Below are 51,489 nucleotides of genomic sequence, written 5' to 3'. Positions count from 1 at the left end.
AGTTGGCCACTTGTGAAAAACCAAGTTTACCCTCCACTTTAAATTTTCTTTCAATCTCACACCTAGCCTCTCATACCTCATTTAAATTTTAATACCATCATTTAATCCATTCTGAATCAATTTTTTTTTTATCTCACTCTCTCTCTCTCTCTCGTCAGACTAGAGCTCAAAGCTCAAAACTAAAAGAGAACCAAAACCCTAGATTTGAGCTCACCCAATCATTGCCAAAGTTGAGCTGACCCAAACCCTTGGATTTGAGCTCCGACACGCTCAAGGAAGCACGACCAAAGCTCATAGATCCGGTCACGATGAAGACCATAGCTCCGACCAAGCACGTAGCTCCGATCCTCGCCGAAGGTTAGTTTTGTTTTTTGTTTTATCAAACTTTTCTTTCGTTTTTTTGTATGTTTATTCTAGGTATGTTTAAATTTGGGGCAAAAATAAGGTTTTCGTGATTCTGGATAATTTTTGAAGTTGTTTAGCGAAGTTCGTAAGTTTCGCAGATGTCAACAGTTGACGTCAACAATTGACGTCAACAGTTGACATCAATTGTTGACATCTTATGTCAACAGTTGACATCAATTGTTGACATCTTATGTCAACAGTTGATGTCATCTGTTGACATATATTGTTGATGTATAATGTCAACAGTTGACATCAACTGTTGACGTCAACTGTTGACATCAACTGTTGACGTCAACTGTTGACATCAACTGTTGACATCTGATGTTGACGTCAACTGTTGACATCTGATGTCAACAATTACTAACTTTGGATTTCTTCTTGATTTGTACAGTGATGGCGGAAATTTATTTATTATTCAAGCACGGTGGTACTTTGGTTGAACCTGGTCGATATCATGAGAAATGATCTTTCGGAATTATGGTGTCGTCTGAAGTGAACTTCGCTAGTTTTGTTCAATACCCTTATGCCATCGAATCCCTTTATGCCATCAATACTCGAGGATGGGTGTGATTCGGTCTCAACTCATGAATCGTCAATTCGTTCTACATTAGGATTGGATGACTACTTTTTTATACTTTGTTCAGACTACTTTTTTTTAATTTATTATGCTTTGTTCATACTACTTTTGTTTAAGAGTCTATTTGTTTAATTCATTATGCTTTTTGTTCAAACTACTTTTGTTAAAGAGAATCTCTTTTGTGCAGACTACTTGTTGACCTCAACTGTTGACGTTGATGTCAACAATTGACGTCAACTGTTGACATCAATGTCAACAGCATCAATGTCAACAATTGACGTCAACTGTTGATATCAATGTCAATAGCTGACGTCAATTGTTGACATCAATGTCAATAAACAAAGAGCTCATAAATCACAGATGTCAACAATTGACGTCAACTGTTGAAATTGATGTCAACAATTGACGTCAAAACCATTAAAAAACAACTACAGATTGATAATTGATATATTGTTGATATTCATTAAACATGCTATCAAAAGCATACCAAAAGATTAAGATATGAGTAGTACGTGAACAACATTGCTATCAAAAGCATACTAAAAGATTAAGATAAGAGTAGTACATGAAACACATTGCTATCTATTGTTTACATTGTTTCATGATTGTCATAAATCTCCATGTCCGATCCAACATGGGTCGCTAACTTCACTGCCCCGTGCTGGTATAAGTCGATCGTGAACTTTTGCCGGTGCATGTACATCTCCTCTTGTTTGACATCTTGCAGATCTAAGCCGTGAGACATAAACGTAGAATTGACTGTCGTACCTGATCGCCAAGCCATTCTTCTTCGGTCCAGAGTTCATAGTAAAATGTCTTCAATTTGATTTCAACTTCTGTGAAATTCCATCCCTATGACAATTTATCTTCTAGTGGCTTGTAACAATGCATTTCCTCATCTTTCTTCAGCCAACTCTCCATTACAGTGACGTCCTCAATAAATTTTCGTCACCACTGCGTACAAATCAAGAAGAAATCCAAAGTTAGTAATTGTTGAATAAGATGTCAACAGTTGACATACAGTTGACGTCAACAGTTGAAGTCAACTGTTGACATTATACATCAACAATATATGTCAACCGAATCACACCCCTCATCGAGTATTGATGGCATAAGGGTATTGAACAAAGCTAGCGAAGTTCACTTCGGACGACATCATAATTCCGAAAGATCTTTTCTCATGATACCGACTAGGTTGAATAATAAATAAATTTTCGTTATCACTATACAAATCAAGAAGAAATCCAAAGTTAGTAATTGTTGACATCAGATGTCAACAGTTGACGTCAACAGTTGATGTCAACTGTTGACATTATACATCAACAATATATGTCAACAGATGACATCAACTATTGACATAAGATGTCAACAATTGATGTCAACTGTTGACGTCAATTGTTGACGTCAACTGTTGACATCTGCGAAACTTACGAACTTCGCTAAACAATTTCAAAAATTACCCAGAATCACGAAAACCTTATTTTTGCCCCAAATTTAAACATACCCAGAATAAACATACACAAAAACGAAAGAAAAGTTTGATAAAACAAAAAAACAAAACTAACCTTCGGCGAGGATCGGAGCTACGTGCTTGGTCGGAGCTACGGTCTTCGTCGTGACCGGATCTATGAGCTTTGGTCGTGCTTCCTTGAGCGTGTCGGAGCTCAAATCCAAAGGTTTGGGTCAGCTCAACTTTGGTAAGGATTGGGTGAGCTCAAATCTACTGTTTTGGTTCTCTTTTGGTTTTGAGCTTTGAGCTCTAGTCTGACGAGAGAGAGAGAGAGAGAGAGAGAGAGAGAGAGAGTGATAATAAAAAAATTAATTCAGAATGGATTAAATGATGGTATTAAATGAGGTATGAGAGGGTAGGTGTGAGATTGAAAGAAAATTTAAAGTGGAGGGTAAACTTGGTTTTTCACAAGTGGTCAACTTGTATTTTTGGCCAAAATTATACTTTGGTGGATTTTTGGAAAAAATTAGTGATAAGGTGGCACTACTACAAATATGGGCATCAGGTGCGACAAAAGTCGCACCTGATGCCCACAAAGTCGCACCCGATAGTACTATCGGGTGCGACTTTGGGTGCGACTAAGTCGCACCTAATAGTCCGCAGCTAATACTATTGGGTGCGACATGTCGCACCCAATAGTATATACTATTAGGTGCGACACTATTGGGTGCGACTTAGTCGCACCTGATGCTCTTTATCTTTTAAAAAAAAATTAATATGCTGATTATATATTAACTAGAATAATTAGACGGATTAGTCAAAATCAAACGTTGAGATTGCATATTAGCCAACGTTTAGAATTTTTTTAAAAAATAGCCAAAATTGATGATGTGGCGTTTCAGCCCATTTTTTTGGTCGAAAATGACCCTCTTGAGAATATAACGTGTTATTTTTATAATTATACAAAAATAGAAAGTCAAATGTGTCTGATTTCGTAATTAATAGCAATAAATTTCTTCTCAATTACAATTTGAATTTGATTACGTGATCTCTCTCTTTCTCAACCCTACCACTGGTCTTCTTCTTCGCGTTGGAGATCCAAGCTCGGTTGTCATCTCTCCCGACGACGCCCAACAGCCCAACCCAAGTCTCAGCGCCATCTCCAGCGCGCTCCAGTGCAAAGAATACATCTCCGCCGAGCAGTATTGGAGCTGCGTGACTAAGCTCGCTGAGATCTCCCGCTCCGTCTGCGGCGAAGCGGAGTTCGCTGGATCCAGATCCGGCGATGCTACCTCCGGTCCGAGCCCGACGACGGAGGGATCTTCTCCGGCGAGAAGTTCTCCTAGTCCTCTACTTTGGGCGAGATTCTCCACACGACTTGAGGAGAGAGCGCCGCGGCGGCCGGATTAGGGTTAGGGTTCGGATTGGAGGCGATGAGAGAAGTGGTGTTGGCAGCGTTGGAGGAGGAGATCTCCGGCGGCGGAGGGTTCAGGAGGACGGTATATGAGTCGGTGGCGGCGGCAACGCAATGCGAGGGAGGAGCGGATGGGTGCGAGTGCGGGGAGTGCGTGAGTGAGGCGGCGTGGATCGCGGAGGAACACTGTCCTCTTGATACGTGCAAGGCGTTCCCACCAACTTGTATCCGGGTAAGTATTTCTCTTGTTGGTTCTTGTTAATTTGTGTTGATACGTGTTGATTTGTTCTTAATCTGTTGACTTTGTGTGGATTTCTATTGATTTGTTCTTAATCTGTTGACTTTGTGTGGATTTCAATCCTGTTAATTAACGTTAATATCTGTTAATTGCTGTTATGTAGGTTTTTGAACGATTTCAATCATGTTAATTAACGTTAATATATGTTAATTGCTGTTATGTAGGTTTTTGAACGATTTCAATCCTGTTAATTAACGTCAATATCTGTTAATTGCTGTTAATTGACTTTGTTTTTGAATTTTTTCCTTGTTCTTCCCAGCTAATTCATGTATGGAACGATTTTCAATCCTATTAATTAACGTTAATACCTGTTAATTGCTGTTATGTAGGTTTTTGAACGATTTCAATTCTATTAATTAACGTTAATATCTGTTAATTGCTGTTAATTGACTTTGTTTTTGAATTTTTTCTCGCGCGGTGTAGGTTTGGTTGCGTGTTTGAAAGATAAGCATTTATCACGGTGGATTTGTTAGATATGCATTTATCACGGTGGATCTGTTTGAGTTGGCATTTATTCACGCGATTCCAATTTCATTTCTTTGTTTTTTGGACGCGGGAATTTTCCAAATATTTTGATTTGATATTATTTAAATGAAGGGCAAATTTGAATTTTTTTACTGTTAATGTGGTATATTGGCTACACATTAAAAATAAACCAAAAGTTGGCTATTTTGACAATTACAACGTTTGACTTTGCTATTTTGCTCGGGCTCCCTATTAACTAATTGATAAACTAATCACATTATTACATTATTACAATTATTAATCTTAATTTTAATTTCATTAACTAATTACAATTCCTAATTGATAAATTAAAACAAAAACAAATTTAAACTAAACATATTAGTATATCACAAACTAAACTAATTACAATTTCACAAACTAAGCTAAACTAAACATATTACTATTTCACAATTTCACAAACTAATCACAAATTCTAAACTAAACACTAACCTGCAGAGACTCGGGACGAGGTGAGCGTACGGCGGAGAGTGAGCAGGGGCTGAGCGCACGGCGAGGTTCGGAGGGGCTCGGGACGACGACGGAGAAATACCGGTGGATAGCACAACTCACGGCCAACATCACAAAATTCAAACCAACCTCGTCCAAAAATCCAAAACAAACACAAACCCAACCTCAAATCAAACCAATAATCATGAAAATAACCTCAAAATCTCCATACCACGTTCAAAATAAAAAAACCCCCAATTTCAAACATTCATAAACCATCAAGTCACAAGAATCGAACGCTCGACAAACATAAACAAGTCAAAAGAATTCCCGACAGCCTGACCCACTAGCGCTTAAGCCATCATAACTCGAGCTACAAAACTTGAAATCGATTGATTCTAGCGGCAAATGAAAGTAGACTCATGTAGCTTTCTAACGAGATATTACAAGCATATATACGACAAGAATAGCTATCTCAAAAACAGCCCGTAATTCACTGTTACAATTCTGGAAATCCCGTTTTACTGCTGCGAAACACAAACTTTGGAAATTCATAACTCATTCAATACTCAATGGATTTACATGTTCTTGGTCATTTTAGAAAGCTCATACAGTCTACTATCCATGAAAAATATCCACAAAAATTATCTCAGACCATATCGGACTGTCTACGTCCGTTTACAGAGGCTGTTCAAACAGTTTATCAAATCAAACGAAAATTCGAGAAATCATCACAACTCATCATAATCCAAGCTACAACCCTAGATTCCCAAATCAACACATCAAAACGAAAATTCGAGTTCAATCACACATCAAAACAGCTCGGAGAAGGAAAGCCCCAAATCAACATAAACCCTAGATTCCCAAATCTCCATAATCTCGAATCAATGGAGGAAATCGCTTACCAATCCTCGTGGAAGGCTGCGATGGAAATCCTCGTAGCTCGCGACGGAGCTGGCGGCAATGGAGGACGAAGACCGGTTTGAGGACGAGCGGCGCGGTGACTTGGACGCGGAGAAGGCTCGAAAAACTCGGACGAGCAGCGTGGTGGCTCGAAAGACTCGGACGAGCAGCGTACGTGGTGGCTCGGAGAAGAGAAGAGAGAGGGATGGGATGGTGGTAGCTTGGAGAAGAGAGGGGGAGTGAGATATTTGGTGGTGGCTCGCAGAGGGAGGGAGAGTCGGAGTTTGAGAGAGAGAAAGAGGCTGGAGAAGTGAAGAAGACGAAGCTAAGTTTATAAACTAACCCTAGTAATCAGGTGCGACACGTCGCACCTGATACTCAACTAGGTGCGACTAGTCGCACTTAAAAAAACTATCAGGTGCGACTAGTCACACCTGATAGTAAAAAAAAAAAAATCTAAAAATTAATTTCACGTCAAACAAATGAAAAAAGTGAGGGGGAGAAGTTGAGCGCCGAATTTTTTTTAGACTTTCAGGTGCGACTTGTGTCGCACCTGCAAGTTTTCAAAACTATTGGGTGCGACTAGTCGCACCCAATACCACTTAAAATCAGCGAAATTTTTTTCTTTTCTGGAGCCCTTGTCGCACCTGATACCCAATTAGGTGCGACTGTTAGGTGCGACAAGTCGCACCTAATGCCCCTCCGCACCAAAAAAGCTTATTTGTAGTAGTGTGGTAGTTTGAGCAATTTCTCAAATTTTAATGTAGTTAAACTTCTGGAAATTAGCTAATGTTTTCATTAACTACCAAAAATTGACAGAAATGCCCCTAATATAGTTCCCGCTTGTTTGCACATTTAAGTATTCAAAGAAATAAATTAAAAAAAAAAAAAAAAAAAAAAAGAGGAAAGAAAGTAATGGTGATAATTAAATATCTCGTACGACAAGAAACTACCATATATACGCAAACCATCAAAAGAATTTACATTTCGAATAAAATTTTCTTAGTCTTTGCCATATTCTTTGTCTATCGAGAACGGGAAGAAACCTAGGGAAAAAATCACACAGAAGAAACTAAAGAAGCAGCCTACTAACGATTATTAATTAAATTTACTGCAAAACCCAAAAACCAAAAGGTTACTGCAAAACCCAAAAACACTGGAAACCCATAAAATAATCAACAGTTATTAGTTATTACCTATACGTGGTTAAGGAAAAAAAATTCAAAATAAATCAAATGTTACTGTAGGAATTAAGAAATTGCGCAACAATTATTAATTAGCGATTAGTAACTAAACGTGATTCAAAAGAAAATACCAAAATACCATAGAAACCCAGAAAATGATTTAACGATAATTACGAATTATGAAATGTATGCGATTAGTAATACACTCAATGAACACAAACGAAAAAAAAATTATCAATCACTATAACCAAAAGAAAACTAACATACTATAATCGACTAAAGACGATGAAGATGAATCCATCTTCAAACTCCAAGCAAACATGATCAATGTAGCAAAAAAAAAAAAAAAAAAGTTGCCAAAACAAAATGAAATAATTACAGTTGAATTCAAATTCAAAAGTTGTACAGCTGACAATTATTTTTCAATAAGTACTTCCTATTATTTATGCTAACAAATTAATCAGTAATTGTTAACAAAAAAAAATGAAATTATTATTAATCGCCAAAAAAAAAAGACAAAAATGGTTTTTTCAATTTTTTTTTACACTTTCAATAAAAATATTGAAACTTGCAAATAAATAATCTATCACTCTCAAAAAATTTAGTAATAGAGTCAAAAAATTATTACACGTGTGACAACTGATAATTGTGTATTTATAATATTTTAGTTATTCCACTCATTTTAGTCAAACATTTGTTATTTTGAAATTCTATTCGTTTGAATGAGTTATTTAGCTAGAACACCCTGACTTAAGTACATGTTAATTAATTAATCATATCTTCTACATTTCGGTGCCTAGTTTAATTTTTAATATAACTCATTTATTTAAGCTGCATTTACATGTATAGTTTTAGCTGGATTGATTTCAAATGCTAGTTTGATCTTTTTGTAGATTGCTACATGATAGTTCGATGCTGCAGCTTTAAGCACATTATAAAACAAATATTCTAGAGGTGGAAAACCATACTTGCTGGTCATTTATCATATTTTTATGGTTTACTTAATAGTTTTTAGATAAATAAAGTCAGCTGAGGTTAATTTAAAAGGGTTCCATAAGAATAGAGGATGTGTCACGTGGAAAATTAGAAATTAGGAATGAATGACATATTTCGAGGAGTCATATCGTCAGTCAACTGAAATGTATACCATTGATAGAGTCAGTAAAAAAAAATGTTCATATTCTTAGAATAATTATACTTTCCTTTCCTCGTGTAAAGTTACCTCAAATACCGAATTTTTAAATTTGGCACATACATACCTGCTCATTGTTCTGACCACTGAAATCTATATTGTAAACTAGTAATTCTATTTATAAGAACACGGATAAAGTGTTGATTTCTATATATTCATCTTTTTCTCTTGACAAATTACATCAATTTAGCTTCTATATATGCTTATAAACCTAGGTATCATAGACATTAATATTACTGTCCACAAAATTCATCAATAAAATGGATTGGCTAAACTATACGAACCACGTGATGGTGACTCAAGATCAATGTTGATTCCTTTCACAAATCAAGATCTTCAAATGTGTGCCGACCCATCATTTAGAGAGACGGAAGCCACAAATAAATTTGTAAATTTTATTGAGAAGTCGGAGATGAAATAAAGAAACCTTGATGCTAAAGACTCTTCATGAAATAAATAAAAAGATCATAGCTCTTACGTTTGTAAATAAATCAATACAAAAGACGTAATGATGTTTTTCATATTCACCAGCCACCTTAAATCAGAAATAAAAAATAATAATTTCAGAAATCTAACTGGTCCTAACATAATTGGGCTCATAAAACATATTCAGGCCTAATAATATCAAGATTAATTAAAGTGGATTTGCAAAGACCTTATAATGGACTCTCTTTTGTGCTCAAAGTGTTGCATTGTAATTTTTTCGTTTTTTTTGTTTTTTTTTGTTTGAAGGGCAAGTGTTGTATGGTCGTATCAGGGTAATTACCTTGTTACGCTCAAATCCACTAATTATTGTTGATCAACTCTCTTTATTGCTTTGACCACATGGAGTTCATCGTAAGGTAAATGACATGGAATTTTTTTTTTTAAAAAAAGGTAAATGACATGAACACTACAACAAACAGTGGCAACAACCACAATTTTTATTCTCGGGAATAGCCACAACAATAGATGAAACAGTCGCTACTTATAGTAGCTGTTTCTATTTTCTTCTATTCATTAGAGCGGGCTTATTCTCGCGCTCATTATTTGAGATTATAGATTAACCACGACAATTGTCGTGGCTAAACACTCTATTGCCACGACAACAACCACGACTACTAATTGCATATTTTCATTGGAGCGGATTGATTCTCGCGGTCATTATTTGAGATTTTTTTTATAGCCACGACAAGAGCCACGACTTGTCGTGGCTAATATTAGGTTTTAATTTATTTGACACTTTTTTCTATTTTATATTTTTGATACAAATACACAAAAATACCCTTTGATATTTTTGTTACCTCGACTTATCGAACTCTTCTTCTCTTCTTTTTTCTCTTCTTCTCCTCCGCCATTCCACCCCTGTACAAAAGCGCGGCTCTGCCATTCCATCCTCACAACCAAAACCCCAGCTCTGTCGTTCCAAATCGACCCCCAAATCCAAATCCCCGACCATGACCCCCAAATCCAAATCCAAATCGAAGCCCTAGAATTTCTTAACCCCAAATCGAAGAACTCTAACTACTGTCGCCGCGCTCAGACCGCCGCGCTCGGACGGCCGTGCTCAAACAGCCGCGCGCGCTCGGACAGCCGCGCTCGGACACCCGCGCTCGGACCTCATCACGAGTAAGCAATTCTTCTCTTTTGATTTCTGGCCTACAATGTGTGAAACCCACAGCCTACAATGGTGGGATCCACCAGCTTCTTGTCTAGTGCTGATGCTATGATTCAACAAAATGTACCGTCCATGGTTTTTTGAGTTTGAGAGATTTGGGTATTTTTATTGTGCGCAGAGTTAGAGAAGATTTGGTAGAGAGGAGGCGAACTTGAGGTTGAACTAAGCAGAGAAGGTTGAACCGAGAGATTTGGGTATTTTTTGTCGTGGTTGAAGTACCAACAGTCACGACTTTCATAGCAACAGCCACGACTTTTGTCGCGGCTGTTGCCAGTTTTTGTTGTAGTGGGAGTTTATATTTCTAGATACGACAAGTAATGATTGCTGAACAATACATATCTTGAAAATTATGTTTGATTGCAAATATATAATGATCGACATAAGTTTAGAAAAGTTTCACTGTCATTTACAAACGAATTAGGCTGCTGAAAAGGGGCACTAGCTCAGCATGACAACAGTTTTGAGTCACGGAAAACTCAAACATACCATTATAATTAAAAAAAAAAAAAAAAAAAAAAACATTACGCTAATATAACTTTTTTTTTTTCTTCACCAAATACCAACGCATTAGACGCTGATAGGTCAGTTAATGGGAAAATAACACATTTATACCATGTATTTTAGTGAAATGTCGAGTTTAACCTTCGGTTTTTTAAAATGTCGAGTTCATACCCTATGTTTAACTAAAATGACGAAATTATACCCTCTGTTTAACTAAAATGGCGAAATTATACCCTGAAATGAATAACAGCGTCACAAATCTCCCTTTCATTGATATGAACTCTTATATAAAAAAAACCAAATCAAATCTAAATCAGTGCCCTAACTTCCAAATTCTCAATTTTGAAATAAAAATAGCCTTAAATTGAAATTAAATAATAAAACTCATACCTCCTAAGAAATGACTTCATTCCGTGTTCGAATTGTAATTCTAAATCCTGGATTCTCTGTTCGAATATGCGATTTTGATGACTATCAACTATCGATGTTTACCTCTTTGCTTCTTTCTGTGTTCTTCACGATTAAGAGACTGTTGTTTATTTTTTAGTTTTTAAATAAATTACATATATAGCGCGAATGAATAAAGATAATTGGTGTTTATATATAAATATTATAGCCAACGTCAATGAAAAATCAATAAAAAAAAATATTCGTGACACTGTTGTCTATTTAAGGGTATAATTTCGTCATTTTAGTTAAACAGATGGTATAATTTCGTCATTTTAGTTAAACAGATGGTATGAACTCGACATTTTTGAAAACCGAGGGTTAAACTCGACATTTCACTAAAACACATGGTATAAATGTGTTATTTTCCCTTTTATATAACAAAAAAATGAATACAAACTAAGAAAACCTTAATATATTAAAACTAGCCAAGAATATATATATATATATATATGTATATATATATATATATATATATATGTGTGTGTGTGCATATGTATATATCATGAGTCCTACGTAGATTATATTCTTAACGGAAGCTCATGTTCCTACCATAATCAGGAGCTCAAATTGAGTAATGCAATCTAGGAAATATTTATCGTGGGGAAAAGAAATGACCCTTTTATTTTAATTACTTTTTTAATGTAAATTGCTTGATATTCTTCTAAACATTGCATCGAGATAAGAATGTGAAAAATCAATATGATATTAACAACAAGGGCATGTACATGCATTTTATCGTTGGTTTATAATATTTCGCCAAGATCAGGCACAGCTTACGAAGATGCGCTCTACAAATCAAGTATAGATTGTCCTAAATTCCCTAGTAAAAGAAATCTTGGAAGGGTAACGCCATTTCCTACAATTTAATAACATTTTTAAATTAAAATAATCATAAAAATTAATGCTTTGTATTCTCTTTTATGGTCTTGTTCATATGGGGATGGAGATTCTGGAAGACAGCTTGAATATTCGATAATATAGTTGTATAAAACGTAACAGTCGTTGTGTTATCATTTTCCTTTCAATGGTCATCATTCCTTTTGCTAACGTTTCTTCTCTGTATAGATGTATAAAAAGCTTCCTTGGTCTTGTGAAGTTTTCCTCTTTCTTCCGATATTCGCTTCTCTCTCTCAGTTCTATATTCCATTGATTTGGAGGGACCAAATACCTATAAAAGTTGGAAGTGAATTGGATAAACTCTATCTTCCAACACGTCAGCCATATCCGCGGCTTCTAGGACAAAGAACAGGTTACCCCCAAAAAAAGAAAATAGACTCAGGAAATTAAAAAAAAAAAAAAAAAAGTCTCTGAATACATTAAATATCAAGTAAAACTACTATTATAGGAAATCAAACCATCAAATATTAATTAGTGCATCTTATTTGTGATCAATTTTACGTATAACGCGTGTGCATGTTGACCCTTTTATATTAATCTAATTGATCCCTACTAGCATTAAAAAATGTCAACACTTGGACAAGATATTCTTTACCTATTACTTCCGTTTTCCGACTTTCCAATTCCCATTAAAAAAATTATCATGCATGGGCCTTCCTGTATCAAGGAATAAAATAATGCAATCGTTATGTCTTGTTAATATTGTTATTATTAGATTTAGTGGGGGTGATTTGATGCTTACCAAGCCATTGCCGAAAGCGATTGTCCCTTAATAATTTAAAAGCAAACATAATATACAGTATCAGCATTAAATTTTCTGTGGGTTTATATTCCAACGATCTTCCATAAAATCGTGCGAGCAATTTGAGTAATGAAATCATTCTATAAGAGTACGTACAGGACTTATTTTGATGCTGTGAATTAGCAACTTGTTTTCATGTCGTGACATACACAGTGTCACCCTCAAACATATCATTAAGGAGAGTTGTTGAGACTTATTGAGAGAGAGAGAGAGAGAGAGCATTTTTCTTATCCAAAACCAGAAACAAAATATCTAAAGCAAAAATTCCCTTTCTTATCCATAATTCATATGTGTATATATAAAGAATTTCCACCTAATTAATAAGTTTTTTTTTGTAATATTCCAGATCAAACCATAGTAATCTAGCATCACCACCACTCCCCAACCCCCTCCTTATAAATAGGCCCATCATGCAATCTCCCACAATATCACTAAACACACAACACAACAAGCCCTGATTAATAAGCTATACCAAATACACTCATTCCTTCTTTCTCTTCTTCTTCTTCTTCTTCTTCTTCTTCTTCTACTTCTTCTTCTTCTTCTTCATACACCAAAATACATACACATAGATATATCAATGGAGAGAGTTAGGGATTTGGCTTCGCAGAAGGCGGCGGTGATATTCACGCGGAGCTCGTGTTGCATGTGCCACACGGTGAAGACGCTGTTCTACCAGCTGGGGGCGAGTCCGGAGGTGCACGAGCTCGACCGCTCCGCCAATGGAAAAGAGATGGAGTGGGCCCTACGGGACCAGATGGGCTGCAACCCAGTGGTCCCCGCCGTCTTCATCGGCGGCAAGTTCGTCGGCTCCGCCAAAGACGTCATATCCCTCCACGTCGACGGCTCCCTCAAGCAAATGCTCATCGACGCCCGCGCCATTTGGTTCTAATAAAGCACCCTGATCATAAAATTTACTTGCTTTTTTTTTTTTTCATTGTGTCTATTTATGTATCATGTATGTATGTATGTATGTATGTATGTATGTATGTATGTATGTATGTATTTTCCATTTTGCAGTTGTGATCATCAGGGGCGCTGTTACTCTTTTTTCGGTTTGTTTCCGGCGAGTATTTTGAAAATGAAGTCGGGATGAAAGTGTGAAAAGAAAAGAAAAGAAAATGAAAAAAATAATGTAGCCTTCCTTCCAGTTTCTCACTGAGGCTGAATTAATTAAAACAGCTTTTTGTTTTTGTTTTGGCGTGACTACTGTGATTTAAATAATTAAAGCAATTGTTTACTGGGGCCTGTGTTTATATTACTATATATGGTTAATGTAGTAGCTTGTTGGGATTGCATATTTTCTTTATATACCAATATTGTAACAACATGATCATGCATATAAAAAGTTTATTTTTGCTTGAATATAGCAAGAATATATGTAATACGTTAAAAAAAAAAGTGTTAGCGTTATGATTCCCTTGAGGACAAATCACGACGTCCGGACGTGGGAATATAATATCACGACGTGTTAAATAATTAGTTTCTTGGTAGTCTTAATAATTGCTTTATTCTATAAGTTTTTTTTTTCTTCTTATAATGGTCATGAATAAATATAAGCACAATGTGTGACAAGATCGATGCTGTTATCATCTGAATATATATTGCCCATGGTTTTATCAGCATTATTGAAATAGCTAGAGCTAAGGATCAGCTTGTCGATAAGAGAGAATTATCGATCGAGAGAGGACCATTTCCATTCAGAAGTTATAAGAAAAAGATTATTGTTCCTCGTGCATAGCCACATACAAGGTCAGAATAAAGTTGCATGAGGCTTTTAGATTTTATATATTATAAGAGAGAGAGAGAGAGAGAGAGAGAGAGAGAGAGAGAGAGAGAACATAATTAATTCTAACCACAGCCTTGAAATAACATGTAACTGTTACAATAAATTGACAATCCATATAAATCTGAGGAACTATATAAATATGTCTAAAGTTTTCCTCTAGATACCAACTTTTTATAGAAGATGGATTGTGATGTTTTCTTCCGATTGGTGGGATTATATAGCCAAGAATCTCATGACACTACTGCAATAGGAATCAATAGCTTTATAAGGTAGGTATCCTTTTAGTAGTGACAATGAAACCCTATTTATCAACTCTATTGGACTAATTAAGCTTGTTTATCACGCTGAATAATCAAGGTTAGATAATATGGGCCAAGAATATATGGCAACTTCACGGAGAGGTTTGTTGGGTCAAGCATGTACGTGTATAGCAGGCCTTAATTTTGTTGTTGTTGCTGGCCTGCTAAATAATAGTATATATAAGGATATTACATGGTTTTGAATGAATATATATTACAAGGTTTAGAGAATAGATGCATTGCAATGCTGAGAAGTTAGGATTTATTGCGGGAACGTTTACACTTAGAAGTTTCACGAAGAAACACACGAAAACTTTATTGAACGTCACGTATCTTTCTCCTCTGAGCGTGAAGCTTCTGCAAGGGCTGCGTTTGTATGTAATATTCAAAAGTATTTTGTACTGTTCGTGATATTTTTTGTAAGAATTAATCTATGAGGGAACTTTGAGAGAATAGTTCTCGTTGAGTGAAGGGATAGACATAAAAATTCGACAACTTAATAATTTCTCTCGGCATGTTTTATAATATTGGCAAAGTTTTATGTTGATCAAGACTTAGTGCAATTACTTGTTCAACACAAACAAGTTACTTTAGTCACTTGTTCTTTCTCTTGTGAATCAAAACCATGTACTGGTTCTTCATCAACAATCGAGTGTGAAAATTATGTTTTAACATCTTTGAGCACCATATTGACAGAGACTTGATCGTAACATATGTTTGCTTTTATTTTTTCTTGAGACGATTTTCGAGAGAGGGTCATGTGGAAGAAAGAGTGATCTCTGATCTAAAGGAAGTGATCTAAGAGAAAGTTAGATTGTACTTCATCGAGATATTAGAGGATTCGATAACTTGAGAAGGAGTCTAAGTTTGAGTCCTTATACCTTTGAATATCATGTGAATTATTTCCACCACGAAAATTACACTGCACTCTTGATTAATTAGGTGCTTTGTCACTGAACTAGTTTACCAATTTTCTATGTCATTTATTATATATTATTATTTACCTTGTTTATTATTTGTTGTATTTGTCTTGCATAAAGTTGTTAGTTGTTCAATTCGTTACTCAACGGGATAGTTGAACAACTATCTCTTAATAACTCGTTTAGTAATTTTAATTGGTATCAGAGCGAGTCGCTCGATCAATACAAAAAATTTGTTTATGTATCTAACATTTGTTGAGATGAGCATGAAGGAATGACATATTATAAGGCGACCACCACTCTTGGATGGGTCCAAAACTCCAAATATAACTAATTGAAAGCCAAGTTGAAAGCCTTTCTAGTGGATATTGATAAGAGAGATTAGAGTTCTTATCATGGCATGGATTCCTCCATATGTCATTGACAATATGAGATCCATTACTAAAAAGCCTAAAAAAGTCTGGTGGACTGATGATAATGACGACGAGGAGAAAACTACTACTTTCGGAAACTTAAAAATTATTAGTGCTATTTTTTCTACTATATATTGACGAAACATCTTCAATCTAATCTCGAAGTATAAGTTTCTAAGGAAGCCTGTATATTATTCTTCGCACTGCTCATGAAGACACAAACAAAGTTCGCATGTCTTTATTCAAATGATCATTACCAGGTTTAGAAATTTGAAGATGAAAGAAGATGAATCTAATTTTGAGTTTAATGTCATAGTGTGATATTTCTCTAATGAATCTTTTGCCTCGAGAGAAACTCTGCTTGAAGAAAAGCATGTGAGAAAGATTCCCAGATCTCTTCATCAACAATTTTCCATGAAAGTTGCTTGTTTTGAAGAGGCTCAAGATGTGAATAGCATGAAGCTGAAGCTTGATGCTCCCATGGAGTCTCTGGAGAAGTTTGAAATGAAGCTTCAAGACACTGATCAAGAAACAAAGTGATCAAGAGCGTCGAGTTCAAAGTTCAAGTCATAGGGACTACATGTGAATCTGACAAGGGCCAATAATTTTGGTAAGTTTATGAAGAAAGCTTAATTGTAGAGGTTTTGGTTATCAAGGACAACAGTCTTCTCCTAATTTCCATAACATAAAAGGTGGAAATTTTCATAGAAGAGGCAGGTTTGGTGACAACTATCATCATCAGAAAGGAGAGAGATCTAAAGGGAATTAGTGCAGAGAATATAAAGACTTTGCCACATCCTGGTTGACTATGCTAATACCCTGAAAAAGAGTGACAAGGCCTATGTTGCTAGCTAGAGTGATGAAGACTCTAATAGTAGTAAGCAAATAAAATTGAAGACTTTTGTGTAGCGCGATAAATTCTCGTTCATAATGCATTTGATTATTTTTATAGGACCTTATAGTGGGAGTTAATAGCCCAATAATTTATTAGAGGCATTAACAAAATTTTCGACAAGAACATGGTTCAATCTCAATCTATGGGTCTAGAGGAATCGCATCTCTCGGGATACTATAGTTTTATTATTTTTGTTAAAAATATTTATTTAGACGCATATGTTCAAGACATTGTGCATACCTTGACGTGCTGAGTTTCCATAATTTCAAAGAAGAAAATTGTAAATCCTATCCAAACATCAAAATTAAATAACTTCAAGCAACTTCTCAGTTAATATAGTTATATAACATATTGTTTCGAGAATCTACGGCGAAGTGAGGAGTTTGGGTTATCGCATGAGTGTTTGATTTGGTCACTAGCACTTTCATTGAGACTTGCTAACTTTTTACAGTTTGGGGCTTAATGAAGAAACGCAGGGCGAAACACTAGTGAACGTGAGTATCTCTATATATACTCTTGAGAATTAAGCTTCTGAAAAAGTTGTGTTTTGGGTGTGATTTTTTGAACTAGTTTTGTGAGAATTATGTAAGGGAGCTTTGGTAGAAGTAGCTCTTGTGGGAGTCAAACTCAAAAATATCAAAGAAAACGACTCCTTCTTGTAGTCTTAGGTGTACTTGGTGTCGTTTTTTAGTAACTTACTTTTGCTTACTTTTCAACCGAGGTATGGCCCAAGATGTAGATGTAAAAAAAAAAAAAAAAAAAAAAAAAAAAAAAAAAAAAAAAAAAAAAATTATATAAAAAAAAAATATTCGTTTTCATGTCTTTTTGCAAGTTTACTTTCATTGTAAAATATCATAAGAATAATTTACAACCCGATTGTTAATCTTTGTTCTTTATATGTTGTTTCAACATAACCGGGAACATTTATACCGGTAAGAGACTAGTCAAATTCAGAATAAACATATAATATAAAAACGATCTAATCAAACGTGCTTGTGTTTGTGAGAAGAATCCATGCTCCAACTTGGTGGATTCCACATAAAGATCGAATACAGCGCCCACTGAAAGCCACTAGTTGCTCATTCGCTGTGTCTCTCAGCAGAAGGATTCAAAAAAGAGAATCTTTGAGTGAATTGACCAGCCATGTAATAAAGATGAAACCTCTCAGGCTTCTGTGCTGTGTAGATAGCGAGTATTCTTGTTTCCACAAAAATATTTTTTGAAAATAAAATAATATTTTAAAAGGTGAGTAGAGGCTTAACAGAGTTACACGTGTCCCGTGGATCCAGCGATCTAGGAACAAGATCGGTTCAAAGTCATTAAATCTGACGTTCCGTAGACGAGCGTAGATAATAAGAAGAAGAAAAAAAGAAGTTGGTATTCAATACCAACTTGTTCTAAGTCTTTGTCATGGAAAGTAGTAGCTTTTATGTTTTTTCTTTTATTCACTCATTCTACTTTGGTTGGTTATCTAAAGAAAGTGCATATATTTTTTTCTTTTCTTTTCTTTTCTTTTGAATGTTCCTTCTTCAATAGAAAAAAACGAACCCCCCAAACTCCTAGTTATTCTGCCCCTATAAATAGCCAAGCATGAGCGCTCAATTAATTACTTATATCCAAAACAACCTAGCTAGCAGCTACTACATATATCATCATATGTATTGAAAAAGAAACCCTAACCCTAGCTCATTCATACTAGGTTTCCATAGGGTCAAATTTGTCCTGCGGCTAGGCTCGGCTCGGGACTAAATTCGATCCTATCGATTCGATTTCTGCGATGGACAAAGTGACGCGACTGGCATCGGAGAAAGGGGTGGTGATATTCAGCAAGAGCTCGTGTTGCCTGTGCTACGCGGTGAACATCCTGTTCCAGGAGCTGAGGGTGAACCCGATGGTTCACGAGCTGGACAAGGACCCCGAGGGCCGCGAGATGGAAAAAGCCCTCATGAGGCTCGGCTGCAACGCCTCTCTCCCGGCCGTCTTCATCGACGGCAAGCTCGTGGGCTCCACCAACGAGGTCATGTCCCTCCACCTCGGCGGAAACCTCATCCCACTCCTCAAGCCCTACCAGGCCATGTCCTGATTTATTAACTTACTAGCTATATATATAGCACCACGTACGTACCAGTATTATTATGGAGCAAGAAATAACCCAAGTTTGGCTCAAGAAATAATTAATTACTTTATTAATTAGTGATGAGTGCTTTGCCTGTAGTATCTCAAAGTACGTATGTATATGTTTGTACTTGTTGTTGTCCTTGTTCTTGCTGTTGTTGTTGTTGTTTACTATCTTTGTGATGCAATATCTCTGTAGCCCTAGCATTTCATTAGCTGGTTGGTATTTAGGTTGTAATCTGTTTGCTGTTTCCCTATTCTCATTAATGAAGTTAATTATTAGCCTTTGTATTATATATACTACTCTCGTGCCTTGATCTCCTTTTGTTTTCTTCTTATTTACCATCGTTAATATCGCTTGTGTGTTAAATGCTCGAAGAATAAATTCTCTTTCTCTCTCTTCCAGCCAATCTGAATGAAACAATATTCAACGGAATAATTTTTTTGCAGCATTACTATACCTTCAACTACAAGCAAAAGGGCATCAGTTAGTTCTCCACAGAAGAACCCTCTTTTTAGTTAGATAACTGTACAGCGCATAAAAGCTCATTGCGAGCGTTTGAAAATATATCACTTCGTTCGTCTCTGCATACGTTATAGCCAAAAAGGCTGTTTTTTTTTTTGGGTGCTTTACATGCGTATTTTTTTTTTTTTTTTGAAGAATTCACATGCATATTTTATTACTCACAAGATAGGATTGAATCTCATTGCTCAATCATTTTTCAAGTTTTGAAAGAAAAATTCAATAAAGTAGTCCTAACACATTTGAAAAGTGGTGATGAGATTGAGTGAATATAGAAATCATTAACTATTGAGATCCCCAATCGCTCTCCTCCATATGCAAAAAGGGGGAGAATAATCATAATCATAATAATAGTAATAAAGATGAAAATAATTTTCAGAAAAATACAAAATCATATTGGAGAAATCGATCATCGACGTATTGAAGTTTGAGTTTAATTTTTGGTAATTTGAGTGTGTAAATGGTCAATGTAATTAAGTTGATAGGATGGTCTAATGGTAAATTCAGAATACTTCTAAATTTTTAAAGCGAAAGTCGTCGATTCAATCCCACAAGTAACAACTTTCCTAAAAAAACAAGTAAACCAAAAACAAATCAGTCATTGAATTCTTTGTTTGCTTATAATACACAAAATATGAAACGGTTATGACACAATATTTATTTTTAACCAGACCTTGGGTCTAATTTAATGGCTGGTTATGAATTAGATAAACGCGATTAATGAGTCAAAATTATTAAGTGGTATAACTTGCGTGAATATGACTAAATTAATAAGTAAAATATTACAAAAAATTAGAAAAATAGCCAATTTAAACGTTTGATATTGCTAAATAGCCAACGTTTGGTAAATCTTAGGTAAATAGTCATAAATGATGACGTGACTTAATATATAGCGATGACTATTTACTTAAGATTTACGTTTGTAAATATATGAAATTGGTTATTTACCTAATATTTACAAAACGCTGGCTATTTAGCAATATCAAACGTTTAAATTGGCTATTTTCCTAATGAATTACAAATAATTAGATGTAAAATTATAATAATATTAAAAATAATGCAAAATAAAATTAGCCAAATCATAGAACAAAAAAAAAAGCATCAAGACATATGCATCACCCCATTTGTGTAAATTGGGAAATAATAATAATAATAATAATAATAATAATAATAATAATAATAATAATAATAATAATAATAATAATAATAATGTATTATTTAAAAAAATGAAATAAGGGAGTTATAGCTAAATAATTGTCAATAATTGCAAACAAGCCAACGTACAAAAGATCTGAAATTGCCCTTGCTAACTATGATTGAGTTGTGGTATCTAGTATAGTCTAGTTGATAATTCTATACCACTATTTAAGTGAAGTTCATGAGTTCAATCTCCATTGATAACAAAGTCCCCTTTAAAAAAATTACGAGTGAGTTTGAATGATACGTAAAGCATTTATTGTATATCAAAGCAAATCTTCATTGTATAATATGAAACTATATATGTCATGTAAATTCTGTTCGGTCTCGGATACTAAAAGTCATACACAATTTTGCTAGAACTTTTTATCCAAGCAGGAAAATATAATGAAAATCACCTTTCAAAATAATTGATACACTTATTAAATAGTGTAATCTTAATGAATATAATTTTTTTCCAAATAAATAAATGCTCATTATGGATCAAAATTAAAACATGATTATTAAATGGTTAGATTTAATTTAACATTTATATATATACACAACTATTGCAAAATACACAATTTTCAAAGGTTCGCAAATTTCAGCAGAAAACTAGATATTTGGTAGTAATTTGTTGTAACTGGTCAATCCCTTAATTTTTTAAGACTCTAATCAAATTTTTATTTTATTAAAAAAATGTTCACCTGGACCGCAATAAATTAATTAACTAAAAAGTAAATTAAATTAAATAAAGATTTTTTAGTTAGTTAATTTACTGCGGATTTGGTGGACTATTTTCTTAATAAAATAAAATTTTGATTATTAAAAAAAAAATGTGGGCTAGTGGTCTAATTATCCAAATAGGAATTATAATGAAATGACCTTTAAAAAATAATTGAGATGATTATTAGATAATTTTAATGAATGTAGCTTTCTCAAAAAAAAAAAATGATTAAATATGGATCAAAATTTAATATATGATTGATAAATTTTCGCTCTTGGTGGCAATCGATATTAACTCGATAAATTTAATATACGATTGATAAAAATACAGTGTCTATTTACTTAATATTTATAAAATGTTGACTATTTTGCTAAATTCAAACGTTTAAATTGGCTATTTTGCTAATTTTTTGTAATATAAATGTATATAAGGGCGGACACAAAATTCCAAAGACAGCTCTTAATATCTCGATACTCAACACTTCATACTGATCAGTAGTCAAATCTCTTGTGTATTCCACACCATCTTTAGGAGAAACTGCAACATGTTTTTACTAAACAACTATAAATTAGCGACGCAAAATGACTAACAAAAATTACATATTTTGTGAGGTAGTTTCGACTCACAACAGAGCCAAGATTCCCTTAAAAATCTTCATAACAAATTCAATATTTATAATTCTTGCCTTATTTTGATTTTCTGGTGGATTTGATTTATTGTGCATCGATCAAACGTTGAAAATATTCTTAGGCATATTGATGAAGAGTCAACTTGAAGAAGACTAAAACGGACCAAGTTCAGAGAATTTGCCGGCCGTATCATGTGGCGGCTTTGCTTCATCCTAGAATATTAGAGGTCGAGTACAATTAGTATTTCCATTACTTTGTCCAAATTTATTATAAAATTGGGATCGTATTATTTAGTATAAGTTTAATAGCTAAAAAAACAAACAAACTCTTAGATTTTTTCCATTCGTTTTAATAGATTCTCTCTTTATTATATTGCATAAAGAAAGGTATTGCATTCTTTGCCTTTTTGCCTCGTGTTTGTTCATATATGCTTATATTCTCTTCGCTTGCCTCTCCGACCAACGATGGTCTTGTGTCTGGTGGTCAGTGTCAATGTGTCATATGGAAGAGCTCAACGCTGCCACAATTCACTATTTATGTATAATCATAAACTGTTTTCTTCTCTCTATATATATATTCCTTACCCATAGTTAAAATGTAAAGTGGCACGAACACAAATTGAACACAACCTTGTCAGTCAAAACCGAATGAATGAAAGAATAAATTCATTCATATGCATCGTCATCATCAATATCACCATACTTACGTATGTGACAGCACTATACGCTTAGAGACATTATATTAGCGATGGAAACCCAACTTAGCCATTGGAAATGTGGTTTAGAGACTTGATTTACGTGAACCCCAAATTATGAATATATTACATTATTTCTAGTGGCCATCATGGGACAGCTAAGGAATCTCGGTCCCGGGCTGTATGTGAGGAAGGAATGAGATTTCATATTCTACAACACATCCTAGCTATTAGGATGGTCCTAAGCATCACACAAAATTTAGTTGACCAATATCTTCTAAGTGCAATATATCTAGGAAAGAGACCGATCATTAAGATCTTCCAAGGACCATAATCGAATATTGGTCCCGAATTCCCATCTTCTTGTAGCCCAATATTCACGTGATGGAAAAGTAGTGTGTGTACCAATTTTGCATGGTCCTCGTTATTATAAGCATATTTTATTGTTTCCTTTATTTTGTAAATTGATATCAAATATTTGAAAGATAATAAGAAAATGAGTGATGATAGTAGAGGATAAATAGTGAGAAGATTCCTGAATAGAGAGTGGAGACAATAACAAAATAAAAGAAAGCTTGCCTTGTTGAGCAAAAAGGAGCCAGATGGGCTGTGCCTGATCAATCACCTTCACTCTTATACCATATTCATATGTATAAGCAATATGAGAAAGAAGAATTATGTCTACATGACTTTCCATTCTTTGGGCAAACAAAAAGAGTTTACGTTAATGTTAAAAAATGGATCTAATACATAGAAAGCTAGTCGCGGTTATATCTAGGATCGGACTCTATGATCGCGGGATGGTCAAACGGTGAAGAAACTTTCAGCTCGCCACCTTTGCCATGCTGGAAAGAGGTTTTCGGTAGCTCATCACCTAAAAAACGAGAGAAGCGTGAGCTAGATGGGTGCGGAGAGGCATCCTCCGACGCGCGCACGGTCGCTCAACATTAGTCCAAGTGCTATGTAAGGTGAGGGCCGTTGCCGCGTCGCTGACTTTGTATCCCGATCGCGTCGTTAGACTTTTTATCCTTGCCGCGTCGCTGGACTTTTTATCATTGCCACGTCGTTGGACCTTTTATCCTTGCTGCGTCGCTGGATTTTTTTATCCTTGTCTAGGATTTTTATCCTTGTCCCGTCAGTAGACTTTTTATCATTGTCATGACATCCTTGCCGCGTCGCGGGACTTTCATCCTTCTCGTGTCACTAGACTTTTTATCCTTACTAGGTCGCGAGACATTTTATCTTTGTGTTGCAATAAAATCACACACACAAGGGTACATGTCGTCCAAGTAATATAGATTTGAAGTATCGACTTTTTATGTCTAAGTATCGAGAAGGGATAATGGTCGGCCTTTTCTTTAAAGGGTGTTTGAGGATATAGTAGTACGGGTTGGCTTTTTGGCTCTGTTCGATCCAATTAAAGGCCTATGTCACTTTTCTAAGGTTCGTGTTAGGTCATTTCGCTTCGAAGAGGGCTAGATTGTGCTACTCAAAGCACTAATCAATAAAAATGAAGCACAAAAAAAAAAATTCAAATTGACTCAAATCCAAAATTCTCTATGAAACTATGTTATCACTGGCACATAACGAACATAAACACCTAAATACAACTACTAACATGTAATCACCAAACAAAATTAAGAAAATAAAACTTAAATATAAACAGCCTAATCTACTAAAATACCCCACAAAATAATTCATCCCATCAAACTTAATTTCTACATTGTCCTCAATGTATAGCCATAAAAATATGGGAGAAAGAAAACCTATCCCGCGGGGGTGGTCGAACGCTCCTACTCGTCGCCGCCGCACTCAGGCGACATTGTATCTTCTTTTTTCGTTTTGGCGCTCTTGATCACCCTTCTTCTTCTCTTTAATTAGTGTCGACTACTTTCCTCGTTATGGCTTCAATGGAGATCTCGGCTTTGCACCCTTTTCTCGCACCTTTCATGGGTCTTTCCGGAGGAGCACATTGTGATTGTGGGGATGCAGATGTTTTACTTCATCAGTCCCGAGGAAGTAGACCTATTCTTTCTCCTTTTCGCGCATTCGGGCTTTATAGATCCCGGATGTCTTTTCCTCATTCTTCTCACACGACGTTAGCTCGCTTTTTTGCACGTTGATGCGAGCACCACATGAGGCTAAGAAAGCCCTTTTCAAGAGTACACTAGGACAAAAAAGACTTTTGGGTGCGACATTTTTCGCACCTAAAAGTCAATTTTCACACCCAAAGATATCTTTGGGTGCGATTTTGGGTGCGACTTTTCCGCACCTAAAGGTCTTTGGGTGCGAAAAGTCGCACCCAAAAGTCTTGACTTTCGGGTGCGACATTTAGGTGCGACTTTCCGCACCCAAAATCGCACCCAATAACACCCTATTGGCAGGTATTATTGACTTTTGGGTGCGAAAAGTCGCACCCAAAGCTCTACCCATCAAATTTTGGGTGCGAAAAGTCGCACCCAAAAGTCATTGTTGAGTAAAAAAAAAAGTACTTTAGACGGCGCTTGTTTATAAAGTGACGTTAAATCTATTAAAAAAACATATTTATTGACAGTATGTTGGATGTCAGGTGATTTAAAAGTGACTTCAATTCCTATTTCGTATCTCAAATCATACACACACAAACACAAACACAAATACCCTCACACAAATACAAAAACTACATGACTGCTCAGACCCAATAAATGTTATGCCATCAACAGTTTAAAGAGACCGAATCATGTATTTCACATTTTCAGTATAGAAGACAAACTAGTTTCCTTATTCAAAAAAATTTAATCTATCACCAGGTAGTTAAAACAAAATAAAGGTGAATATCACCATATATACCCACCTGGGCTAAGTGCAAGGTAAAGGTAAAATGTCGAGGTCTTCTTGTTGCTTTTTATAAGGCACTGATGGGGAGATTAACGCGGTCCTGGCTGCACAATGCAAAATCACAGAATCAATTAAACAATTGAAAAACTAAGTCTCTGGCTATGTTCATAAAATTTACTTAAAAAAGAAGTCTTTGATTCGAAAACACATTGCAGAAACCAATCGTGCTCTTAATTAGTTAAGACCCACTTACAAACTCAATAGAAAGCTTTCAAACCAACAATTTATTCCAAGATTTCATTTTTCAAAATCAAAGCAATTTTACAACCACATAAAACTAGCTTAAAATAGTCCAATATATTCTAAAACCCTAGCACAATTCAAACATGTCTGAATTCCAAACTATGTTCCTTAACTAACTTTCATCTACTTCAAACTAGAAAATTATACCAAGTGCCAACACAACAACACGCGATCTGATCACAGTGCGAACAAACAAACAAACACGGCTGATCTACAATAATCAGAACAAAAAACTGAATTGAGATTTTCCTAGGCTATACCTGTTTGAGGCACGAAGGGAAAGTGATTTTCCCGGCGACGGAGCGCGACGGAGACCGATCGATCTCTTTCGCCACGTCTCTCCACCGCTTGCAAACGCAAGCGCAAGCGACGACGTTTCGCTCCGGCCACCGGTCCTCGCCGGCCTCCACTCGCCGCATGATCTCGCCGAGAAGCTCCGGCAGCATCACCGACCACAACGACGACGAAGAAGCAGAGGCCGAGTACGATTCCGACTCGGCCAAGTTCACTCGGCGGAGATCTGCATCCTCCGACAAAGCTTTCACTTCCCTGAACGACTTCGAAAACTTCCGAGACCGAAATGCTCTTCTGAGAGACATGTCACGTCAGAAACAGAAATAACAAAAAACGAAAAACTAAAACTAAAACTAAAACAAAAAAAAAAACAGAAAACAAAAAACCCTACACCTTCAAGCAAATAGCACAGAATGCATTTTCACAGACAGAGTGGCCTAAAAACTTAATTAAATGCCACAATTCTCGTCGGCACTCGCGCGGCAGCTCCGTCATTCCTCGGACAGTGTCCTCGCCGTCCCGAACCGTCAGAGTAAGCTCTACGTAGCCCGTCTAATCGAGTCTAGACCCTCGATACAAAAACTCGTAACGAAGACAAAACACGTTAACATATCATAAAAATTCCGAAACCTCATGAACTTTAAAATTTTCCGACCCCAAACCCACAATAACCATATTCAAGTAATTAATAACTCACAATTTGAATTTCAAAACCACAGCCACACGGCCAGAGAATACACACACGGCCAAATCCAAAACCGAACTCAAATCATCCACAAATCCGAAAATAATCCATCACCAACACAGATTGTAACACAATCCCAATCCAAGAATCATCAGATCTCACTCAAGAGAAAAACCCCCAAATTAGAAATCCACATAAACCCTAACTTGTTGAAATTCAGCCAAAATCTCAAGAAAAACTCCAAACAATGTTTTTAATCCATGAATCCGAGTAACAAAATCACAATCAAGCTCAATCAATCATCAAAACTCAATCAATTCCAGAAATCATCCAAGAAATTCAAAAATCCCAAAACAAACTAAGAACCTTAATCTCAGATTCAAATTTGGGGGAAACAAATTCTCACCTTTATGGCTGTGAAATCAACCCTCCAGTGCTCTCAGCCTCGTTTTCCGGCGTCTCCTCTCGGTCCGGTGTCCTCGGCGGCTCACGGCGTCCTCGTCTTCTCGGCTTAGACGCGCGCGCTCGAGATGGTTTCGGGTCTTGGTGGCTTGCTGTTGGTCGAGCTTCCTCCTCCTCCGTGAGGTCACCCCCGTCGCTCACTCCATCGCTCTCTTCCTCTCTCTCCTTCTCTCGGCTCTCTTTCTCTCTCCTTCTCTCGGTCTCTCTCTTTCCCTTTCTCTTTTCTTTCTTTTCTTTCTTTCTTTTCTTTTCGCAAGAAGATAATTTTTTAGAAGTGAAATAAGAGAGGGAACAAAATCCCGCTAATTTTTTAGACGAAATGCTTTGGACTTTTGGGTGCGACTTTGTCGCACCCAAAGGTATGATGAACTTTTGGGTGCGGCTTTTCGCACCCAAATGTAAAAAAAAAATCAGCGAAATTTTTTTGTTACTTCAGTGACTTTTGGGTGCAAAAAGTCGCACCCGAAAGTAATTTTTGGTGCGACTTTTAGGTGCGAAAAGTCGCACCCAAAAGTTATCCGCACCGAAAAACTGTATTTGTAGTAGTGGTATGAAGATCATACGGTCTTGGTCCATGTCAATGATGTAGAAATCAATCGGAAAAATAAATTTTCCGACTTTGACAAGGAGATCTTCCACGAAGCCGCGCGAGTGCCTTACGGTCCTATCCGCCAGTTGGAGAGTGACCCGATGGGCTTTAGTCCACCCACTCCGAGTTTGTTGAAGACGACCGAAGGCCTGAGGTTGATGTCTGAACTTATATCGCATAAGGCATTGTCAATAAGACGTATAAAATGGTACACGGCAACATGAATTGGTCATGGTCCTTCATTTTTTACAGGAGCTCTTATTGTAGAAGCGCGCTATACTCCACGGAGAGTGCCACCGTGAGCCTTTACGGGAACGGAAGTGGTGGCCTGTAGGTGTGGACCGGCAAGGGCGGCTTAGGAGCTTTCATGATTGGGGCAGCCTTATCTTCTTCTTTCTTCGGGCTCTCGACGATCGCAACGCGTGGCGTTGCAATGCTCCATTGGGTTTACTTCGAATGTGCTCGAAATGTGCCCTGGGGTCGCGTATGAATGACGGTTGCGAGTTGTCCCACCTGTACCTCGAGACTCTGGATTTGAGCCGATTGAAATTAGAGCATGGCTCGTGTCTTGGTCATGAATGCGTTGGTGGTGGTGGCCATCTGCGCCACTAGATCTTCGAGGTTGGACCTCGGCTCTTGAGCTCGGTGCGGCAGTTGATATGCTTGCGGACCCCCTTGCATATGCATGTCCCTCGCGCCCCGTTGTGTTTGTTGGTGTGTTGGAACGCCGAGCGATTATGATTGGCCACGTAGCTCACTTGTTCACCGTTAGCTCCGTACATGCATGGCTCGGTCGGTGGGGTGTGGACGACATGAACGTGTTGCTTATCTCCAAGAAGTTGGTGAGGTGATCTTAAGTGTCTTCAGTGGGCAATCTCGCGAATTTAGATTGTTGAACCATATGGATCACGCCCATCTTGATTTCAAGTTCTGGTTCCCTCCAACGATCGGTAGTACGATGGCCGTTTGCATCGCATCGGCCGGCGCCATCCCATATTCGAAGAGTGTTTTTGGCACAACGTTCGCGATGTTGTTGTTGTTGCCGTTGTTGCCTTGGTCTCTCATCGCTTGTTCCTTCGACGTTTTTTGGTTTTGTTTGCAAGTCTTTTCTATCTCAGGATCGATTGGAACAAGCGTCGAAGAACCGTATTTTCACATGCACCTTCAAGAAAGAGAGTGACACGAAAGTTAGAAAACAAAAATAAAAGAAATTAAATTGTAAAAAAAAAAATATATCAGTCGCTGAAGTAAACTATTCAACGACAGCGGAGCCAAAAACTTGTTGCGATAAATTCACACATGCAAGCGTAAGTGCCGTCCAAGTAATATAGATTTAAAGTATCGAGTGTCGAACCCACAAAGACTAGTGATTCTAACGATTTACTAAAACTTCTAGCGAATTGATTCCAAATAATAGTGATGAGGTTTTGAAACGATGGACAAAATTAAATAAAACAAAATCAAGAATTAAATAAGAGTTTTTCAATAAAGAGAAAGTAGGGGCCATGATTTCACTGGGACCAACTAGATTGGGGATTTCGGTCTCGAATAACAAAAATATACTTCTATGGATTATAATCTCGTTCTATCAAAATTATTCACTAGCATCTCTCAAGTGTTCTAGAAAACCTATGCAATTGACAGATTGTAATCATCTCGACCTCTTATCCTATTAAAATAATTACATGCAATAAACACAAGAGCTCAAACGATTACACAATTGCCTAGAGTTTTCCTACTAACCTAGACGATGAATGTATGAATAAAAGCATGATTATGTACTCTCTTTCGAGTAGCTAAATAATCATAGATAACAATTCTAATGATGATCAAGCACTAGAAAGTCTTAAGCATAATTCATATAAAGAAATCCATAATAATGAAGCAAAATCATCTAACTCTAATGAATCACCACCATCATCAAACCCGGCTACATCGCAAACCCAAAAGAAATCTAACCTCTAATGGGGTTCATAATAATCAACGAACAAAACATAATAATTGATAACATTAAAAAGAAATTGATAGCAAAACGGAGTTCATATTGACTAAAGTTGATGTTCAACAAGTACTTAAATGACTAACAATTGAATTGAGTTCAAGAGTATCCAAAAACTTCATGAAGAACACTTTTTCTCTGTACAAAAGCTCTCAAAAGTATCCAAACACAATAAGGAAAGCTAAAATAAAAGCAAATGTGTGTTTTTAGGTTATAAGAGTAGTATATATAGGTTTAAGGGTGATTTTCGGAGCCATCTGGGCTTTTAAGCGAGATCCAATGACTCAAAAATCATTAATTAACGAGGCTGCACTGGGCTTCAGCGCGCCGCGCCAAGGGTCAGCGCAATGCACTTAGAAGAAGGTGTGGCGTGCTGCTTGTATAGCGCGGCGCGCCCACACGCAAAATTCCAAAAACTTCCTCTTTGCGGCGCGCTATTGCACGTCTTCAAGCGCGGTCTGTTTCTGGCTTTCAGCGCTGCGCGCTGAAGGGTTGATCGGTCTTTGACTTTCATGTAAATCTTCGTTTTTGCTCCGTTTTGACTTATGTTTTCTTATAAATGACGCTCACGCTGTCCCGAAGCTCAATTAAACACCCAAAATCTGAAATTCACTATGAAAACACCAAATAACCTCAAATACACTTGAAAAATCGCTAAATTCACGCTCGAGAACAATAGATTTGTACGTATAAAACGCAATCATCGCATTGTCACGCCGCGAGTCTTTTTATCCTTGTTGCGTCGCGGGACTTCTTATCCCTGCCACATCACCAGACTTTTTGGACATGCCATTTCATGTTGTCTTGATCCTCCTTTGGCCGAGCCTGGCGAGTCATTTTTTCTTTGTTTTGGGTTGTGCCGTCATTTTTGGTACAAGGAAATTACCCCATAACACTTTCCATTCTTTTTTTTTTCATTTCGGATCCCTAAATTTCATCTACATTAAAGATTATATACTTTGTTGTTGAGTTGTGGATCCTAGTTCAAGACTACGAAAAGCTTACGATGATGATTATGTCTTCTGGACGAAAATTATATCGTAAGAGTATTTAGTCGATGATATTTTTGGAGACTTGTATTTGTAGCCTAGTTTTTTCTACATATATTTTGAGCGTCGATGTTCTTTCTAGAGCGCAAGATAATAAACATGACTTCCAAGAATTTAGGTTATTCGTATAATCTACAACAACAAAGTGGACAACTCTGAAATCAAGAGTAAACTTATAAACATGTGTGCTCTTTACTATTTTAATTTATCTTTTAATTACTGCTGAGCTCAAACCCTAATATTTGTCATTACATGTTTATACCATTTTGGCAAGTCTTGGATGTCACTACTGAATTGTATATAATACGTGACAGTAAATATGTTTTTCCAATGCAGTATATATGTTATATGTAACAACTCTTGTTGTGCATTCTTCACTGGTTTTTTCCAATGCAGTATTTATGCTATATCTTTTACGCGGATCACTTGTAAGTTTTTTATTTTTTATTTTTTTTATTTTTTATAATTATGTGGTGTTTGAGAATGTTTGGTTTGATTATTAAAAAAAATATGAGTGAAAATCATTTTTATATAACAAAATAATGCCATATTTGAAAAGATTGCGAGTGGTTAATTTCAAAGATGATATAAATACCCTATTATCTAATTAGTTTAGTCTCCTTGTTTATATTTCTTTGGTTTATAATTACAAATGTAGACATTTAGAGAGAAAAGATGGGGAAATGATTGTCTACTTGTTGTATTGATATGAGAGGTGAGACCCTCTATTTATACAAGGAGGAAATGAATACATAAATACATTTGCATATTGGAAATAGAAAAACAATCTAGGAAATATACAAACGCACGAGAAAGAGACAAGACAACTTCCAATGTGATAATGCAATTTCGAAGAAGATGTCTTAGGACTCATGAACTTTCTACACTCTCCCTCAAGCTCGATGTTAAATTTTGAGCAAATTGAGCTTGGATAGAAGTTCATTGAAAATTGTTCGATGGAGAGATTTGGTGAGGATGCCGGCTACTTGATGTCGAGTTGGAACATATTCCATGGAAATAGTCTTAGCCTCAATCTTCTCGCTGATAAATTGGCGATCGATTTCGATATGTTTGGTTCGGTCGTGCTAGACTGGATTCTTTGCAATACTCAGTGCAGCTTGATTATCAAATGAATTTTCGAAAGTCTTCGAGGTTTTTTTAGGCTATGATACCATGTAGAAACTTAGAGAGAATAAAAGTGGATAAATGATTTTCTACTTGTTGCATTTGATACGAGAGGTGAGACTCTTTATTATACAAAGAGAAAATAAATAAACAAATAAATTATGTATATTGGAAATATAAAGATAAACTAAGAAATATACCAATGCATGTGAAATAGACTAGGGAACTTCCAAAGTGATAATGCTAAAATTGAAAAATGCTAATTGTCATATTTATCAAAATTGAAAATGGTAAGTTCGTGTTTGGACATTTGTCTTAATCAGTGGTTAGATTTTAAAATTAACCAAATATTACTTAGACTGAAACATTCAAGTTTCCATTTGACTATTTTGCTACGTCTTTTAATATTAATTTCCTTAAAAAATGTAATTAATCTTAACTGAATCAACCAAAAAATTAACATATGATAAATTAACAGGATCTTATTAATTAATTTCTTCCAAATTTGCTAAATATAGTATATACAACAATTGACTGTTAACGCTTAACCGAAATTTTCCAACTCCACTTCAGTTCAGTGCAAATCCATCCGAGTCTAATTGATATTTGATGCAAAGAGAAATTAAAAAAGAAATGAATCTGAGATAAATAGGAAGGCGAGTAAAAATTAAATGCTCATAGCTCTGACATTTTGATCTCTGTCTGTCAGCACTTGATCTTGAGTCTTGACTGACACTACGAATTCCGAAACTTGATTGCCACATTGATACCGTTTTTCGACCTCTCTTGGATTCCCACATTTGTCAACTGGATTCTTGATCAGGTCTCTCTCTCTCTCTCGTTTTCTTTCTTCCGCTATCTGACTGAATACGATTTTCATTCCTCATTTTGTTTGCTGATTTTGTAAGTATCGCTTTCTTTCTGGTGTCAGTGTAATTGTGTGGGTATTTTAATGGCGTCTTTTGGTGTAAAAGACTGTTTGGATCGAACTTCCATTTGATTTTATTATAATTATTGTTGCAGAGGTATCGATTTAAGGCGACACCACTCGGTCATATGAGGTTCGTGGTTTGTGGATTTGAATCTCAACCCGTCGATTCAGATGTACAGATATTATTGGATGCGTATCGGCGGACATACTTTTTTTCCAGATACAAAGAGGTTAGTGTAATTATAGGCATGGCATTCCCAGAATTTTTTAGAGAACTTGATTATTTGGTTGGTTCTGTACTCGTTTCTTGCATCACTTCCTAAGAATTTATCTCGAATTGGAGATAACGATTTATAGGCCGTCCCTGTCTAGTTGCCAAGAATTGAACATTTTTCTTGGATTGCTTTGGTTTGATGAGACTTCAAGAGAGTTTGCGTTCTTGATGGCTTCTTGTCTTCGTGCGTTACAGGTTACAGCGATACTAAATCGTTCTGATAGGAATTTGCGGAGCTCAAATCGGCTTTTCGAGTTTGGTAAAAGAGAAGAGAGTACTATGGCTGGAAGTGAGGTTGTGGCTGCGGAGCTGAGGTTCCGAATCTTCGACGGGACAGATATAGCCCATGATACTTACTTATTGTCTACTACAATTGAGTCTCTTAAGGAAAGGGTTGTTGCAGAGTGGCCTCAAGGTTAGTCTCATTTAAAGTGTTTAATCACGTTTTATTTATTTCCTTATATATTAGTAAATAGGTCGTTAATTAGGGTGGATCGGTGGGAGATGAAAAGAGTTGTCAATTTACTTAGTTTATAGAATAGTGGTAACTGTGATCCGCCTCTTGAATTGTGAATCGTGATCGCTATGAATGATTATTCTTAATTATTCCGTTTCTAGTTAATATGCCACTGAGAAATCCGAGTAGTGATGAGCATGTTCCGTTTGCAGGCAGAGAAACCGCACCAAATTCAGTGCACGATATCGGGCTCATTCTCGCCGGTAAAGTGTTGGACAAAAAGACACTCGCGGAATCCAATATAACATTTGGTCACGAACCCGGCGAAGTCATCACAGTTCACGCCGTGGTACAACCCGAGACTGAAAAGAAGAAGAAGAGAAGGATGAGAGGTTTGTTTGTTCTACTTCTGACTTTTGCACTCTCATCTTTGTCAATTATGTCCAAAATAGGATTTTTTATCATTTACCCTTCCATACTATTTCTCTCTTTTTCATCTTTGTTTTATGTCTGTTCAGATGCACAAGACAATAAGGGGTGTTCGTGTGCAATCGTCTAGCCTAGGGAGGCCTTGATTTTTGAAAACTCGAGAAATTCTTTTTGATACAGCAATGTGACTTTTGTTATCAGTTCAGCTCTCTCTTTTTCATTTTAGTTGAGTGTAAATGCTAGAATACTATCAACATTTATTTTTTTTTTCCTTTTTTTTTTTTTTCTTTTTTTCGCTTGTATAGTGCTCCAAAGCCCATTTGATTCTGTGTAAAGGGTTTTTGTTGTAGCATAACTTTCTCAAGAATTTCAGTCAGTTTACTAGATTCCTTGGCATTTTACCCCATGGTAGGTTTGACTGTGGTGGAAGAGGTGACAGTTTTTGGAGGCCATCTAAAAATAGGTCTATAATCTCTGTTCCCGTTTGTTTCTGACCGAATATATGAAGATTTAAGGGGGTTTATTTCATGCCTCTGTTTTTTTGACTTGACAACACTAATTTTTAGTAGGAGCTATTGCTTTAATGGAAAAATAAATTTTGTATGTTACCAAACCTATAATCTCTGAATTTGGATGATCTATTTTTGCTGTTATATGGATGGTCAAATTTATTACGTACTGAACCGGTTCAAACAGGGCACTACTGCCACGCATTAATGAATTTAAAGCAGGAACATTAAAATAAGGAGCTATTATACATTTTTCAAAACAAAAAAAAGGTGCTATTATACACACAAAAAAAAAAGAAAAAAATAAATAAATAATTAGGGTGTTATCAAATGGCAATATTTCACAAAAAAATCTAATGGCAACTATTGAATTTGCAAAAAGTTCAGATTTATCTTAATTAGTAAAATAGCTAAAATTTTCATTTAATGGTGTAGACTATGGTCTCTTTGAAGTTTCAAGTTTCAAGTTTGAACTAAGAAAAAAGAACTGACCATTCAAACTGATATTTTAAATAAACTCTCAGAAATTTTGTATTAAAAAAAAAACAATCAAAACGATAAATGAAAAGGAATTTGACATGGTATATGTAACATAAATCATACTAAAATATTTGGAAAGTCAAGTATTTATCAATTTTTTATTTTTATTTTTTCAGCTCGCATTAGAAAAACACGACAAAGATTCAAAACTCAACAAAGATTCAGGGCTTGGCAGTTTCTTCAGGTTAGGTTTCTGTGTCGTTCCTCGTGGATCCCAATCCCAAATTTCCAAGCCAGAGTCCGATTCCATGGCTCATCCCAAACCCCACGATTTCGGAAAGCTACAGCACGGGTTCGTCGTCTTCATCAATTTCAACTATTTCTTTTCAATTATTTTCTCAATTCAAAGCTTGTTTGTATCTGCAGATGTGACCATTATCGCCGGCGCTGCAAAATCCGAGCTCCTTGCTGCGATCAAGTCTTTTCTTGTCGCCACTGCCACAACGAAGCCACGGTGTGTTATATATACGTTTCTTGTTTGTGTATATGCATTATTGGAGTACGTGTGTGTGTGTGTTAGAGAGAGAGAGAGAGAGAGAGAGAGAGAGAGAGAGAGGTGACCTTGTTATCTATGTTTAATGTAGAGAGAGTGTGTGTCCCCGAGTCTCAAAAAACTTGGACCAAACCCTTATAATCCTTTATTAGTTCTCAATCCTCTTTTCAAACTGTCATCCCTAATTTGTGAGATTTGAATTTTAGAGCTCGCTGACAAATCCAAAAGAGCGCCATGAAATCGTCAGGCATGATGTTAAGCAAGTGCGTTTTCTCGTCTTATGGTATTGTGGATTTTGATGAAAGTAATCTCTGATCAAGTTCCGTGTTGACATAAATGGTTTTATCTCTTTCAGGTTATATGTTCAATTTGCAATACCGAGCAAAAGGTTGGCTTGTTATGTGCCTTGAATTGTTCTGTTTGTTATTATTAATCATAATCCTGTTCCCAGGTTTTATTTCCCATTTCATTATTATGATTTTCTTGTTAGGTTGCTCAAGATTGTTCCAAATGTGGTGTTAGAATGGGAGAGTATTTTTGCGACATTTGCAAGTTTTACGACGATGAAGTAAGATATAATATTTCAAGCCTGTGTGGTTGTAGAAAGAAAATTTAGAATACTTATATCTGTGTGTAGATTTCAGATTTTCGGTTTAATATTCTCATTTTTCTTTCACCAAATGCAGACTAGCAAGAATCAGTTTCATTGTGACGATTGTGGGATATGTAGGTTAGTTGAAAAAATCAATTATTTTGCTTTGATTTTTCCTAATTTGATTAAATCAATCAATGCATAATAATATGAATTTTCAGGGTCGGTGGTCGCGAGAAATTCTTTCACTGTCAGAAGTGTGGTATGCCCTTCTTCCCCATCAAAACTTACATGGATTTTTTTCTTTATTTTTCAACTTTATTACTTTTTTGCATTTGATTTACATGCTATTAAATATCCAGGTTCATGCTATGATATGAGTCTACGAGATAATCATGTGTGCATCGAGAATTCAATGAAGTGTTATTGCCCTGTTTGTTATGAGGTTTTTCACTCGTTCATCGCAGCTTTTTAGTTACTCAGAGTTTCTCTGGGAATGTTAATGACCTGCCCATTTGTTTTGTATATCTCGAAAATGGAATTGGCAGTACCTTTTTGACTCGACGAAAGGGACCACAATCATGAAATGTGGGCACACAATGCATCAAGAGTGTCGAGTAGAGATGGCAGGACAACAACAGTTGAGTTTCATTACTGTTTTTTTCTGTTTGAAAATTCCGGAGACTCTTCGCCTCTTATTATTATTATTATTTTTATTTTTGGTATAGATATTGTTGTCCCATTTGCTCCAAGACTATGTATGATATGTCTACCCAATGGTTGATGTTGGATGAAGAGGTATGGATTTTTTTTTCTCTATCGCTACACACTTAGTTTTTGAGTCTAAATAAAATATGATTATTTGAACTCCTTGTATAGAACATGGTAATTTAGACAGAGAGATTGTTTCTTTTGCCCTGATCTGTAATAAAAACTAAAATTATTAGCTTTCGCTAATATTGCTGATAGGGATTACGTGTCGCTGATTTAATTATCTTAATGATCACTTTTAATGAACATTGTGATTGTCTAAAAGTGGTATTGTTTACGAATTCTGTTCGACGGTGTTGCAGATTGAAGCTATGGAAATGCCAGATGAGTACAAGTACGAGGTGGTTTCTCTATCCATACTATATCTCATATGTATCAATTGCTCATAATCCTAACTGAGAAGATCAGGCTTGATAGTCGCTGTATTGTTTCCAATCAAAGATAGTTCCATAAAATAAAAGTTTGGTAAATGATATACATTTGCAGGTTTCAATTCTGTGCAATGACTGCAACACAAAAGGCAAAGCTCCGTTTCACATTTTGGGTCACAAGTGTAGCAAATGTTCTTCGTACAACACTCGGAAGATTTCAAGTGAATGAGATGGTCAAAACTGATGGCGTATGTATTTTTTCTGCCTATGGTGTTGGAGGGTAAAGAATTGACTTTTGATACGATTCTTTTTCTAAATTTCTCAATAATATGATTCGTTGAACGAGATTTTCTAATCTCCAAGTTCCGGTTAAACGAGATTTTTTTTGTTAAACAAATGTTTTTTTTAAAAAAAAACAGATGTTGGGTAAGCTAACCTAGACTGTAAATTTTCGGTGAAGAGTAATGGAGGTTAACCCAAGTCCCATATGGTAATACGTTATGGTGTTGGGTTAGAATGTACATTTTGAATTGAGATATCAGAATATTATGATCTGGTACTTTAAAGACGATGATATTCCTGATTAATATTTTTCTAATTCGCAACTCTTAGAGAGTATTTTTTTTTTTCTAAAGCAACTCTAAAGAGGATTATTATTAAGGAAGTTATAAATTAAAATTATGATGAAGATGAAATAAACTAAGACCAGAAAACAAACAAGGCATTCGTTTCTTGTATGTGTTCGTTGCTTAGCGCTGTTTGACATGAAATGAAAAGATTTAATAGAGATCATGGCCATTAAACACTCTTATCCGCGTTTGATTGTTGGTCTGTATTTTGTTTGTGTTGTGCTTTGGATAAGATTTAGTGGTATCATCAGTGATCAATAAGAATAATTGAGAAGTTTCTTGTAAGATACAGATTTGTTGTATTGCACAAGCACTACTGTTCAATTGTTTTATAATGTTCCTCATATGTTACATGTGTAATGTAAATAAGCCTAAAGAAATTGTCGTTTCTAACTATAAATGAATGGTTCTATTTGAAAGATTTAAAAGATATGTGGTTGCATAATTTGGATGGGGCAAGGACTTCTAATGTAATCACCAAACTTAAAACCATTGGAAAGTAGAGTAAGATAAGTGTTTTAGGAGGCTTTAGGAAGAAAACAAAAATGTAAGAGATATTTTGTTACACAATTTATTCAAAAAATATCTCAAAATGCCATCCAAGCTCGTTGCTCAACAAAATCGTCGTGATCTTCGGAAAGACCGGATGCCATTTCTAGCTTTCCACGCTCACACGTAAATTATTTTACTATCTTATCATAGTCATGAGTGTTGGTCGTCCATTGTTAATCTCACGGAGTTGAATCCAGCTTAGGATCAAATCCATGAGACGAGGACGGTGAGTATGTCTCGTGTGTATATATAGGCAAAACCGAAATTTGACGCGAGTGAACATTGCCCATTGAAAGATATCGAAGCCGTTAGACTCAATATCGAATTGAGCTTTCAAAAATATAAGGACAACTCGTTTGCTTGGTGAAGTACTCGATGTCAGCCACAGCAAGTCTCGTTTTGTCGTAAAATTGTCAAAGATGCTTACAGGTTGAATAATTAGGAACTACTACATGTCGGTGAATGTGTGTAGTGAGGTCAATGTGTGTCATGTGGCTCTTCTCGTACCACTCGTGCTTCAAACTTTAGCTTGTAATACTTATAACACATTAAAAATACTCTCATTGCAAATCACTAGGGATATAATTCTTTGTTCAGTTATTATCATTCATATCAAAATATATGGTGAAACCTTCTTACTCTATCCTTTGGTCTAAAGTGAAATTATTTATCGTACCTCCTTCGTTTTCCTTATAAAGTGACAAATAATTGTTTTATGGATGAGTATTCTCAAACAAAACAAAAACGGAGTTTTCGCATATCTTTAAACAACAACATACAAAACATATCATATTACATTAACAAAAACGAAAAGTAAGGACAATGTTAATAATTTATAGGAAAATATCAAGAATATCCCTCGTGTTTAATCGAAATGCGATATTTATCTATTCGATTTTTAGAAATATCATACATATTCATTCAGTTTATAAATGACATATACCTCTTTTAAAAAAATGTTATATTACAAATATCACCACTTTCGTTTATTTTTTACAAAAAAATAATTTGAACTTTTCAAAATATCCTTAATAGAATAAATATTTATTTAGTATTTTATTAAAAAAAAATATCAAAATCTTTCTTTATAAAAAAAAATCCTTAACTTTTTATAAATATTTTTTTTAATTTAATTTTTTTGTATATTTAATAGAAAATAAAAAAATTATTTCATTAAGAGTATTTTGAGGAGCTCAAATTATTTTTTTGTAAAAAATAAACAAAAAGAGTGATATTTGTAATATAACATTTTTTTAGGATACGTATATATCATTTATATTAAACTAAAAAAATATGTTTGATATTTTTAGAAATTGAAAGGATAAATATCGTATTTTGATTAAACACGATAAATACTCTTTATATTTTTCCGTAATTTATCGCCAATATGTGTGGATCGCTGAGTAACCCACATAGAGGAGTATGTATTTAAGCCTTGATGATAAAACCTATGAATGGGATGGGACAAACTATTTCTCAAATAAATCAATACCACCGAATTCCAACATATCCATTCAATGAATAAGACAAAATCAGGGGTCGCTCTCTTGTGACGGGCGTTTGACAATTTTATTCCTTTTTATTACATTGGAAATTCATAGGGCACGAAAAAGAGAAGGAATTACGTGTTGCGTGAGTTGTCATTGAATTATGATCCAGACTCCTCACCTGTGGGTTCTTTAACCACGACGTGATACTACAAAAATATCTCTTATTTATTCACTAGAAACGACAATTTTTCGTTTTAGCTAAATCATATATATATTTTTAATGTCACAAGGGTCTTTTTCTTGTCACGTAGATTTCGGCTTCTTTTGAGTTGGTTCTAGAGGCTACTATGCAAGTTGCATCGTGGTCGCATAACATGTACACATTCAATAAAGAGATATTATTGGCAATAATTAATATCTAATGGGCATTCAAACGTACACACACAGTGACCACTTTCCCAATCGTAATCACTAATTTCAAAGTTGAATGTTCAACTTTTCGAGTGATGCAAGTGTTATGTTGGTGCTCAAGGACTAGGGTCGTAACTAGACATGATAATTATGGAAAGAAGAATGCTGGTAAAGAAGTTGGTGCTGGACAATAGATTCCAAGCCGATGATAAACATTGTATATAATATTGTTTTGAGAAATAAAACTCTACACCAACGCAATATTATTATTATTATTATTTTTTTTTTTTGCAAAACTGGAGTGAAAATTTAGGAGTGAATTTTGGTATCACAGTAAATTTGACTACTTGCTATTTCATTCTTTGATATTTTAGAGTCCTGGGTCTAAAAATTATGGAGGTTTTAGACTCTCCATTGATTATAAATATGGCGTAAGAGGATCTCTAACACTCTTAACTGATCAAAACTCTAAAATGTAATTTTTTACGCGTTAAAATACAATTTTTATCACATCAAATTATTGAGAAAGAAGACTGGTTGTTTGGGTTTTAGTGTTATCGCAGGTTTCTTGCTCTGCAAGTTATCTTTTCCTTTTTTAGTTTCTTGTCGTTTTTATTAGCTTCGTATGAACGACATGTCGTCGTTTCATACTTAGTTAGTTTACTTCGTTATTACTGTTTATAAATACTCTGTATTCTTTTCAGTTTTGGTTAATTGAAAATTTCCTTTCCATTCAATTCAATTCTCTTCTTCGCTATCTCCTGATTTTCTCTCGGAGCTCCGTCGTAACATGGTATCAGAGCATATTGCTCCGACCAAGCTTCTCTCCGACTAATCAGTTTTTCGAAGCCTTTTTCCTCTTCTCCAACAATGAGTAACAACTCAGGAAACGAGAGTTCTGCTACTGAAATCTCCTCGCGGAGAAACGCCAATGACGAAACCCTAGATCCGTTCTTTCTTCATCACACAGACACCACAGGTCAGATTCTTGTCACAACAGCTCTCACTGGAGACAATTATCCTACCTGGAGAAGATCTATGAAGATCGCGTTGTCTGTCAAGAACAAATTCGGTTTTGTCGATGGATCTATTCCCAAACCGATCGGATCTGACGTGAATCGCCTCAACGCCTGGAGAAGGAACAACGACATCATCATCGCATGGATGCTGAATTCGGTCTCCAAAGAAATCTCGTCCAGCGTCATTTACAATGAATCCGCAGCAGAGATTTGGAAAGATTTGGAAGAACGATTCCAGCAAAGCAACGCACCAAGGATCTTTGAGCTCAGGCGTGCCATCATGAATCTGGTTCAAGATCAAATGACCGTCGGGATGTACTTCACCAAGCTGAAGATCCTATGGGAAGAATTGGCTAATTTTAGGCCTGATTGTCCTTGTTCTTGTGGTGGATCGAAAGATTTGGTGAATTTTGTACAGGATGAATATGTGATGAAATTCTTGATGGGACTAAACGAATCCTTCAACAATGTTCGAGGTCAAGTCTTGCTTATGGATCCAATGCCTTCGATCAACAAAGTTTTTGCCATGGCTGTCCAAGAGGAGAAACAAAGGTCTTTGAGCACTGATGTGCTTGGAAGTCAAGATCTCACAAACTCTGCAGCGATGAGTGTGAAGGATGATCATAAAAGATCCACCAACAACAAGAAAGATCGAGTTGTCTGCTCTCACTGCAAGATTGCAGGACATACTGCTGATAAGTGCTATAGACTACATGGATTCCCTCCTGGTTACAAGCCAACGTCTAAGGTCAATGCAGCTGAGACATCAACAACTCTCAATGAAGCCGGGAACAAGGGAGCCACTAGTGCCATGAGCAACCTCACCACAGATCAGATTCATCAGCTCATCAACGCTCTTTCAAACCAGCTCATAATGCCTTCCACTCAATCTGAAGGGACCAACAACATCAACATGACTACCATGAGTACAGGTTCCTATTGTTATAATAGCAGCACAGGTTGTACAGTTAAATCTCCTTTTTCTTGGATTCTTGATTCAGGTGCATCAAGACATATTTGTGCATACAAAAATCTCTTTCACAACTTTAGGATCTTACACAACTCTACTGTAACCCTGCCTAATCACACTGTTATTCCTGTTCATTTCTTAGGTGATGTTAGGATAGATGAGAATCTTGTGCTCAGAAATGTCTTATATTTACCTGGTTTCAAATTCAATTTGTTATCAGTTAGTGCTTTGACACAAGATTCTCATGTGACCATCACTTTCTCAGCTAATGATTTTGTGATACAGGATATCAAGTCCAAGATGATGATTGGCAGGGGTAATGTGCATCATGACCTCTACAGGCTGGAAAGAGATGGCAACTCCTGCATCAACAAAGTGTCTTCTCACATCTGGCACCATAGACTAGGACATCTCTCTTACAAGAGACTTGATCTTCTCAAACCTAGACTTCTTTTTCATTCTGCAAATAAACTAGTACCATGTGATATCTGTCCCCTTGCTAAGCAAAGGAGGCTTCCTTTTGAGTCTCATAATCATCTTGCTAGTAAAACATTTGATCTCATACACTGTGATGTGTGGGGTCCTTATTCAGTTGTATCACATTCTGGTTACAAGTTTTTTTTGACTCTTGTGGATTATTGCAGTAGGTTTACATGGATCTATCTCATGAGAAGCAAAAGTGATGTACATCACATTATTCCTCGGTTTTGTGCTATGGTTACTAACCAATTCTCAACCACCATTAAGCAATTTAGGTCTGATAATGCAAGAGAACTAGTTTTCTTTGATTTTTTTTCCAAGACAGGTATTCTACATCAATTTTCTTGTGTAGAGACACCACAGCAGAATTCAGTGGTGGAGAGGAAGCACCAACACCTCCTAAATGTGGCAAGATCTCTCTTCTTTCAATCTCATATTCCTGTTGAATATTGGTCTGAATGCATCCTAACCTCTGTATATCTCATTAATCGAACACCAACACCTCTTTTGTCTGACAAGTGTCCTTATGATATCCTGATTCATAAGCCTGTTGACTATGATTTCCTCCGGGTTTTTGGTTGTCTTGCTTTTGCTTCAACCATTGCATCCCATAGGACTAAGTTTCAACCTAGAGCACGCAAGTGCATCTTCATAGGTTATCCTCCTGGTGTTAAAGGATACAAGTTATTGGATTTGCTAACTAGAGAAATTTTTATATCCAGGGATGTTGTGTTCCATGAACACATATTTCCTTTCCATGATCACACTCACAAGAATATGCAGGTTGATCCCTTTCCAGATCTTGTGCTACCTATACCAACCTTGCCTCATGTTCCCTACATTGAGTCACCGGATCCAGCTTCACACTCAAGTCAACCACAAACTCAAGGGCTAGTACCTGTTCCTGAGCATAATCACTTGGAACCAGACCTGCGTGTGGAAGAACCAGTCACTGTTGTTAGGAGATCTGTCCGACCTCGAGCACCACCCACACACTTGCAAGATTACCATTGTAACATGTCACAAACAACTGCAGGTGTACACCTTCCCTCACCTCATCATTTATCTAAAGTTCTTTGCTATGAACAGGTGTCATCTGGCTATAAAGCCTTTGCTCTTTCAGTCTCTGAACACTTTGAACCAGCTTACTATCATCAAGCTTGTAAACATCCTCATTGGATTCAAGCCATGAATGATGAGCTAGGTGCTATGGTTGATAATAAAACCTGGTCTGTTGTTCCTTTACCTAGAGATAAGAAAGCAATAGGCTGTAGATGGATTTATACTAACAAGTTCAATGCAGATGGCACTTTATCAAGACACAAAGCAAGATTAGTTGCCAAAGGGTATAATCAGAGGGAGGGAGTGGATTTTATTGACACTTTCTCCCCGGTTGCTAAGCTTGTCACTGTCAAAGTGTTACTAGCTTTAGCAGCTTCTCAGAATTGGTGTCTAGCCCAACTAGACATCAATAATGCTTTTTTGAATGGTGAGCTTTTTGAGGAAGTTTACATGGACTTACCTCTGGGATATTCTTTTCAGGGGGAGCATAGCCATAATGAAGGGAAGCATGTTTGCAAATTGCACAAGTCCATCTATGGTTTGAAGCAAGCTTCTAGACAATGGAATATAACCTTTACAAAAGCCATTGTGGCTGCTGGGTTTGTTCAATCTAAATCAGACTATTCTCTCTTTACTAGAGGAACTTCTGATAATTTTGTTGCTATCCTTTTATATGTTGATGACATTGTTGTGGCTGGTCCTAACCCCTCCATTATTACCTCTGTTAAATCATATTTACACTCCAAGTTCAAGCTTAAGGATCTTGGTCCCTTGAAATTCTTTTTGGGCATTGAAATTGCTAGATCTAAGTCTGGAATTGTTATTAACCAAAGACATTATACTCTTCAGCTTCTTGATGATTATGATTTTTTAGATGCTAAACCTGTCAAGACTCCTATGGCTCCTAGGCACACTCTCAACAATGTTGATGGTGTTCTCCTAGAGGATGTCAAGCATTATAGGAGCTTGATTGGTCGTCTCTTATATTTGACCATTACTCGTCCGGACATTACATATGCAGTTCACTCACTAAGTCAGTTTTTGCAGGCCCCTCGTGATACACATTTATCTGCTGTCCATCATCTTCTACGTTATCTTAAGGGCTCTCCAGGACTTGGTCTCTATTTTCCGGCACAGTCCACAACACAGCTGAAGGGTTTCTCTGATGCAGATTGGTCTACTTGTCCTGACACAAGGCGCTCCGTGACTGGTTACTGCGTCTTTCTTGGAGGAGCTTTGGTTGCCTGGAAGTCGAAGAAGCAGACTACAGTTTCACGCTCCTCAGCTGAGGCTGAGTATCGAGCGTTGGCAGCTGCTGCCAGTGAGGTCTTGTGGTTGAAGCAACTTCTCCGCGACCTCAGAGTTCCAGAACATAGCCCTGCTTGCTTGTTCTGTGATAATCAAGCCGCTGTGCACATTGCTACGAATCCTTCATTTAATGAGCGTACTAAGCACATTGAAGTCGATTTGTACTTTGTTCGAGATCACCTACAGTTAGGGGATTTCAAGCTTCTACCTGTGAGAACACACCATCAACTAGCCGACGCTTTTACTAAGCCTCTTCCAGCTCCGGCGTTGTCTTCAATCATGTCCAAGCTGTCCTTGAAGAGTCTTTTTCAACCATCTTCAAGTCCATCTTGAGGGGGAGTATTGAGAAAGAAGACTGGTTGTTTGGGTTTTAGTGTTATCGCAGGTTTCTTGCTCTGCAAGTTATCTTTTCCTTTTTTAGTTTCTTGTCGTTTTTATTAGCTTCGTATGAACGACATGTCGTCGTTTCATACTTAGTTAGTTTACTTCGTTATTACTGTTTATAAATACTCTGTATTCTTTTCAGTTTTGGTTAATTGAAAATTTCCTTTCCATTCAATTCAATTCTCTTCTTCGCTATCTCCTGATTTTCTCTCGGAGCTCCGTCGTAACACAAATAGTAATTTATCTCTCACTCAATACTCAATTTTTAGCAAATAAACGACTATTTCACATCACCCAATTGATGAAATTGAACACGTGAGAATTAAGCCAAATATGAGAAGTACTAGCTATTATTATGATAAACATGATGTTACAGCCTAAAAAGATCTCCACCGCCAGAAATTGCAAGTAAATAAGTTAAAATTTGTCGAAAAGAAATCTAACAAATCGCATGGAGATTGAATCTCTAGAGAGCCACTCACATAGGCGGATAACAACAAGGACGAAGGAGGGTAGTTTCAACAGACTTTTCAGTGAAGCTACTCTTCAATGAAAATTTCATCCTTTTTTTTAACCTTCCATTCTGCCCTAATCTTCCTGATCCTGGTGTTTGGGTGAGAAGAAGGCATCGCACAAGAAAAGGTTAATTTTGCAAGATATCAAACAATGCAATTTAATACAATTAACTGTTAAGATTAATTCAAGTGCCAACTCTAGTATAGTTTGCTCCATAATTTTTTATGATGTTTGGTAGTTTTAGTTTTCATCCATAGATTTTGTTGAAACATGTCACTTTAAAATTATGTAAAATTTTTACAACATAGTCATTTTAAATTTATTGATTAGCAAAATAGCCAAAGTTTCAAATTTTAACTAAATTAGCCAAATTTACATTTTAAAAAAAAAATTAACAGCCAAGATTAAAATTTTGACGATTATTATAAGTAATTTATCACTTAAAAAAATTAATCTTGATTTCCACTACTACAAATACAGTTTTCCGGTGCGGTTGACTTTTGGGTGAGACTATTCGCACCTAAAAGTCGCACCAAAAAGACTTTCAGGTGCGAATAGTCGGACCCAAAAATCAATTAAGCGCTGAAAAATTTTCGGGAAATTTTTTGAATTTGGGTGCGACTAGTCGCACCCAATAGTGTGGTACTACTATTGGGTGCGACTAAGTCGCACCCAATACTGTCTCCGAACTTATAGGTGCGACTACGTCGCACCTAAATGTCCAAAAAAATTTCGGCGGCCAAAACTTCCCCCTTTTTTAAAAAATGTCATTGGGTGCGACTAAGTCGCACCCGAAACAACTGACACAGGTCAGTGGGTGCGACTTAGTCGCACCCAAAGGTGTCATTGGGTGCGACAAAGTCGCACCCAAATTTAAAAGTCTATATATAAACCATGCTCGATAGGTTTTCATTCAAACGCCCAAATTCGACTCTGCGCCTCTCTCTCTATATCTCCGACTTTCTCCTTCTCTCCCACCCCGTCGCCGCCACCACCCCGTCGCCGCCGCCACCACTACGCTCCTCCGACCGCCGCCACGACCTCTCAGCCTCCGTCACGAGGACCGCCGCCACTGCCCTCTCTCTCTCCGGCCACCCCGTCGCAGCCACCACTCCAACCTCCAACCTCTCGCCGCCACTGCCCTCTCTCTCTCCGGCCACCCCGTCGCCGCCGCCACCACTACGCTCCTCCGACCGCCGCCACGACCCTCTATCTCTCAGCCTCCGTCACGAGGACCGCCGCCACTGCCCTCTCTCTCCGGCCACCCCGTCGCAGCCACCAGCTCCGGTGTGGTGCAGAGCCTTCTCCGCGCTTCTCTCCGTCGACGCTGCTCTCAGTTCCAGCCGGTAATCTCTCTCTCTTAGTGTACCTCTCAATCTCTCTCTCTCTCTTCCTCTCAATTTAGTCCCGTCTCTTGTTGTCTCAGCCTAGTCCCGGCCGCTGCCGAGCTTCGCTGCCCAAAACAGGCTCTCGGTGCCTCTCGCTGCGAGACAGTCCTACTCCGACAGCCTCTTTCGCTTCGTCCGAGCACGCCTCACCGCAACCCCGAGCTTTTTTCCGTTGCTCCGTCGCTCACAGCCTCAAGCCACCGTCCTTGCTCGTCGGCTCTTCAAGAGGTTAGTTCATTTATTTATATTCTTATATGTATTCTAATTAATTAGAAAGTTAATTAGATAGCCAGTTTAGTTTAGTTAGGTTAGTTTTATATGTTAATTGTAATTTGATATTATTACTTAATATATAACATTAGTAAATTGTAAATGATATCATTAGTTTACTTAATTTGAAATGTTAATTAGACATTTTAGTTTAGTTAGTAATGTTATATTGTAAATGTTATGTTAATTTTAGTAATGTTAATTTGAATTAATTTGATAACATGTTTAGATTGTATAGTAAAATGCTTAGGTTTGTGATTTAGTAAATTATATGTTTGGATTGAATTAACAAATGTTATGTTAATTTGAATTAATTTAATAACATGTATAGATTGTATAATAAAATGCTTAGGTTTGTGATTTAGTAAATGATATGTTTGGATTGAATTAACAAATGTTATGTTAATTTTAGTAATGTTAATTTGAATTAATTTAATAACATGTTTAGATTGTATAGTAACATGCTTAGGTTTGTGATTTAGTAAATGATATGTTTGGATTGAATTAACATATGTTATGTTTGAATTAATATAAGTTGATATAATTAGTTAGTTTGTTGTAAACGAGCCACGGAGGTTCTGTTTAGGGTTTAGTTGATTATTATGATAGTTTTAGATGATTTGTATATGCTTTTAAATGAGTTTGCAGGTTTTTGGTTTGTTAGTATTATAGGGGAAACTCTGCCGAATTTTAGATTGAGTTTCTAGCATATTATTCTCAAATAACATAAAATTCATAATCTCATCTTCATTCATTGATCTTCGTCCCGTAGCAATAAGTAATCGACTTCATTCGTCTTCGTCACTTAGCAACAACTCTTAATAATTGTTCTTTTTTCATTTCGTTTAGCGAAATCAATGTCCAATCCAAGTAGAGATTGGATCACCGAGAACAATCGGTTGTCCTTGCAGTATAAACTCGGAGTTAATGAATTTATCCGCGCTACAAGAAGATTTCCGAACGATAATTACGAATATCGATGTCCATGCAAGCCTTGCAACAACGTGAGATGGCACGACATTGGGGTTGTAAGGCATCATCTGCTAAACAAAGGTTTTACCCCGGGCTACACAGAATGGTATCATCATGGCGAGGTCGTGCGTTCCGTCGGTCATCTTGAAGAAGTCCCCATCGGAGAAACAACCCAGAGAGGAGTAGGAGGAATACATGCTGATGTGGAGGATATAAGAGATCACGAGGATTTCGATGGTGTTACGGAGCCGGCTCCGAGCGATGTGCGTGCGGAGGAGCAAGTGGAAGACTTGTTCGCTGAGTTGGAAGCGGAATTGTACCCTGGATGCAAGGACTTTTCGTCGTTGTCATTCTTGGTTCAGTTGATGCACCTTAAAGTCACGAACCATTGGACGAACAAGTCGTTCACAGAACTGCTGCAGCTTTTGAGGAAGTCTCATCCAGCCGGTAATCGAATACCGGAGAAGCACTACGAGGCAAAAGCTAAGCTGAAGCATTTTGGCATGGGATACGAGATGATCGACGCGTGCATTAATGACTGTGTCTTATTCCGAAAACATCTCGCGAACGTCGACGTGTGTCCGATATGTAACGAGAGTAGATGGAAGCCAACTGGTAAGAAGATACCGCAGAAGATATTGCGATATTTTCCCTTGAAAGATCGATTGAAGCGACTGTACGCATCTCGACACACGGCGCTTCATATGGAGTGGCACGAAAGAGATCGCGTCAGGGAAGCTGGCGTTCTACGACATCCTGCTGATGGTACCGCGTGGAAGAATTTGGACGAGAGATACCCAGGTTTTGCTGCAGAGCCTCGGAACGTGCGGCTTGGGCTAGCTGCGGATGGATTCAACCCGTTTGGGGATATGAGCCTATCATACAGCATGTGGCCTGTAGTATTTACGACGTACAACTTGCCGCCTTGGTTGTGCATGAAGAAAGAGTACCTGATGCTAACGCTTCTGATCCCGGGGCCCCATTCACCAGGAAAAGACATGGACGTTTTTTTGCAGCCTGTGGTTGAAGAGTTGAAAGAACTGTGGGAGAATGGAGTCCGCGTTCGTGATGGAGCCAGAGATGAAGTGTTTCGGTTGCGTGCCGCGTTACTTTGGACGATAAACGATTTTCCGGCTAGATCGTATTTATCGGGATGGAGCGGCCAGGGGTATCTCGCTTGCCCTACGTGCAACTTTGACACGCCGTCCCTAAAAATCAGAAACTGGATCGTCTACTACGACCATCGTCGGTTCTTAAAAAGGCGTCACCGATTGAGGAAAAGCAACGATCACTACAAAGATAAGCACGAGAAACGAAATAAACCCGAGAAGTTGACTTCGCAAGACATACTCGCTCAGTTGGCTGGTGTTTCTTGCACGACTACTGGCAAACACGCTGCCTCTGTAGGCAAAAAACGAAAGCGAGCTGAGAGCGAACTGAATTGGACCAAGAAAAGCATCTTTTACGAGTTGCCGTACTGGTCTGAGTCGCAGTTGAAACACAACATGGACGTGATGCACGTAGAGAAGAACGTGTGTGAGAATCTTCTCGGGACGATGCTCAGCTTGGAAAAGAAGAACTATGACACCGAGAAGGCGAGGCTTGACTTGATGGACTTGGGCATCAAGACCGCTTTGCACTTGGAACCAAATGGGAGTGGGTATTACAAACCACGAGCGTCGTACGTTTTGACCCTTGAGCAGAGACAGCGATTTACAGAGTACTTAAAATCTGTCAAATTTCCCGATGGTCTCGCTGGGAATTTAAAAAAAAATGTGACAACTGATGGAAAGCTCACAGGTTTGAAGTCGCATGATTGCCACGTGATCTTGCAAAGATTGTTGGCTGTTGGTATTCGTCCTTTTGTGCCACAACCAATACATGATACGATCACTGAGCTTTGCAACTTTTTCAAGTTGATAAGTTCGAGAACATTAAGAGCTGAAGATCTTGAAAGAGCGCAAGAGTCTATCGTCGAGATCTTATGTAAGCTTGAGATGATATTTCCACCTGCTTTTTTCACGATCATGGTTCACGTGGCGATCCATCTACCAGAGGAAGCGTTGCACGGCGGCCCGGTGCATATGCGGTGGATGTACCCTTTTGAGAGATACCTTGGGACGTTAAAACATTTTGTCGAAAATAGAGCTAGACCAGAAGGCTCTATTGCTGAAGCTTATGTTGTAGAAGAAGCTCTAACGTTCATTGCAAGGTATATTGAAGATAAGAAGGTAGTTGAAGAAGTTCAAGTGCGAGAGCTCTCCGTTTTTCGATCCGAGATGTGTGTGCCTTATGGGATGATGAACGCGATAGTATTAGACGATGAGCAAAGAGAAAAAGCGGAGTGGTACATCTATACCAACTGTCCTGAAGTGGATCCGTATTTGGTGTAAGTAATCGATCCACTTGCTTCTCTAACTTATTTCATTGTTGTATTTTCTTTACGCAATGTTTTAAACATGCAACAGCGAGCATTTGGATTTCCTG

At 36.9% G+C, this 51,489-nt stretch overlaps 4 protein-coding genes across 4 annotated transcripts; all 4 read left to right on the top strand.

Moving 5' to 3' along the window:
• Positions 1 to 13,114: 13,114 nt before the first annotated feature.
• LOC149388879 (Thioredoxin superfamily protein) lies at positions 13,115 to 13,889 on the top strand. The gene has a single exon (XM_089623963.1). It carries the CDS (start codon positions 13,262 to 13,264, stop codon positions 13,571 to 13,573), a length of 312 nt encoding a protein of 103 aa, XP_089480089.1. The 5' UTR covers positions 13,115 to 13,261; the 3' UTR covers positions 13,574 to 13,889.
• A 4,656-nt stretch (positions 13,890 to 18,545) lies between these two features.
• LOC149388878 (Thioredoxin superfamily protein) lies at positions 18,546 to 19,412 on the top strand. Its single transcript, XM_089624604.1, has one exon. It carries the CDS (start codon positions 18,775 to 18,777, stop codon positions 19,078 to 19,080), a length of 306 nt encoding a protein of 101 aa, XP_089480730.1. The 5' UTR covers positions 18,546 to 18,774; the 3' UTR covers positions 19,081 to 19,412.
• A 13,353-nt stretch (positions 19,413 to 32,765) lies between these two features.
• On the top strand, positions 32,766 to 34,800 carry LOC149388877 (membrane-anchored ubiquitin-fold protein 3-like). The gene is made up of 5 exons (XM_089624109.1): positions 32,766 to 33,007; positions 33,208 to 33,345; positions 33,585 to 33,804; positions 34,059 to 34,238; positions 34,365 to 34,800. Exons 2-5 carry the CDS (start codon positions 33,241 to 33,243, stop codon positions 34,403 to 34,405), a joined length of 546 nt encoding a protein of 181 aa, XP_089480235.1. The 5' UTR covers positions 32,766 to 33,007; positions 33,208 to 33,240; the 3' UTR covers positions 34,406 to 34,800.
• A 547-nt stretch (positions 34,801 to 35,347) lies between these two features.
• On the top strand, positions 35,348 to 38,156 carry LOC149388876 (zinc finger (C3HC4-type RING finger) family protein). The gene is made up of 13 exons (XM_089624302.1): positions 35,348 to 35,365; positions 35,441 to 35,616; positions 35,691 to 35,778; positions 36,024 to 36,080; positions 36,173 to 36,205; positions 36,308 to 36,385; positions 36,504 to 36,547; positions 36,631 to 36,671; positions 36,772 to 36,854; positions 36,958 to 37,049; positions 37,138 to 37,207; positions 37,483 to 37,521; positions 37,667 to 38,156. The coding sequence occupies exons 1-13, from the start codon at positions 35,363 to 35,365 to the stop codon at positions 37,778 to 37,780; spliced, it is 918 nt and encodes a 305-aa protein (XP_089480428.1). The 5' UTR covers positions 35,348 to 35,362; the 3' UTR covers positions 37,781 to 38,156.
• The last annotated feature ends 13,333 nt before the right edge of the window (positions 38,157 to 51,489 follow it).

The sequence above is a fragment of the Urtica dioica genome, chromosome 8, assembly GCF_054948205.1.
Source record: "Urtica dioica subsp. dioica isolate 48M chromosome 8, U.dioica_male_clone48M_v1_H2, whole genome shotgun sequence".
Classification (NCBI taxonomy): Eukaryota; Viridiplantae; Streptophyta; class Magnoliopsida; order Rosales; family Urticaceae; genus Urtica; species Urtica dioica.
Note: the sequence above shows the minus strand (reverse complement) of the source record. Positions and strands in the feature narration are given on the sequence as shown.

Excerpts from the sequence above, each read along its gene's own strand:
- LOC149388879 (XM_089623963.1), top strand. The coding sequence starts at position 13,262 with ATGGAGAGAGTTAGGGATTTGGCTTCGCAGAAGGCGGCGGTGATATTC.
- LOC149388878 (XM_089624604.1), top strand. The coding sequence starts at position 18,775 with ATGGACAAAGTGACGCGACTGGCATCGGAGAAAGGGGTGGTGATATTC.
- LOC149388877 (XM_089624109.1), top strand. The coding sequence starts at position 33,241 with ATGAGGTTCGTGGTTTGTGGATTTGAATCTCAACCCGTCGATTCAGAT. Across the intron at positions 33,346-33,584 it reads TTTTTTCCAGATACAAAGAG|GTTACAGCGATACTAAATCG; the intron begins GTTAGTGTAATT and ends CGTGCGTTACAG. Across the intron at positions 33,805-34,058 it reads TGTTGCAGAGTGGCCTCAAG|GCAGAGAAACCGCACCAAAT; the intron begins GTTAGTCTCATT and ends TTCCGTTTGCAG.
- LOC149388876 (XM_089624302.1), top strand. Across the intron at positions 36,206-36,307 it reads TTTGCAATACCGAGCAAAAG|GTTGCTCAAGATTGTTCCAA; the intron begins GTTGGCTTGTTA and ends TTTTCTTGTTAG. Across the intron at positions 36,855-36,957 it reads ATTGCCCTGTTTGTTATGAG|TACCTTTTTGACTCGACGAA; the intron begins GTTTTTCACTCG and ends TGGAATTGGCAG.